At 38.5% G+C, this 72,089-nt stretch overlaps 1 protein-coding gene across 1 annotated transcript; it reads right to left on the bottom strand.

Moving 5' to 3' along the window:
- Positions 1 to 31,536: 31,536 nt before the first annotated feature.
- On the bottom strand, positions 31,537 to 67,513 carry TRPA1 (transient receptor potential cation channel subfamily A member 1). The gene is made up of 27 exons (XM_033007923.2): positions 67,394 to 67,513; positions 64,746 to 64,908; positions 63,289 to 63,464; positions 61,384 to 61,491; positions 60,919 to 61,027; positions 60,427 to 60,572; positions 58,814 to 58,950; positions 56,570 to 56,618; positions 52,707 to 52,806; positions 51,698 to 51,798; positions 50,245 to 50,414; positions 49,991 to 50,155; positions 48,541 to 48,655; positions 47,458 to 47,624; positions 46,483 to 46,576; positions 45,782 to 45,841; positions 44,275 to 44,373; positions 43,970 to 44,040; positions 43,351 to 43,498; positions 40,530 to 40,619; positions 40,150 to 40,319; positions 37,988 to 38,117; positions 37,674 to 37,856; positions 37,242 to 37,310; positions 35,252 to 35,362; positions 34,647 to 34,744; positions 31,537 to 32,682 (listed from the first exon to the last, which is right to left on the bottom strand). The coding sequence occupies exons 1-27, from the start codon at positions 67,511 to 67,513 to the stop codon at positions 32,451 to 32,453; spliced, it is 3,381 nt and encodes a 1,126-aa protein (XP_032863814.1). The 3' UTR covers positions 31,537 to 32,450.
- Positions 67,514 to 72,089: the final 4,576 nt, after the last annotated feature.

Raw genomic sequence — 72,089 nt, 5'->3', positions numbered from 1 at the left:
TGCCATGCATTTGCATCAGCCAGAACCGAGCAAAGTGATGATTGGGAAAATTTACACCCTGTGTGCGAAGGAGAAAGGTCTTATGGGACCACCTGTGTCCTACTGATGGAGGCAGGTCAGCATCCAGAAGAGCTGTTACGTACCGATGCTTGGTCTACTGTCCCTTCACAATGAATAAATAACAAGCTACCTGTTGCTAAAAGCTTTGGGCCAGGTTTTGTCTTGGACTGCGTGGATGTGAAGTTGCAAGTGAGAGTACAAGCTTCACATTGCACAGATCCTCACTGCATGGCAAGAAGTGTGAGGGCATCCTGGCCAGGCTCTCAGCAAGAGTCTCTGTTCCTTTTCCAACACACCAGTTCGGACAGTGCCTACCTGTGGAACAAATGGGCAAGATCGGGAAAGAAACTGAATCTACCTGTCCCACATTTCACACAATTGGGGTGACTCTTAATATGAGACTGTCTATCCCCTTTTAATTTTCTGTAAGTATTTTCTCAAGGAGACAGCACACACATTCCTTACCCAGAGCTATCTATGGCCGAGACTGAACTTTTAACTTTCAAACCACTTCAAGTCGTTCCAGTACAAAAACAACATTTGAAGAAAGGCATTCACTTTAAAATAACATTTTTTTTTTTGTGCTTAAAAAAAGAAGAGAGCCACTTTCTTTCAAACTTGAAAAAGATGCATTTGCCAACTAAGAATATACAATAAATGTTTAATTCATATAGGTTTTTTTCTTTTTTTCTCTGTCTTTTTGAAGACGGAGTCACTGGAGACTCCAGACATATTGAACAATCTCCTCTGTACGTCTATGCTCCCCATAATTTTTTCCACCCTTACTATATTAACATCTAAAACCAACAAACATGACTTTGCAAAGGATGCATATTGTTATTTAAAATAGATTTATGATTTTTTTTTTTTAAGCCTCCTTTTCATATAGAAGTTGGCTGACTAGGCTTGAAAGTACTGCCTGTTAAAAAATTATTTACTGTCATGCAAACAGTCATTTGGTCTCCTAAGCCTTAATTTAGAATATTTATCCCCAGAGAATGCTGGATGCTAAATTTAAGGATAAATTAAGGCTGTTTGTTTCCCTAAAGAATCTGCTCTGCTGATGTGGCAGCAACTGTGCACTAAAATGGCAGCAGTGTCACAAGTTCATTTGTATGCCAGGCTTTGTCTGGAACTGCAACACAGCAGCAAGCTGTTGCACGTATGCCCAGTGTATTGTTACAGTCACGGTAAGGCAGTACTATGCTCACAATGAAAATGTACAAAAAAAGATACTTCTAATTTAGTTATAAAATGACACAAACACTCATTAATTATTTCACTAACTCTGACTTTTAATGTTTGAAACCAAGCTCTTCAGTCTCAGTGCTTCTTCTCAAAAAGCCCTTCTAAGATGCTACACCAGCAGTGGCATTAATCTGCCGTTGCCAACTCCCCAACAATTAAATATCTTTTGCCACACTTTTTAGCTCTCTTTTATTTTTCACTTCTGATGTGGACTTCAGTCTGCAGTCACAACTCTGATAGTTTGAAGACATTTTATCTTACAGTATTTATCCATTATTTGCTTTGCTTACCCAAGGGAAAATTAAGTGCCGTGCCTCAGAACAGTGAGATCTGTAATGCCCTGATGCCTTTAGTGATCTCTGGCAGATGTTAGTCTGGGAAAAAAATGAAAAGCTGTGTCACTAACTGGGAAGACAGTATTGAAAATTGCCTGACTTTGCAGGTGCACATGTAACTATTTGTCATGAAAACTACATAAAAATGAGAACATTTCTGATGAAATGATGATTCAATGTTATTTCGGTTAACAAAAAAACTTTTTCAATATATAAAATTCGTCCTTCATTCTCCTTATTGTCATCCTCCTTGGGTAACCCAGTGAGACACGTTTAGGGATATGCAGTTTGCTTGTTTTACAGAACATATGTACCCTGACATCCAGCTTCTCTATAGCAGTATGCATGCTTGCTTTAAGAATTGCTAGGAAATAAGAATGTCCTAATTTCTTAAAGATATACACAATACATTTCTGATATACCTTTAATCTTTATTCATATACAAGGGCATGTCTAATATATATTAATGTTCTTACAATACTTTGTCAGCACTAGAGATGTGTTTTACATCATTAATACTTAATCTGAATATAAAACTGAAGAAATGCTACATGGAAACCTGAAACCCCTCAGTGTTACATCTAATACACAGCTCTACCACAACAGTAAACGAAAAGACTAATTTTACTAACTTCTGGTAGACTGTGGGCTCCCATTGAATTTCTAAGCTCCTCAACACTCTGCAGGTTAAAGTCCAAGAGAATCTAAATCCAAGTCACCATAGGGGAGTTTGGCAGTGTCTGTGTCAAGCTCTTTTAGGTTGATTCATGGAATAATACAAAACATCAACCCCACAAAGCTGTTCTCATATACTTGGTGAGGTGGCAACATGATATATTAATGCCCTGAATCATTACAGCAGAAGAGCAGAATAAGCATAAAGGACACATTAAAATGTAAAGCCTTGACCTACTCACATTTAACATAGGAGAGCTGTTCTCTGGTATTAAGTTATGTGATCAAAATCCCATTAAAAAGATTGGGGTGATTTACACAGCATTGACCAAAAGATCCCTAGAAATGCTATTATGGAATATTTGTTTTCAAAAAGGCAGGGAAGGCTAGAGAACCAAACCTCTCACTCTTACACTATATACAAGTGTTACGTGAACAGTCCTTGTGAATTTGAAACAGGGCTCGAGCAAAGAAATTCTGTTAATGGAAGAAAAGATCTTTTTGAGTTTTTTGCTGACATTTTAAAATTAAGTACCTACTTGTCGGAAAGACTAAGAAACTATGAGAAAATGAGATCAGAGCTTGACAAGTGGCTTTCATCAAAAACATCAGGAATGGGAAGCCCATCTTTTAAGAATTATATATATATATATATAAGAATTGAGGCAAAGACAGAAAAAAAATTTAAGGAGAAAATATAACCTGAGTATCAGAGTCCAGATCTGTAGCTGAAATAATTTGATATGTCCTCCCTGGAATCAGTAGAACTACGCTAGCTGAAAGCCAACAACTTGGTATGGACAAAAATGGCTGTAGCAAGAAAACCAGGATGGCAAAAGGCCTTGTTGTTTGTATAGATACTTAAAATTCTCAGTATTGGCCCATTAGTAGGAATCAACAGCTACTTTTAAGAAAATTCGGCTTTGCTCCCAAATACACAACTCAGACTAGGTTTAGTTAGCCAAGCAGACACTTGAAGGCATTTCTTCTGTACAAAATATTGTAATTGCTTTCACATATGGCAAATACAATTATGCATCTCACCAGTGGGGTGGATTATAAATGCTATCCATGAGCAATGACTTGTATTTCAATAGATAGCAGCTGCATTTTTGTAAGGAATGTTACAGGAACTTGTGGCCAAAGAATCAAAGACTGAAAAAAAAAAAAAAAAAAAAAAAGAAGACAGTCAGGTAAAAGGGAAAATATAAGTTCCTGATCCTGAGAAAAGAAAGAGCTGGATTTAAATTAGCTGCTCAGCTTGCCACCAGCCCTATTCAAATATGCAAGAATGATTGATTTAAGAGAGTATGCAAAACTTCCCTCTCTCAGTAAGGGTACAGTTACTATTGAAACATGTGTGCCTTGTTTTAAACAATCTCCATGAAAGAAGGGCACAAAATGCTCATTTGGGCTAAAATTATTTCACAGATTATGGAATTTACTGTGTCTTATTTATAAAAGTGGCTACCATCACAGATGTGAACTGCACAAACGGACAGAACTGATTGATTACTCCATAGATAAACTAATTTCACACATAATCAAGAAAAATTAACATTTGAAATATGGGAATAAGTACAGAATCAATTCAGCTTCAAGCATAATAATGAAGTTGTTCTAGATGCATAAGAAGTGTAATTAAAAGGGTGTCCCAAGTAAAAAGGAAAATTGTTTGCTAGGAACACGTTATTTTATTCTTAGTTTTTTGTTTTCCTTCTACTATTAGACAGATCACCCTGCATTAACGATATACTATTGCTGCTCCACTACATATCAGACCTGGCAAATGAAGTTCAAGACAGTATGCGAGCACAGTAAGAGAACAGTCTACTAGTCTCTGTCTTCACAATAGCATCCAAAGAATAATACAGTTGTCTGTGGCATAAGTGCCAGCAGCAAGAGCCAGTCAGCCCTTCATACAGTAATATCTGATCTAAGTTTTGATGTATGTTAAAAAGAAGATAAGTTTCTTTTGAAATCTTTTTCTCAATTTAAAATACAATTTTAAATTTAAAATCCTGACTCTATTGAAATCAAAGGCATTTAACCATCAAACCTCAACTTCTGTGAATTAAGATTTTCCACAGTAGCCCCTATATAAGGTTTTGCTGACTAATGGGCATTTACAAGGCAATAGTGTTGAGATGTGCCAGAAGAAATCAGAACCTCTTTATGGTCTACCTGCTATGAAAACCTATAGTGAGAGACCATCCCAGCCTTGATGATCTATCATCTCCATCTATTATCATCTACCTGGACAAAGCAGACTGAAGTCAGAGCAGTAACAGATACAGAAGAGTGATTTTCTGAAGACCATGCAATACAGCAAAGTATCCTCTATCCCATTTTGTTTCAATGGCTGTTATGTTCTTTTGCCTTGCGTTTGCCCACAAAACATACTCTTTAAGCTATATCCAGAAGAAGTAGATATTATCTGACAAAGAGCCAATACATAGTGGTGAGTTTTATGATTTTTCTCTTGCATTTAATTATCTCTGTGATGTACTAGGGGGTGAGTTTCATCTGCAAATGTAGGATGGAAAGAGAAAACAAAACAAAATACCCCAAATTTAATAACTCTCAAAGGCTCCCACTGACTGCACAGCTAGTTAAATTCACATAGATCAGTTTGCCTCCTAGACAAGCTTTATATTTTTTGTTGTTTGAAAATTCTATGAGCAGTGAATGTAATATCTTCTCCTTGTAAGTGTATTTATAAAAGGGTTGTTTGCCTGGGCTCCCAGGTACTAGAATCCTCTTAAAACTTAATATGCAAACTCCACAGTGAGTGTCTCTGAGCACACATCTGAAGGATGGGACTTTCACCACCAAACTGAAGAGATCAGGGGGGTCTTGTGCTACATTTCTTCCCAAGTTCCATCCAGACTTTTTAACCACTGCATCAGGCCCTCCACCAGAAAATAAATTCCACTGTTCTTTTATGAAGGCTTTATTGCATTTAAATAAAATTAAAAAATAATTAGGAACACTTTCCCTGAGCCAACACCAGAAGTGCTTTTTGCCCCAGCCCGGTTCTCTCCCCGACTTTTCCCCTTGCCCTTCTCTGAGGGGTACCTGGGGAAATCAGCCAGGAAAGAGGAACTATTTCCCATTATCTTCAAATATACCATAGGATAAGTGTCACTCAACAACCAGCCTTACTCCACCACCTAGCAATCCTCTCTCTTCTGAACTGTAACTGGTCACACCACCACTTTAGATGTTTAACCAGAGTGTGATGTGGGTCTCAGGAAAGCAAACTGCTGTGCATTGCCTTGGGCGCCTGACAGGCTCCTTAAAATCTTGTTTACCCAAGATTGCATTCTCCCCCCCCATCAACCATTAGCTGCATGCCCATTGCTTTTCGCAGACCCAGAGATCTTGTTTGAACGAGCCTCATAATAGCCCTAGAAATCTAACCTCACCTTGTCCTGCAGAGGGAAAAATGGGCCAACATAAGGAAAAAAATCTCGCAAGTATAATAACGATTCTGTTAGTCTGCCAAAAACAGGCAGAGGAACCCAGCAACTCCCAGACAGTGAAGTGATCAGCATGGGATCATACTGGTGGTGTACAGTTAAAATTTCTGGGATTTCTCTGAAGCATAGCCTAACCCTGTGGTTGCTAAATTAGGTCAGATGAGTAGTCTCCTAAGATCTACCTATCCATCATGTTGAATAGATCATTAATGTTTCTAGCAAGGTCACTGTTTTTAACATACTAGTTAAAATCTCAGCTAAAAATCCAGTCATTACTAAAAAGCTGATGTGGTGGGTGATCCAGTATAAGTGTTTCTGAAGGATAAATAGCTAGTCAGAGTATGTAAAAATACCCTAAGATCTTGCCTCATGAGCAAGGAGGAGACTCACGGGGAAGGAGGAGACCGCTCAGTATTCACGTGAGTAGGACAAGACCAGGAACAAAATACTGACAACAAGAGCACAACTAATGCTCAGCTGTTGAACCCCATGGACTGTTTCTATACATTTTTCTGTTCAGTAGAGATCTTTGGCTCATAGTGTTTTGGGAGATCACCTGAAAGTTTTAAAGCTTAAGCTGTTCATCTGGTGCTAAATCCAGAGCAAAATGAGCTCTCTCATCACCTCTACGGTTGTGAGAGTAAAAATCTTCAGGACAATGGTAGGAAAAACACCTTCACTAACTGTCTATTGTTAATGCTGTAAGCATGCATCTGGCCGGTTCCCCATCATGAGCAAGGTGTTGTTCTTTGAAGAAAGTGATGGCAGAAATGATCAGGTGGGAAACTGTGCTAATGTCCCAAATCTTTTTGCTGTAGTGTTCACATACTGTTTACTGGACTGTTCTGAATCCTAAACTATGGTTTATGTTTGTCTTCTGTGCCAAACCCCCCTTGTCTGACACCATTCCTGTGTGTGGTCTGAGGCTGGTTATCACAAAGTCAATCAGTCACACCTTCATACACCTCCTCTGTAAGTCTGTGGGGTATGGAGAGAGTTATTTTTATACAAAACAACCCTATCTCTCTGTACCTCTAATAAACACAAACTGTGTCTCATATTTTCATCACAGGCATAGTCAAACCACCATTCCCTGTAGCCCTGTACAAATCGTACATTGTGTATTCTGGAAAATGTCATTTACTGGCTTTTGTGAAACTGAGATATATATCCCTTCAAGTTTCTATGTATCTTATTTTCTTCATTTTTCAGCTAACCCCTTTGCTGAAACAGTAAAATCATTGTCAAATATATGGAGAGCAATGCCCATGAAGTTTGGCTCTTCTTCACGGGAAAGTGTTTTTCGGGTGAGGGCCTGTGAGAACTAGCTGAGGGAAATACTGCACATAAAAGATTCACAGAATCCCAGAAAATGTTTTCAAAGAAACCTGCAGATATTCTCGAGGGTCTCGTAGAAATGACTGAGGAGGTGCTGCCTTCTCTGAGTTTGTAGAGCACTTTCAACTTCAATCTCTGTCTCAAACACAAGGTGAAAAGTCCTGTGATGTTTGCTACTACCCACATCTAATTTGAACCATTTAGCAAGGCCTCTAGTTCATTGTTTTAAAATCATACATCTTAAAACTGCACAGCTGTTCACCTCTGATTGCCAGCTAGATAACAGCTATAAAATACAAACCATAAGACAAACATTTCTCCAGATTTGCTAAGTTATAGCCATCCAAAAATATTCCCTCTGCTGCCCAATATGCAAACACCCTTTCTACTGTTAGGTTTTATGACTGCCGAGGATGGAAGTTGTAAAGAATGTGATACCATTGTGCTATACTATAAACTGCTATTTCACTAGATTCCCCAATTTCTTTGGGGAAATCGAGCGCAAAAAAGCAATTTATGTGGAAAAAACCTGATTTATTAGAAATACCTTTCTTCTCGGATACAGTCAAGTACATTACCATAAATATGTTTTACAAATATGGTGCTCTGAGTACAGACCACCCTTATTACTGCCCATGGATTGAAACCTGGGGTTTGCCTGCACAATACCACTTCTCCAGTTCTAACAGTTCTGCATTAATATGGTGTGAAAAACCTATATATAGAATGCTTTTGTTAAAATCAGATTATACTAATTCTATATGAAGTGCTTTAATGAAAAATGTTTAATGGCTGAAATACTATAAGACTGCAGTTAGAGTGCAGGTGCAAAAATGATATTCTACACTCCCTGGAGAGCAAACTTGTACATACTGTGAAATATCAATTAAAGTTTATAGTTGCATGTACTGGTTAAATGTCTTTTTCATGGGAAATTTTCATCTTCTCTTATGAAGCAATCACTTGGGTTAAAATGTGCACTGAATTATGTGGGCATTTTGAGTTATTAAGGAATAGATTTGTTTTACAAGCAAGCTGTAAGCATTCTTTGCAGTTTTTATGAGGTCATCTACATGACTTTTAAATGGCGCTCTCAGCCAACCCCGATTCTCAGATCAGTTCATTAATTCACACAGCTGTCTTTAAAAAGTACAAGAATAATATATACTGGAGTCTGGAAGAAAGAGGTGGATTTCAATGCCGTATTTCAATCAAGGAGCCTGTTGACATCATAAACTATGAGAAGACAGCCTAAGCTGTTTTGTGAACAGCAGCAAGCTCACGATTGAAATACAGGCTGTTTAACTGATTTCTTTTACAATATATGGAGAAAGGATGAAAAATTTTACCTTCAAGTGAGCACACCTCCTAAAAAGTGTTATCTGGGACATACACAACATTCAGTGTTGGAGGAGGTCGTCCAAATAAAATGTCATATTCTATGGTATATGCTAGGGTAGTCAGCCTGCTCACATGTTTCTGGATCTGAATGAGGAAGACCTGGATTTAATTTCTGATTCTGCCACACTTCCCGTCTGATCTCCTTGTGCTTCTGTTCCACATTTTGGTATTTTTGAATAGTACATCTTCTTTTTTCCTCTCTTACCTACCTTTTTTCTACGTTATCAACTTAAAAAGTTTTTGTGTCAGGGTCTGTCTGCCAACTGATGTTTGTATTGTACTTAATGCAACCTGTTGAGAACTCAGGATCCTCCTGACGAGCAAATAAAATCTTAAATATACCAATACAGGAAATAACTGTTAGGGGGATATTTAAGAGAATGCTGCCTGGGCTGAAAAATTTAGATCAAAACTTTATAACAAGACCATGCTCTCTTTTTTTTTTTTTTAAATATACCTCTCCACAGTCTGATAGAGAACAAAAGTCGAAATCTAAGAAATACTTGCAACTAAGCAGGTGCATAATGGAAAAGCAACAATTCTTACAGAGCTTCATTCAAAATGGGATGACTAAGACAATGAGGATCCATACCAAGATTTTCTCTCTTCACCTTGTTTGCAAGTAGAAAGTGGCACAAACAGTAAATACAGAGCTAACAGTTGTGATGCATTTATACTTGGTTTTCTTAACTTTTTTTTTTAAGGTATTTGAATTAAGTAAAATAAAATTGATTAGAGAATTGATTAGAGGTTTATTTGAGCTGAATCTTCTGCAGCTAATCAATGGATAATATTTTAGAATTCACTAAACTCTTTTCTGAATGTGCTTGAAGTGAAAGCAGCCGTTCAGCAGTGCTGATACCAGGCTTAAGCCCTTTCCTTTCTTTGTCTTTTGGGTCAATCCAAGTTGAGAGCTGTTAGCAGCTAGAGTCATTTTGTAGCCTGCATGGGGACAGTGGATGATCTGAGACACCCTTCAGCTCAGAAAACCTGCTGTAAACTCTGTTCTAGCTGTCAGCCTCAGCAGGCTGCTCAAATTCAGAGTATGCCCACTGTCAGTATGCTGCAGTATCAGTGAGATCTCTGCATGTCTACCATGGGAAGTAGAGTTAAATCAGCACCAACAGGACTTTGCACTGATGCTGGTATATCCATTTGCCAAGTAAATATTTGGATTTCAGTCCTCAGGGTTTCTCTCTTTAAAGTTTTTTGGAGAAGCACTTCCATAAGAATTACGTTTTTTGCCGCAGCAGATCTTCCTATAGTCATAATTTAATATGAAAACATAAATGTCAATCAAGTTTGCTTAAAGCTACAGTATTTGCAGTCCAGAAAGGATTTAATACATTGAGATCTAAATAATCTACTGTTGTTTGGAGAAGCCTTTTAATAAAACTCCAGATCAGCAGACAGGCCTCATGGAATATAAACTGGAGTGATCATCTGGAGTATTGAACTGTACAGAGAAACCTAAATCCCACTCACACTCCCACCATACTTGAGTCAGGGACAGTCAAGAACAACATCTTAGTGAGTCTCAGTTATTGAATGGGGCACAAAAGAGTCTGTCTCCTGACTACAGAGCAAGAAACTCAGGGAAAAAAAAAAAGGAAACTAAGACAGGACAAAGAAAAGAAAGCGTCCTTTAAAATTATACATGGAAATTCTCTCTGAACACCTAAACCAATCTAATTATCTGTTTTCTGTGGTAAAAACTGGAAAAACTCTAGCAGCAACACACTTATCACCCCCTGTAGCTGTAAATGTGTGGTGCACAGCCAATTTACCTTCTATTTGCTCTCTGCTGAGCTGCAGAGAGACTCAATCAGGAAAAGCTGACAGGCACTGTGTGCTCACTCTGATCCTCCTCTGCAGCAGACCTAGGAGCAGTTTTTCCTGAAGAGGCATGCCACAGCTATGCAATGTGATTACTGCTAATTGTCTGTCATCCGACTCAGCCTGACCCAGGACAAAATGTGAGGGTAGGAGAGCAAGGCAGCCCAGCCTGCGTTGGGAAGTCAGCTTTCTCTGCCATGTGGCAAGGATCTTAAGGAGGGTTAAGGTCAGCAAGCTGCTGGTGCATCGTGAAGGTGCAATTAGAGTATCTGGCAGAGGCACCACCAACCAAGCAGCGTGTATGAGATGCTGGAAAATAAATTGTGGAAACTGGCTGCTGATCCAACTTACAGACTCTGAGAAAAGAAACAGAATTAATAGGGTCCTTCATTTAAAACATGATGCAGTTAAATACAAATGAAGGAGGAACATGAGAGATGTTGAACAAAGAGAAGTGGAGTTACTGTCCTAAACCTCCAGGATATGACTTTATTAACTAGCCTGAAGAGAAACACTGTAAGAAGATAGCTGGGACTCTATTACCACATCCTGTAAGGAAGTCACTGTGCACATTAAAATCTATAGAGAGCCCATAAATGACATTGTAACGGTGAAAATTGCCAAAGATCAGATACAGCCTGCTTTTTAACTTAGGCCAAGGAGAAATAATATAAACAATCAACATCGACTAAAGAAAGGCCTGAAAAAAATGCAGGATATGTGCTCTGAAGACTATGGAAACTGCTCTACCCTTGTTTTTGGCAGAGCTCATAGCATCTCAAGAGTTTTAAAGATCAGAGCACTGTGTCCATTGCAGGACCTCAGGAAAGGTGTCAGGTGATGGCTTGCTGCAGCTGGCACTCCTCTCTCCTGTTACCTGTGCTATACCTAGATAAATCCAGAACTACATAATTTGAATACCAGCTACCTATTGAGATTACATTATTTGAAGAATTCTTCCTCCCCTGAAGAATCTTGCTAGGGCTGTCACTTGCTTTTTGGCCTGTTTTGGCCTTTTTATTTTCCTCTTTATTAGTTAATTCTGTGTTTTCTGAGCCTCTCCTATAGGACAATGCATCTCAGTACCATTAGTAATAAATAATATATGCAATATACAGACAGCCAGAGTCCTATAATTTGTTTCAAACATTTGTTTCAAACATCTATTTTACAGTATTTTTGTTTCACCAGTGAACAACACTGTGCTTTCTCATAGTCCTGTTTGCCAGTTTAGAGACAAGCCTTCAATGCTTATCACCTCATGTACACAAAAGAAAATTTGCAAAGCCCTTTCAAGTACTCATTTACAGTCTATACATGTACTTTCAAATATTGACCTTTACAATTGTATCTTTCAGCCTCAAGTTTGCACAGGAGCTCATGACAAGTATATGTGTCTAGATTGCCCTTAAAATATCTCTGCAAGTGTCCAGAAAGAGCTATAGGCTCCAGCCGTGCCTCTGGAAACCTCATTATGGTCCCTGACTCATTCAGGACAAGCAGGCAGGACCTCCATCATCACTTAGAGGGTGAAGAAAGCTGGATGGGACATGGGCGATGACATTCCACACATTGCACAACTTGTGCCTTGCAAGGATAAATGGTTTCCCCTTCCAGGACAAATCTCTTTTTCATTTTAAACCAGAATCGTTGCCATTGAATACATTGCAAAAATAATCCCCAAAGCCTGGGTACAGGGCTTCCTTACTCCTTGACAGTGTTGGCATTTTGTGGAAAAGCAATCACACAGGTCATAAAATATTTTGTGCTGTAGCAGGCCATTTGTAACTGTGAAAAAGGGAAGGCTGTGACAGCACGCGTGCATCCCCAGACACCCTTTGAAAAGACTAACCCTTGCTTCTTGTGCTTCTCGACAGTTTCTGCTGGGAAAGAGGCTGATATGTGAAAAGACAACAAAGACTCAATATGATTCACTCTTCAAGTCTCTACCTCTACAGCTACTTCATGCTCCTAAGGACCCAGGTAGTACTGGCTACGGTTAGGAGTACAGTTGCTTCCTCTTTGTGGTCTTTGCTATGTTTGGCCAGTAAAGGCCATTAAAAGGAAAGAATAACATGGCTGCCCAGTATTGCCTAGCTTGTCTGTGCATTAACTGTTCACATTCAACGATACATTTATTGTATAACTCTGCCATATAGTGCTCAATCATCTGGCCTATATAGCTGGCTGCTGGGACAGAAAAGATACCTTCCCGAAGACACATTCCTCCATGAGTCATGATATCCCCGAATATTTTGAGTGATTTTGCTGTGTAGTTTGCTTCCCTTTAATTCTCCCCAAGGAATGTATTGTGAGTCCCCTGTACCTTCAAGTCTGCCACATCCAGCAGTTGAGAAGACGGCACCATTCCCAGTATATTTTTTTTAGCACCGTTTGCTTCCAGGAACATTTGAAAGTATTGAAGTCACCTGCTCCAGTTTTCTGCCAGTTCCCTTCTAAACTCAGACTGCTTCAGTTATTCCATTTTTACCACTTATGTACTTTATTTCTAACACTGTATAAAAAAGACATGACACAGGAGTTTTGGCAAGGATCCTCAGGGCTTTTCCTCCTTAAGTCATTTCCAGGACATAGTCACATGAGACTAGCAATGATTTTAAAAGATTCACCCCTGCTGCGGGCATGAATTGGCTGCAGCAAGTGCTGTTCTTCACAGATACTTTTGCCCCTCACTCCTACTTAACTCAACAGGATTTCAAGCCACCAGATGAAGCAGACGGTCCTTAGCTGTTGTAAGTTCTCCTACGTGACTTCCTCTTCTACTGCCTAGAAGTGAGCAGGAAAAGCAAATGGCAAACACATTTTTTTGTAACAGTTCTAGTCTGCAGCTGTGTTTAATTAATTACTTGGGTAACTGAGATGGATAGAAGAGCTTTTGAAAGCTGTTGAGAAGAGATCTGTCTGCAAGCTAATTATACTGTTATAATAATCCCTTGGCATTCCTTGGACTTTTCATCCTCTGACTGAATAATAGTAAAGCAAAATATCCAAGGATCCCTTATAGTTTTGAATAAACAGCAGGGGAGAGCAGTAAAGCAAAATAGGATCCAGTTAGGAACAGCTAAAAGACTTTCAGGTTACAGACAATCACAAAAGATCAGATCCCAGGAAACTACACAGAGGATTTTCAGAACGTTTCACCTCCTTTATCCAAAATATTTATTTAAATTTGCTTTTCTGTGCTTTAGGTAGCTGACATGATTAATTTTAAAGAAAATACTTAATACTTATCAGAACCACTCAGGAAAGTTCCTTGTAACGAGCAGCACTGCCAAGAGAGAAAAGCAACCAGAATGTCACGTAGCATTTTTGCTTATTTTGGGAAGAAAAATGTACATGTGAGTACTGAGAAACTAATACAACAGAGACAAATGGTTTTTCAAGGACTTAGTAGCATGTTTGTTGTTTTGGTTTGTTTTTTTGGTCAGAGCATATTTTTATTGTCAAATACCCCAGTTTATACCTGAAAAATTATACTGGGGGGCAGAAGGTAAACACTAAGTACCTGCTGAATCGGGAAACTTTTAGTAACAACAGGACAAGTTGAGTGGTTCTTCCGTAAAATGCTGCAAGAGATGCTTCTTTTTCTTTGTGTGAAGAACTCCACATCACAAATTGCTCATACAGGAGACACAACACATGAATCACACTGGAAAAAAGAAAGAATAAAAATAAAAAAGATATTCCAAACTGTGGCCCCAAAAGTGTTTTTATTTTAATGTGTTTATCTCTGCATAAGCCTTGGTGAGATTTCAGTGCATACATCAGTTCTCAAGGCAGCTACTGATTTTAAACACACAGTACCCTAAGAGGCATACATCTCCTGCAAACACATCTGAAAAAGAAGGAGCACATATGTAAGGCAAGTGAAATCAGTGCCAGCCAATGCCTAATGATACCTGTCAGAGCCACTTCTACTGAAGGTCGTCTGTTCACTGAGCTTCCATTCAATCAAAAACTGTGATAGGAGATGACGCTTAGTTGATATCAATCTATATCTCAGTTTAAACACCATGATTTTTAATCTTGTTGCATAGAAAAACTTGTTAGGTTAGCATGTTCTCTAGAGCATGACAGGTTTAAATATTAATGAAAGTATTAATTCAGATGTTAGGACACAACAGTAAAATTACTACAAATAGCACCTCAGCTTCTGTGTCTCCAAGCATGGAGTTTTTCTAGAGTAACAAAATGAAAAATGATAACTCTATAATGCAGTCACACAATGCCTGTTTGAAAGGACATGTCCAAAGCTCTTGTATTTTCAGCTTTCACATGGATAGTCCTGCTAATATTGCAGGTGCAATAGACTTTTTCACCAGCAATACATATTTTCGGAGCTGGGTATGCAGCAGCTGCTATGATAATGTGCTGGTTGCAGACACTGTAGGTAGACAGTGGAAGCATATCTCACTTTTGTGGAGTATGTCTGTGTATGGGCAGGCAGAGAGGAACCGTTAGTGTCATGCACTGACCCACTGCAGAGACAACCTTTGATTGCAGAGGCTTTTCTGCAATATTTCAGGGTTCTGCATATCTAGCAAAGGGAACATTTTTCCAAGCTAAAGTTACGCCTGATACTTTCATTTAGGGCATGTCGTTAACAATCTGGCCGAAAGGGAGTATCCCAAAAGCCAGCATCAACAAAAAGGTCCTTAAAGCAGCAGTTGCAATGCAACAACTTCAAAATCCAGTTGGCCATTTTCTCATCTCTTGATAAACCCCACTGAGTGGGAGGGTGAGCTTGGCAGTATTTATTTTCTGTCTCTGACCCTCAGCTTTCTTGCAAAGGCACAGGGCAGTGTTTTTTTTTTGGGGGGGGGGGGGGGGTTCTCAGTGAAAACTATCAACATCTGAATCCATAGACGTTTAGCTCCATCCCACCAGAATTGTGTGTGCTCCCACTCTGGCCCCATGGTGTCCTCGGAAGCTGACTTACAACTGTCTTCTGAAGTGCCCTAACGGAGGTATCCCCTGCCTAGTCAGACATGGACTTTCAGAGCTGCTTTCCATCTCTTGATCCCTTTTGGATGGTGCCAAACGGGATGGAATATGGAGGGAAATGCTAAATGTGCACTGGGTGATGGCTTGTTTCTTTCTCTCATATTCCTTCTGGAATTGTATTTTCTTGGTTTATAGTTTGACAGCTCAACCCTTGCGAATGAGAAGACACCTGCAAAGTCATCACCGGGAATTAAATACTTGTCATAGAAATGGAAGCGTGGATCCCAGATGGGGCTGGGTCTCAATCCCCTGTGGAGAGGTGACCAGATCTGTTTAGCCTGTGTATTAGGAAGGAAACTTCTCTCCAGGCAAGCTAAATGGTGTTGATAATTCGGCTGTAACAATACAGCTTTAGGCTTTACATCACCTCCTTTGGACTAGTCCTTCCAGAATTTTCAGTAGCCTATATCTTTGCTATTCCTATTTAGGACAGGTAAGTTTAGAAAATACAGACATGCGTGTAACAAAAACTTTCCTTAGGGTTTCTTGCTAGCATTATTTTATCTTTTACAGTTGGGGGTTCAATTATTCCTACCAAACACCTGAAAGACCATTTTCCCATTTATAGGGGAATAAATTCTGGTCTCTTGATTTCTACTGTCTTCTGTAGTCTACTGCATATGAAGTAGAAATTGTCACCACAATCGAGTGCAGAGAGTATGATCATAGCACTAATGTGAGCAAGCATGACACCCAGCCCCATCTGAGGTAAAACAATGTGTAATTTACATTTTCTAGTTACAGTTGAAGTCAACCAACCATTATTTCAAAGATTCTTTATAGCACATGTCGTAATATGTGAACTCCCCAATGTCAGTGGGAATAAAGCAAATGAATTAAAAGGATTTCAAAATCATACATGATAGGTTACCTCACCTGGGATTTGCACACCGAGAACATTTCACACTGCTCTGGACAACAACAGACAGACTGTAGCAATAGTGCTGTAGTGGATCAATTATAAAGAATAACCCTTCCCACACCCAAAAATCCAAAGGTGAGGCAACGATAAGCGAAGATGAAAATCAAACAAAATAGAGAACGGAAAGAGGAAGGAGAGGATGGCAAACCCGCATGTTTCTGTAGTCACAGATGTACAGTGTCTGGTGATCCCATAAAGATGTTGAATACATGGTGATTATTGTATTTTCTGTTGCTTCTCTAGGATAGTTTCCCATTTCAGTGAAATGCTTCAATGCTGGAGACGTTTCTCTCTGGAAAACTCTGTGCCAGTCTTTCCATGCCTCTGGCTCGCAGTGGTAAATGACCAAGTTAAGGGGGAATCAGGAGGTAATGCGTGGTCTCTCTCCCACTTGGCCTTGAGATAACTCCTCCAAAAGATAAAACTGTGAAGTGACCACTGAAATGGACAATGCAGCAAATATAAAGGCACAAAATGTATTTCTCGTAACCGCTCCGCCAATGCTAATCACACATGACATGTATTAATGGACTGTATATAATACAGTAAGGCTTTGTTGATTTGATATGTAGCAGGGGGATTTCAGTTTTTTAATCTCATCGGCGTAATTCATGAATCACTTGGCTTTCCATTACTGATTGCACAGCACTCCTGGTACAGCAATGAGTGCTTACATGGTAAGCTGATATTTGGGCAACATTTGTAGTATAATTTAGCTTTCTTTTTGCAAAAATATCGGATGGAAACCAGGATAGGATTCAGCAGCATGTGACCAGCTAGCTCGCCACAGCTCAGGGACTGTCATTTGATGTTCTCTATCTTCTATTAGACATCCACCACATGAGGAATCTGTTCTGTGGTGCTGGTAATCACCTCTACAATTAGATGATGCTATTTTGATATGTATGATGTTATTTAAATTGTTCTGCACTTGTTCCAGAGAAGATCGATTGTAGAAAAATTGAAACTTGTTGCAACTACAGTGTAACATTAAACTCAGGTAATTGAAATGATTTTTAAAGGCAGTCACCCTATACTTTATATCATATGTATAGCAATGATTTAATGTCAAGAAAGTGCAATTTATTCTAATCAAATTTTCTTTGGAATTGAAACTTAGATTCTAATGGGATTTCCTAGATGATACACATTTCAGGACTTGAATCATAGATTTCTGAGCTGGAACTGAACAATGAAAAATCCTACAGTGCTATTAGCTCATTTTCTCTTTAATTCTTGCCAAAATAAAACTGTTTTTTGAAATGTATTCCCAAGATCTTTGTCTAATATGTTTTTAAGTGACTCATATGATGGGACTTCTGGCATTCTTCTTCAGAGAATATTCCCAAGACTAATCAACTGATTAATATATTTTTCCTGCTCTTTGAGTGAAATTTGTTGCCCTTAAGTATTTCCTTTGAAATTCCACTTCAGTTCAAGATTTATATACATTATAGTAACAGAATAATAAATATTCCTAATAATAATTGTTATATACATAGGTTATTGTAGTAGCTGTGTCCTCTGTTCAGAAAAATCCAATCTAATTTTCAGATGTACCCTGATAGACAGTGGCACCCTTGCATCATTGAGACTGGCAAGGAGATTGACATCCTATCAATCAAAGCCAGAGCACTTGAGGGTGAAATGAGGAACAAGCGAGAGGTCTACTAACCCAGTCGAAATGCATCTGATTGGCTGTGCAAGATCTCTTTATCTTCTAACTCCTTCTAGATTCCCCTCCCCTGCAAGGTCAGGCACTCGGAGGAGCAATTTATAAACTCACAGCTCATATTCTGGTTGCAGTTCCAGAACTGACACAAAATTAAATCAGTTTTGAGTGCAGTAGGATACAAAAATTACCTTCCCAGTCTACTGAGTCCTTCATGACTTCCAATAAATCTCCCAGAGGCAGCATTCCAGTGCCGGTTGCCTATCTTCCTTGCCTTACAGAAAGACCTTGAAATGGAAACAGAAGGGTTTTCTTTGAAGTCATATTTCATAGCACAAAAAAACACGCACAGAAGCAGCTGACTTAAGTGGTTTCCCCCCCTCTTGTTCAAAGTATTTTCTAAGAAGTTTTAAATGGGACTTTTTGCTTAATCCACAGAACTCCTAATTGCTGGGGCCACACCATGTGTGAAAGCAGGAGCTGATGTCAACAAAGGCTCCTTTTAAAAAAAGATAAAGGCAAAACTCTAAAAATATGCTGGCTAGCAGAAACATAGTTAGGCTTCATCTAATTGCATTCCTCCCCTGAAAATTACAACACTCCTCCCTAAAAAATATTAAACTTAAGCAAATATGTTCACTTCATCTTAGAATAGACACTGAGTGCAGATGAAATATATCCCTGTGTAATTATTAAATTGAGCAAGGCATAATTATATCTAGCAAGGATCCCCGGGCTTCAGTAGAGATATGCTAAAGCTCTTCTCTGTTAGAGAAACCCTTTCACTTACACTTCGTGTAAGAATGGATCTCGAGGCTGGGTCAGGTCAGTCCAGGGCCCGTTTTGCTGGCACATGGCCTGGCACAGGCTCCCTGTGCTGTTACTGAGCTGGGCTTGCCTGGGGAAGAAAAGGCTCAGCATGTTGACTTACTCCTCTTTCCCAAGAGCTCGTGGAGCTGAAGGGCTGGCAGGGCCACAGACCCCGTGGTCCTCGAATGGAGGGGCCCAGGAGGTGCCCCCACACTGACTACTGCCTGGGGACGATGCTATGTGGGCGAGGGAGCAGCTCCGAGTGGGAGCAGGGGTGCCCTCCTCTGCTGCTGCCAGCGGAGAGCGGGCAGCTGCCCTTGCCTGAGTGACTGCAGGGATGCAGAAGCTTCTCAGACCCTCTGAGAAGGTCACGCTACCATCTCATACAGGGCTGCTGTGGTTTCTTTGGTGCCAGGCTCTCTGTTGCTTGCGACAGCTTCAGTACTGCACGGTGGACATGGGCACCAGCCCTGGCACCTCCCGAACTTTGGTCCCAATGCTGATCCAGGCTTTGGCCTGGGGGCTACCTCTATTTTAGGTACAGAGCTCTCTGAACCTGTCTGTCTGTGTGCAAGCGGACTCCAAGAGGAACTCCCACGTGAGCAACCCGTGAAGACTTCATTTTGTTTTAGGCTGCCTAAAGTGTTATTGGAAAATTTTGTAAGGCAGCTCAAGTGAGTGAAAATGATTTGCTTAGGATGAATGTAACCACCAGTGCATTACTTCACATAATCTAAACAGAGTTTCAGGCACACTTCATCTATCATTCTCTGAAAGAGAGAGGCTGAGTTAATGCTCTCTGACAAATATTATGTTTCTCAGGCAGCCCTGGTGCTGTCTTCCACGTTTCCTGACCCACTTTGATTAGATATATAAACAGCACAAGTAAAACACAGGTCAGGTTTTGCTGTTGGAAATGCAAGATAAGGATACCATAAAGGCTCATCAACACCCCAGCGCTCTCTGTGTGAGACAACGAGCACTCAGGAGATCGGAGATTCCTTCTCAGTGCTGTAAGATGAGTCACTTGGCTAATAACTATGATTTATAACAGTGTTTTAATAGCTCCCCAGCCTCTCTGATGAAGGCAGGAGAGGGCAGGGTGTCACACCTCCGGACAGTTGCCTGCATTGTGGGGGGAGTTGGGGAGGGCAGGGCTGATGTCCAGCAGCGAGTGAGCATTGTTCAGCGGGCAGCTGGAGAAGCCCTGGAGGGAAGAGAGGAAGGCACGCAAGGCAGAGCCATCAAGGAGCTCCCAACAGCAAATTTTCTAATGCTGGCACTCTCTTCTGAATCTAACGTTAATGTCATGGACAGGGCTTGGAGCTGGTAATGAAAAGGAAAATCTCCGTCTCTTCCATGTTGCTTTTGCTACAAAAAGGTGTGTGACCAGATAGCCTCTTGGCACTACATCCTACTAGTGGATGATGAAGTGGGTCAAATTTGCCTTAAAAACACCCAAAGACTCAAATATATTTATTAATTAGCTCCAAGTCATCTGCCACATCTCTGGGCATGTGTACAAAAAAGTAATCAGAAGAAAATTGGAACACTTCTTTCCAAACACGAAAACCTCCCACATCCATCAAACTGTGATTCCCCTAAAGTCAGTCCTCTCTGCTTGCTTTCTCAGAAAGGAACATTACAGAGCAACTTGGAAGTCAGCAGACAACGTACAAGACACATATCTCCACTATATTGCTAATCCAAAGGGCTCAGAGGTTAACTGAGAGCTGGCAGGAAGAACAAAACAGAGTTTTCTCTATCTGGTTTCCTTGATATAATCATGCTAAAACGTTGGCTGGAGGAGCAAAGGCTTAAGACGGCTCTCCGGAGAGCTGGGCTTGTGCCCTATCTTTGGATCTTCACTCATTTTTTGAGCGGGAGAGCACAAGCTGAGCGACTCCACCTTCCCCAGTCTGTCCAGAGAGGCGAGCACAGCTCTGCCCCGGGGGAGCTCAACGGCAACGTTCGGGCTGCAGCTCCGGGAGCCCGAGACTCAGACACCCACGATGATGGACAACCTGGGAGCACCCAGATAGGTCTGCAGCTAGAGCTGCTGGGCACGGTATACCTCCCTATGACCTGTCGCAGGTTTTAAAAATGTATTTCACAGGGCAGATCGAGGCAACAAATTAAAAATCTCAATCCCAAATAAAAATCACAAAGCTGATGGTTAAAACCTTTCTGACTAAAACTGTGTTGTATTTAATACCTAATTCCAGTCATTATGATATATTTTCAGTGTTTATCTTCTCTTCCTTTTTTACAAAAACCTCAAATTTCAAAATGAAAATCAGTTAAATCTAATGGTTAGCCCCTTCTGACTTAAAACCAATAAAAAATTAGGATGTTTTCAGAATCTATCACTGGTTTTGAAATGCTGATTTACTTGTAAGTGATTTATATTTTGACGAATCAGTGTTTTCTGGTGAAAAAAATCTTTCTGTAAAAAAATAATATTTTAAAATAATCCAGTGAGCATGTACTGATGTTTCCTTGCTTCTGCCAAGCAGTTAAAAGCAGTGATAAAAGCTCATGAAGAGGCCATGAACTGGTGTCAACAAAGCTCTCTCAGCTTTGTGGGTGCTAAAGAAATGGAAAGCTGTACTTTTTTAAGCATTTTTTTTTTTTTAAGAAAAAAAAACCATAAGAATGGTGATAGCTATCTAAAAATATCTTTCAGACTGCTAAATTGTCACTTGTTATCATTAAGCACACAACGTATGTATCCTGATTAATTGAAACTCAGATTTATATTTTTTGCACTAGGTAGTAAGAGTCTATTCTTACTGTATTCTCTAGCAGATATCCAATTTATGTTTCTACTAAATACTGAGATGGGGAGAAGAGCATTCCAAGGTCAGTGGTATTATTTTACATGGGTTGTAGTAGGGGGGTCTTTTATTGTATTTAGTGAAATCCTTATATAAAGAGAGAAAAATTTTTTTTTTTTTTTAATGGGAAAAGGAAAAAAATATTAAACAAAAAGACCGTCACTGCTAGGAAAGAAAAAATAGCTATGGTTGTGAGCCATGGCAACAGAGAAATATTCAAGTTGGTTTTAATTGTCCCTGGATATTGCCACAAAAAAAGTGTGGGTGGGGGAGCTGGGTACAGACACCTTAGTTTTTTTCCAGTCAGGCACCACCTCAGCAGCCACATCTGTGGTTAGGATAAATTTACAAAAGACAGGACAATTTCTTGAGGGTCAATTTCTACAGCTAGCAAAGACCCTCCAGCATGTTATGGGCTGATGCAGCAGGGGTGGGAGGAGGGCTGGCAGACCAGCCACTACCTTGGCGTCCCTGGCCGGCTGGCTGCTTACCCTGCCCTGCTACGCCTGCCCCAGGAAGGGTAAATTGGCTTCCCTGGAGTCTTCTTTAACCTGCTGCAGGTGAACATTAACCTCTGAGGCTCCCTGTGAGTGCAGCAAACCTCTGTGTTGGGTGTCACTGCTCCGCGCAGAGGCGGAGATTTCTCCTTTTGGCACCCTGGAGCCCTGGCCTGGGTCAGAACAGCAAAGAAAGAAATAAAGGTGAATCTTAGCCTGCTCTGACGACTGAGTTAATTTAGGAGTTATGAAGACCAGGCTACTGTTTTCTGTTCTTCCGTCCTTCTTGATCAGGACTTGTTCTCCTTTAGTCTACCCACTGTATTGACTATGCCTGAATGGTCTTCATGTTTCTGCCTACCTCAAGCCACACCTGCAAGCTGACTTCAAGCTCGCTGAACCAAAAATGGATCTTTCCTTTGCTTTCAATGATCTCTGGGACTTGCTGACAAGGTCATTATAATGCTGTCACTTCTGTGCAGTTATTAATTACCCTAGCAGCAAAATATGAGGGGGGGAATGAGGAATCACTGGCTGGTTCAGGAGCAGCTACACCATCCCTCCACTTCCATGGCTGCAGACTGTGCTACAAATGCTGCCAAGTCCCAGGACGTGACATTACAGAAAGGGCATCCGCAAGGGTCTGTGACTCTGAAAGCCTCTCAAGGAAACATCATATGGCTTTGATTTGGGAAAGACCACACATGTTATGATACTTGTGCCACCTGCTACAAGCTTCTTGACAGTCACTGCTTTGCTTTGCTGGTTCTGGTGTAGAAGAATTAAAAAGTCTTATTTTGATAACAATACCACAGTAATACATATTTTTCTCCTTATAAACATCCCAAGGATGTATTGCAGAAAGAGCACGGACCGCTGAAGCAGCAAAAGCCAAACAATTGGTGAAAGTTCAGTTTCTGCAGCAGGTTAGAAGTTTCCCAGCAGATTAGGGCAGTCACTTGGGCCAACACTGTTTTTGGAGGTTATTTTTACCCTGAAATACGTAAGTCATGCTGCAGCACCTGCTGTTTGGTTTTCCTGGCTGCTCTGCTGAGCGCACCCCACGAACAGAGCCAGGGAAGTTGGAGGGTCCCCTCTGCAGCACCAATTGGGCTTCACAACCCGGTGTCTTCTGCTCGCGCTGGACAATCTGCTCGCTGCTGCTGTGCGCCCGGGGGTTGCTCAGGTAGAATGGCAATGCCCATGTGCCACCACCAAAAAAAGTTGGGAACAGCCTGTGCTGTGCCACCACTGGGAATAGCCTGTGCTGTGCCACCGCTGAAAAAAACTAAACAAATCTCCCAGCCACCCCCAGAAGAAGCCAAATCAACTTAAATTATTGTGGTAGCAGGATGTTAACATAAAGATGGATGCTGCTAACGACAAGACTAATATGCCACAACTAGGATGCCTTGCATCTTGCTTTGCAGGGGAAATGATCTTTCTGATAGAAACCAAGAAACAAGTGCTGTGTTAGTATGGAGGTCCTAGCAGTAAACAGAAACTTGTTGTATTTTGAACAGCAAGGGGCCATATACTCTACTCATGCTCTGAAAGGAGTGCAGGTTTGCTGCTCCTTCATCTGGAATGTGCTTGGTGGGGGATCGTGTAACACCGAGCAAAACGTCGCTGGCGGTTCTCCCCTGGATGTGTTCAGACATCCTACACATACTCTGAAATCTGACATAATATGCTGGGAGGTTTGTAGGAGACCTCTAGGGCATTTCCAAACTTTTATCAGGCTGGGAATGCCATACCTGAACTAGGTTGCAACCACCCATGTGTGTCCTCCAGGCAGGGACCAGGATTGTCACCTGCAGTCAGTAGGATGTTCAAGCATTTTCTAAGCTCCTAGGCAATGTGAAGGGTAAATGTGATGGGAAATTAGGGAAGGCTCACTGCAAAAACATCCCTAATAAATAAAAACTGGAGTATCTGAAATAAATAAGGCTACCTCGTTCCATTTGAGTAAAACGGCAGCGCAATATATCCTATTCTGTGGAGGTGCAGGTGACCAACTGGGCATGGGGCAGGGCAGGTTGCCGGGGCTGGGTGAGGGCTCAGTTCCACCTCAGCAGTGCGGCCTTCAGTGCGGCTGAACAAGAATTACCACCTGCAGGTGAGATTCCCAAAGGAACGATCACCTGAGAGAAACTGAGATCTCAGGGGAATCAGTAGTGGATTTACCACTGGGGCCAGAATAACCAGGAGTATTCATTCTACCTTTTTATCTTCTGTCATCTAATGCAGCGCTGCTTAAATGCATATATTAGGGCAGACCAGGAGTTGGGATGACACAAAAGGATTGTGGGTGTTGAATCTAAGGACAATCAAACCTGATTTAGTTTTGCTTTAGTCTCATTGAAGCATTTTACCTTTCAAGATCCTAATTATTTAGATACACTATAAAATAAACCAAATATCCAAGCTTAAGTCATGTTTATTTTTGTTTTCTTCAGCCTCTCATTTCTCTCTCTGTAGACATTTCACCTATTTCTAAAGCCTAAGAGGAAAGAAATCCACAGGCCTAAAACCGTGTTATTACTTGATTGCATAATTCAAGAGTAAGCTCTTTACCAATTATTTGGTCTTTATTTAAAGGCTGTTTTGTAAAATAGGATTGTAGGCATTAAAAAGAAGAATTTTACATCAGAAAAATATGCATGCTAGGGCTAGGATTCTATTGTTTATCTCTAGAGTCATTAATACATGTTTTATGATTTCCTCAGGAATAATTTGTGCATTGTTGTATTTATTTAGATAAGTGGATGATGCTTTTATGACTCTGCTGGAAAACAAACAAAGCTCCCTGGTGACTCACAGTCCTCGCTGTGGACTATCGGCTCTGCCCTTAACTCCCCCAGCACCCTTTGCCTTTTCTTTCACCAGTCAGACTTAGGCTTTATAGCATTGATAAGCTTGCTGTCCCAAACCCAGAGATGATGAGTGCCCTCTAGGCTAGCTTCTCCATAGCACCTTTCACGTTGTCTCCCCTCCTTTTAAGTTCGGCTATAATTGCCTACAGCCTCCAGGTTGGGTCAGATATGCTTTATATTTGCACCTCCTCCTCCTCATCTCCCACTCACTACTCCACACTGGTCTTTGTTAACCTCTTGGTCCATGTCTATAGATTATACAGTTACAAAAATAATTATTTTAACCGTTGCATGTTCACTTGCTCGTGCTCTCCAGAGAAACCCAGCTGGTGCACCTCAGGGGAAGCCTGAGCTGTGCCCTGGCCAGGAAGGGGTGCTGAGGGGTGGCACCCTGTGTGCCACCCTGTGCCTGACCTCTCCCCGTGGCAACATCCATCATACAGATGATCTCGGGCAGAGAAGACATCACAGAACCACCTCAGCTGCTGCGAAGGCCGATGGGGAAGCCACGATAGGGTTTGGTATAAGGGAGGAAGAGTCGTCGGGAACCACCAGGTCATGGGAGGCTTCCCAACTTCAGGCCACAGCTGATGCTGTGGCTGGGAGGCAGCAGAGGTGTATTCCGACAGTCACTTGCACTTTCTAAGATCCTCTTATAGTGTTTAGCAAGCCATATTTCTGCCTTACCTTCCTGGAACAAGCTTTTGTGGCAAACGCTCTCTTTCGCTTCTCCAGCTGTCTTTCCTTGGTTGTAGCAGTCTGATTTTTGGATCACCCTCAGTCCTACCATGAGACCCCGTCTGTCTGGTGGGCAGGAGGCTGAAGGTGTAGGCTTCTGACTGTGGCCATCTGTCTCTGTTTCATCTGATGTAATTGTAGCACGTATTTTTACACCCCTCAGTACATATTTGCTTATGTTACAGAATAACAGAGACCTTTTCAAAGCAAAATGTCATTTATTGGAGTCAGATGATGGAATGAAGAGTATTGAAATCTTTGTGCTAGTTTTTTTGTATTAATGAAGAAATATGAAATAACTGAGGATTTTTTACATGCTCAGAAAGAAAATCTTACTGTAACTAGCAAGGCAACAAATTGTGATGAAATGAAATCAGTCCAGCTCTATTAATTATCAAAGTTTGCTGGATTGAAGTTAAAGGCTGAAGAAATGCAGAACTCCCTAGCTTTTTCTTTGTGTGTCAAACTTGTTCACAGAGCAGTACGCATTTTATAGGACTATCAGCTAGCTTTCCTAAGGGAGAAACTGTCAGTGTCCAAACTTAGACCAGATATGGCTTTGACACCCTAATCCTAGGTCTTCTCAAAACGAAATGAGGTAAGCTTGCCTCAGAGCATCAGACATACTAGAGCCATCTGAGATTCCAGCCATTGCCTTTTCTTTTGCTGCATATTGAGAACAACCTGGCTAAAATCTAACAGGAGGAGGCATCTCTCTCCCAGGTGGGCCCTCTGAGTGCCTGACTCCAGCCTGTCCCACACAGCCCAGGGGAGAGGTGCCCCTCTGCCCACTGACTACCTCTCCCTGGGGATGGGGGGCACACCATGCCCCCCCTCTGTACTGACTGCCACTCTCACAAGTATGAAATACCCACTATCTATTTTTTATATATAATATTGCTAACCATATACTGTATATATGATATATATACTAAATAAAATTATATATGTAATATGCATATATGTGGCTAAAATTAATGACTATTTCATTACAGGAAGTGTGTGGTGTATTATTACAGTTGGATGGTCAGATATAAATTCATGCATACAGTAACCTACCTTTTTATTTAGCTGAAAGAAGTTGCCTCCGTTTCCTCCAGACAGCGAGATAGTTTGCTTTCCATCTGCATGAAAGAGAGGCAACTTCCTAAAAGTTGTATGCTTGGGCAGTGTCAGAGCAAGGATCCAATCCTTAGGCGACTCCTTTAAGCCAAGGTGTTGCCTCTGCTGAAGGCAACTGTATCACTCTGAGAACAAATTTACTTTTAGGCATCCATTTTGCCCAAGAGCATTTTAGAAATGCTGATGTCCTGTGGGAAAGACCAGACAAAACCACATCCTGGCCAGACAACAAACAAAACCACTAGCATAGTCCTTAACTTGACAATAACAAAGTGAGGCCTTACAGTACATAAAATGCCCTTGCAGACTGTCAAGGCCACAGGCAAATCTCAGTACATTTCTCTTTCTACACTAAAAGCTAGATTTCATATCAACAATTAGCAACTGTATTACAAGTTCCTGTGCTGGAGAGCAATGGGTGCAGTTTATTGCTGCTCTGCTCTTGGTAGGGGCCGACCACAATGGTAACCAAAACAGCTTTGGGCCAATAGCAGGATGAAAGAACATCACATCTTTTTCTTCTCTAAGTGATACGCATCCCACGTGTCTTAGTAAATGTGAGGTATGAGCCTGTGCTGAATGATAACAATGCTGGGTTTTGACCATAAAAACCACTTCTTTTGTTCCTCTTCATCACACTCCCACCAAGACCTGTCTTGAAAATGCAAACACAGAATTTATCTTCTAGTTATTTATTTTTACTGAAGGAACTGTGTACGTAGATCCTATCTGTAACACCCGGGATGCTGTACTTCAGCAGTGACATAGACCAGAGGAGATGCTGACATTTCCCAGAAGCAGAGATGTTTCCCTCCTGTTCCTGCAGTGGAGTGGTCATATTAAGGATCTGAAATACTATATTCCTCTTATCACCATGGATATGTGAATCCCACTGGAGAAAACTGGGGTTCTAGATGGTAAGAACTCTCTGCTTCCCAGCTTTTATCTAAAATACAATTTATATATAAATGTATAGTATATCCATAAACCTGTTACCTACAGATACCTTGCTCTCAGGGCAACAAAATGAAGGTGGTGGTGCCTTCATTGAGTACTCGGGTACCCAAGATGAACGCACGAATCCAATTCTGTCTTTTCCCTCTAACTTTGAACTTCTTAATTTTTGATGACTTGTTGGAATGTTGTTGGTAATCCTTGCCTGCTTCATTTTCTCTTCAGTCTGGGTGCTGGAAGGACTTACCCAGCTGTGTTTAGCTTTTTTGTTCCTGTAGCTTTGCAGAGGCCTGGTGGGCACCGAAGACAGCTGGAAGTGGCAGCAGATGCAGTGGGGGAAGTGGCTCAACGCTCCAGTCCACTCCAAATTCGGGCACTTCAGGTTTTCTCATAGGGATGTATTTTATTGCTCTAGTTGATTTTAATTCACTTGGGTGAAGTATTTTGCTAGTCAGTCCTTCTCAGCAAGAGCCTGATGCGTTCACTAGAAAACCACGCATTGGGACATTTGGTTTCAGCAGACGACTGCCAACTTGTTTCAGACTGCCAAGTCATACAGTACTGGCAAGTATTTCTTGTCTCAAATTGTGACCTTCCTGGGTGTCACAAAGGTGAGGCACAAATCAACCCTCCCCACAAGAACTCTTGGGGATGCCCTGGTTTTGGTGGAAGGAGATGGTGCCATGGCCAGACCCACACTGCCATTTGCTTTGAGGAGAAAACATTGCCAGAGCTCCTGAGCAGCAGGAAAGGACCTGGAATATTTACCCTCGCTATCAGAAATACTTGATATACAGTCCTGAGAAATTATGATCATGTATGCCTACAGAACTGTCCGTACCCTGCCTGAGGAGCAGGTGGTATCTCCATACAGATGAAAGGGAACGGAGTGATGAAGACCCGGTACAGATATACACCCAGCACAGATTGCAGATACGATATTCACAGAGAATCAATTTCAGTTTAATTTATCCCTGCTAATTCCTATGTGTGAATTTAAAAAAAAATTACATGATGACACTTTCAGTTAACAGACAGATGTATCTAACAGGACTGCTTCTAGAGACTGCTGAAATGGCCCGGAATCTTCACCTCAGTCTACACAATCCATTTCAGATATTCCAATTGATACTTGTATTAAGTTTCTTAAGCTCCACACTTCCTGCACTTAAGACTAGATTAGATATTTCTATCACATGGCAATTAAATAAACTTAGCCTGATGATTTCTACAGAAAGTTAAATAACTAATTCTATATTGTAGTATTAGCTAATTATAATATACCTTTTTATCTGTATTTTCATATAAAAATTGTTGAACAAAATTGGGTTTTCTTTGCGTATTAAGTAACATACAGGTGGTTTAACTGTTTTCTATCCACTGTTATTTCTGTATCTGCTGAGAACTGCTCCCTCAAAAAGCTGAAAGCCCAGGTTCTAACTTTGCATTTTTACCTTAAACTGCAAGAAACACCTTTTTTAAACTTCTGTATTTCCTTCCAGGAATTGGCTGATTTTGGCCCTGCCTAGCACCATGAGAGTCCTGTTCTGCAGGCACCCAAGGCTGGCTGAATTAACATGTGCTCTCTATATCCCAACCACCATAAACTTCTCTTTACCCTTGATTTGTGTAGCGCTACTGTCACCACAATGTCACACCACCAGTGGCTCGTTCCCTGCCAATCTGTCCTGATGGCCACTGTAGCCAGAGAATGCCCCATGGACCCAGGAGCAACTACCTACGGCAATGTACTGATGGATACTGATACCTACCCAACTGCCTACCTGTCTGCAAACTATCCAGGAAACAATGTGTATTTGGCCTTTTTCCCTCAAATCCTTAAACGCGTTTACCTTTATAAATGGTATTACGACACACCGTGGAGTTTGTCAGAAGCATTTGCACTGCCAAAATCACTTCTGTATGCAAATGACGTGCACTGGCTTCTTAATCAAGAGCCAATACCGGATTTAGACCCGCACTGGATGTCCAAACTGTCCAGTTACACTAATTTGTGGAAGAGCAGTTGGTAAGAATTTCAACGGTCTTGGAACTTGCTATGGCTAAATCACAGAAAATAAAATAAAATAAAACCATGCAGGCAAGCTATGCAATGGTGTCAGGGTCAGCTTTGGATGTGTATGTGGGAAGGGTGGATACGGTCATCCATATTTTCCACCATCATGACAGCTGCTAAATGAATGAAAGAAGCAAAACCTGAGGGAAATGAAACAAAACACATTTCTGAAATTGTAAGTTAAATGCTCAGAAAAGCTGTGAGGCTGCTGTGTACAAATGTCCCAGGGTTCTGTTTAAAAGAGGCTTGAAAGGCTCAAACTTTAAAACTATGGCTGCTGACTACTTTGCTTCTGCTGTAACTGTCCTGCTGTTCCTCTTCACTTAAAAGTGCACTTAGGCCCAATTTCCTTATTAAAAATGCTATCACTCACTGCCATCTAGTGTTAATGGTATACATCGTCAGGAACTTAAAACTACTTTTCTGGCTTTAAGAATTAAAAAAACCCCAAACCTCTGCATTTTCCAAGTTTGGCCTTATCCTGAGAACCTGGACATTCCTGTTCCCACTGACAGAGGGAGCTGCAGATACACAGTAGCTCAGAAAATCCGAACAGTTTACTGCCGGGAACAGATCCACCTTCAGAGGCCGCAACGCCGTTTCAGTGACTAGTTACCTTCAATTTTACTTTCTTGATTCTGACCCTGCTTACTGGTTCCCTCCCCGTCTCGCTGTGTCGCAGCAGACCTGGCCCTGAAGCAGAACCCCTGGCTGCTCCTCCTGCGGCCTGCCGGGTGGGCGCAGGGGGATTTGCAGCACACCTTCCTCGCCCCCTCGAAGGGAAAACTGGAGGCACCGTGACGCTCCACTACCTCCGCCAGCCGTTTCTTTCCACCTGGGTCTGGGAGGGTGATGGTAACGCACCAGATCTCAACAGCACGGTTAAGAGTGGGATCCAGAGGTAGATTTAAGGACGGGGCCCTGGGGCAGCCGGGAGTACACCTGGGGACACAGGCACGCAGCAGCGCGTGTGCCCACGCCCCCAGCTCGCTGTCTGAATGCGGTAGCCACGCGCTTCTCTTCTGCCTCAAACTATTACTACCTAAACTGTTACAGTCACACTTAAACTCAAAGTGCCTCTGTAGATTCTGGGAGGCAAACCCGGAACAGAACTTCAGTTTTGAACAGCAAACATCTTCAGTTAAAACTGGAGGGGATTTATGCCACAGGATTCAAAGGTATCAATAAATCTTGGTAGTTGAGAGAAACAGATTCCAAAGGCTTCCTGAACCTCCACATATGCCATCCACCGTCAGATATCAAGCAACTGTCCACCTTAGTCAGTGTAGCAGAATAGGCAAAACCAGTGATAACCCCCTTTCTCTATTTTACCAGGCAAGAATTTAAAGTCTCAAAGCTGGGATAAAGCAGTTGGGTAAGAAGGTGTTTTCCCTGCTGAACAGCATGTCATCCACCGCAATTATAAGGCACAAGTCTCACAAACTTACAGTGCATCTCCCTGTGTTTTCTGAAGATTGGACAAGTTCCGTACCTTGTGGATTACCTTCCGGTGGCTACCCTTTACATAAATGGGAATCATAGCTGTTCTTTACATGAAGAATTAACATATATTAAGATATTAAAAAAAGAAGTCTGAATTCAAAAGCAGACCACAGGTTATTACAACCACATATAGTCACAACTAGTTTATTAGCACTGTTTTTGAAACAAACATACTCAGGTACTTAAACACAGTTTAATTCATATTTATTTCCACATTTGATACATCACTGCATTATATTAGGATATATTATTGTATATTACATAATGCACCGAATATCCAGTAAATAAATAATAAAACCAAAGTGCAGATTAAAGTAACAAGGTCAGTTTTAGGTTATCAGGAAGGCCAAAACCAAATTAGCAGTATAAGGACAGCAAGTTGTAAATGATTTATATTTAACACGTCGTTCTATTGTTGCTATATGTTAGTAAAAATGATCCCTCTGAGAATCGCATATCATTATCTACAAAAGAAAACAGTCCTTCCCTTACATCACATTTTTGTCATCTTTTTATTTCTTACCTTTCAGGCCTGATCCTGCAGTCCCTACTCAGCAAATCCTCCAATGCCATCTGTCAGGTTACTTTCTTACTTTTTCTTTAAGCTACACAAAGCCCACTGGCGCTCTCAAAACATCTGAATACTAAATGATTAGAGTTTGAATTTCTAAAAATTCAGAAATTCTAAAAATATTTGTAACAGAAAATAATGTAATTAAGTACAGACCTAAGAGCACTAGGGCCAAATCCAGGAACAGATATAGGCAGAAGCCTTGGGAACTGTCAGGACAGCAAGGCAGGTTGGCATCTGGTGAGTTAGGCACTTTCCTGATCAGCCAGCCCCTTTTAGGATCACAGGTTTGCATGTAGAGATCTTCAGTCTCCTTAAATACTGTTTTGAGTATCTGCATCCTTTTTTCAGATCTGGCCTTTTTTTATACTTGAATACATGATGTATCACATTAACATTATGCACAGACACTAAGAGAAGTGACCCTAAAGTATAACAAAATGGTAATACAACATGATATCACAGCCATGTCTAGAAGAAGCTATTGTTCTTTTCTGTGCTTGGGTTAGGCATGTTTGTTTTAACAGCTTTTAACACTGTATCCCATTTACTATTCCTGTGCTCTAACTGCCTTTTCCTAAACTTGTGCTGAAATAAATCATTGCTGTCTTCATCCTCAGCCTCTGACACAATCTCCATTTTTTGGATAATCAATTTAATGAGGTCATGTTGCTTTTCCAACAGTGTTGATATATCTTTGAGCCTAAAAAACAAAAACAAAAAACAAAACAAAACAAAACAAAAAAAAAAAAACAAAAAAGAAAAGAAAAATAAAGAAAAAAAATGTATATAGCAGGCTTTGTCATGTGGTTTCAAAGGACATTTTAGTCATTACAGTTATAGATGCAAAAGACCTGACAGTCCTCAACTTCACCCTTCTGCTAACGAAGAATATTATCCGGAGTACATTTAATTTTTCAAGCTGTGGTACTTCTCCAGGTTTCAGGAAATAGGATTAAAGAACAAATTCCTGGCTCTTGAGAAAAGTGACTTAGTATATACTTAAGGTAAGAGGAACCTCACTCTCAAAATAAAATTCTGAATAGTTCTGTCAAAAGTTCTTCCTATTGACTGAAGTAGTCTGGCAAGAAAAAAGGGTCAGATTTGCACTGGCAATTAAGCATCCACAAACATTCAGTGAACTTCACAACTACTTTAGCAGCATATGAGAGATACTGATGAGGCACTGATCTCTTTTAAAGTGCTATCCAAAGTGGAACCCATACAAATAGTTAACATCAGTTAGCACCACACATACAGAACACAGTCTCTGTTATCTTTTAAGAAACAACAAAAGAAATGGCAAACGTGTCTAGAAACTATCTTTATAAAACTACCAAGCAGGCTTTCTGAAATCCACTTTTCAGAATATCTAGACTCACAAAATTAGAGCATGAAATAAAAATTGTGACTGAAAAGGTCCCCTGTGAAGAACAGTTTGGGGCTTCTTTAGATCTGGTTCCCCTTTTTTTTCCTTTTTTACACAAAAAAGTAAATACATCTTAAAATATGTGAAAACCACAAGAATTAAAATAGTGCAGCAATTATCTAACAGTAATACAAAGCAAAAAAATCCCACCCCAAATCAAAAACCAAAAACATGTACACTCAGCACTAATTGCCACCAGCTTCAGTAGTAACTGAATTCTGTTTTGAACTCTGACAATAAAAACATAGTAAACCAAAGTTTTCAGCCAATATTTTCAGAGCAGTAAATATCACTTTCTGTAGTGAAATGGCTACAAGTTATTCCATTCCAAAAATTTTATAATTTTACAAAATGGTAGTTTTCTTCCCTCTCTGTAAGGGGGGAAAAAAAAAAAAAAAAAAAAGAGCGTGCTCAATGCTGGTTCCTAATATATTGATGTAGTATGGGTTTGAAGGAAGACTTGTTAAATTCCATGGTTTGCCTATACCTGTAGGGTATATTCTCATCCCTTCAACTCTTGATGTATCCTTCATGCAAAAACATATTTAGTCAGAATCTGTGCAGACAAAAATTTAGCAGATTAAAGAAAAAAAAAGAAAAAATATAGAAAAAAAAAAAGAGCAGGGGAGAGTGAGACAGAGTGAGAAAAAACAGATTTTCCTAGCTATACATTCACAGAAGGCTTTTCTGAAATCATTCTTATATGGGTAAGATGAGTAAGAAAAAACTACAGAGAATTCCTTCCAAGGCCTTGTAAAGCAGATGATTTGTTCAAAGGAGAAGTAGGATACCAATCCATTTTTGGGGAAACAATCTGAAGCAGATTTACCATTGGGCCAGTGGAAAGTCAGTTACAGACTGTGTATATTTGCAAACTGGAATTACAACAATTGTAAATATAAAAATAACCCTTGAAAACCTTCATACACAAACCTCTAATTCTGAAATGAAAATGCATTTTCCCCATTACTTCAGATTAATGAGGAAACAAGCCCGTCTTCTTTCTCTGCCGTAGGAGAAAAATATTTCTCTGCCACACAAGTATTTTGAAAGTAAAGACATTACAGAATACAAAATACTAAGTTACTATAGTGAGGGAGCTTACTTAAGGACATTAGATACATTGAATTTTACATTTTAGGTACAGTATGGAGATTTAGAACACTTTTTAAAATACGAGTATATCTGTAATATTAGTTCTACTTATTTTTACAGCAGTAAAATAACACAATGAATACCTGTATTTCTGCTTTAGAACTTCCAGTTCTAATGTTGTATCAGTGCTCTGTGCATCTGTGGTAGAGTCCTCACACCCAAAGCAATACTGGAACACACTCTAAACAAAAATGGAATCAAACTGAAATCAGGTATCATAGTCTAACACTAGATTAAAAATCTCAAATAAGTGAATGGTAACGGTCTCCACACAGTATTAAAGTTGAAGAGTTTCTGTTATGGAGTTATTTTTTTTGTATTAAACATTTGTTTTGCAAAATTTGTTTAGTCAGAAAATTCAGCTTACCAACAACAGCTGAAATGAAAAGTAAACAGATAAAAGAAGAAATGCCGAAGGGGAGTAATTCTATTTTCTGTCTGAGTAACTTCTGTAGCTTGTCTTGCTTACTGAATTCACAGATCACTCAGAATTCAAATGCTAATTAGATCTGAATAAGTTAGGCTGCACTCAAACTGATTTATCATTTTCACTGAAGTCAAGATCTAATCACAATTCCATTGATGTCAGTTAATGATTGCAATGTTCCTAGCAATCTATGTGTACAAAGTAAGTCAATCATATCACATCTTAGCAACAATTTTTTTAGTCTAAGATTCACCATCTTACCATAAATCCACAGTATCTCGGCCTGTTGGGATATACAGTGATTGATTCCTGGTCCACCCGACTTAAGAACCAAAATGGTAGCTTCTTCTCTAAATTGGTGTGAAGATTAACCTAAACGTTGTTTTGCATTTAGAACAAGATACATTCTCTTAAGATCCATTATCATGTCAAAATAAATATCATGTCATATTCAAATCCGTATTACTATATGTCAGGTCTCAGAGGATAGCTGCGCTGCAGTGTTATAATATTTGAACAGTCCAGCCCAGACAGTAAAACCATCTAGTCATAGCAGTATTGAATATTTTAGCAGAAATAATTTTTCCACACAGATGTGTGCTCTTGTAACTCAAATGGTTTCAAAATTGAATTAGCTCTTGTGTAATGGCTTGAAAAGCTCCTTAGTGAACTGTGGGTTGCAATATAGAATTCCAGGGCAGAAGTGCCCGAAAGACAGAATACCTATCGTACCCACGGGTTTTAAGACCAACGAGAGTGATCTTTCTCTCTTTAATTGTGCTATATCCTTTTACTAGACAAGCCTTCCCTTGGGTAGAAAGAGGTATGTTATATATGAGTGCCTTTTCAGGTGATGCTACATTTCCAGCTGTTCTCAAATTGCTACAGAAATACTGAGCATATGTATCTAGAAGAACAGGATGTACAGAATAAGCCGGTTGCAGACAAACATAATCCTGTCAAACATACAGCAGGTTACATGCTTAATAAAGATTTCATAATACTGTCTGAAGCTGCAAGACAACATCCTGAGCATTCTGTTGGCAAAGAAATACCTAAACAGGTGAAAGGCACTAACTGCTACAAGAACTGTCCTTACACCTCTCTGCTTCAGCCATTTGTATCTCCAGCAAAGGAAAGATCTCTTGGGAGGAAAGGTTACTCTAAAAGAGAATTCTTCAAATATTCTTGAACTAAGCAAGTACAGCACACAATTTCAAGTTATGTGGCTACCAGAAATTATTTCTGAGCTGTTTTGGGGTATTTTGGCTGCACACCTCTCTTCTTTATGCTCAGCCACTAGGTAGGCTCTGACACCTTTTAAAAAAAGCAAAGCCAGCAGGGAACACAGGCAAAACCACTCCCTGCATCCACTTTATGAATAGTCAGTTCCTCTCAGAATACAGGCTTTGAGCAGAACTTCAAGGAAGCATGTGGAGAGAGTTTCTAAGAACATGCTAGTGAGAAGGAACCTTCAGTCTTTATTTGACAGTTGTATACTCTGTGTGTTTCCTCTCATGAAATTCAAGCTTGATATACAACTCATGAGGAAAAAAAGCTTTTGAAAACTGTATGCCAAATTTCTAACTTCTTAAAATGGACATTTTTTGAAGTTGTGCTATTGCCCTAGCCCCAATATGTAAGCTGGAGGGACCATATTTGTAAAAGCTACTTTGAAAATCTCTAAGATGCACATAGTTTTCAAAAGCGTATCAGTTACTAAACTCCTCTGGTTTAAACAGAATTCTGTTAGATGTATTTATAGATCTTAAGGTAACTCAAAACATTTAGAAGTGTGACGTTAAGTTCCTTAGTCACACCTGGTATTGTATAGTATCTCCTCAGTACACAGACCAGCATGAGACTTCAGCATACTGCAATGAATTTTGTGTCCTTTTGATTTCTGTGTACCTTAACCTTCTTTCCTCTGCATCAATTCTCCCCTTAAAAGGCAACTTTCCAATTTCAAACATTGCATTTACTTATTTTGAGATTCTGTTGTTGGAGTAATTCAGAATTCACTGAACTGACTCTTCAAAAATTCCTTAAAAATGCATTTGCTTATACATTTCATTGACAATGACTCCCATGACTGAAAATGAGATTCAGAATAGGATGCCCACGCTTACCAAGCTGCTTTACAAAGATGCTATGATGTTAGGGATGTTGATGATAAAACTTCTAATTACCTAAATGGTGTTCTAACAATATTTACTTCCTATAATTGGTGCTTCTATGGTGTGTTACTTACCTGCATTGCAATCCTTTTGAGTGCAGCATATTTTTGTACTTCAGCTATGTCCCCAACAGCCAAGCCAATCTAAAAATACCAAGAAAGAGGCACGCATTTATCAAAGTATTTCTTAAAATCATTGTTCCCCAATTTTCTTGCTAAAGACCTCCTAAAAATACCTTGCAGCTCCAATTCAAATTCCATCACAATTACAAACTAAAAATACGCAAGATAACCCTGCAAGAGTTAACTCTTGAAAAATACTCAGAACAGTAAAGTGGAGGGTAAACGAGTCCAGGGAAAGGTAAGTTTTTAATATGTTATTGAAAATATCAATTTGTTAAACAATGAATGAATAACTCAAATCAGCACTAAAGTAATTCTGTATGCTAAAATTGTGTATAAACCTGTGATTAAACACTTCTGTATATTAATATGTAGTTTACTTACTAGCAAGTTCATAAGAAGGATTGGAATAAGCAAAGTAAATATAATGAGAACTGTGTAACTCAGGAATGGGTATGGCAATTCACTGCTTAGTAATGGATCAAGGAATGCATCATGGTAATTAATGTCTCCCAGCATCATTGCAAATGTCTTCATTACAGAAAGCAGAGGTGTGCTATACGTTTGCTGCAAAAAGAAGAAATACTAAGATCAAGAAAAACCCCAATCTGATGAAACTTGCAAATAACATCTTGAGATTCTCTAGTCAAAAAATAGTATTTATAATGATAAAAAATTAACTGCGCCATTCAACTAACCTGTGAACCCAAAAGGACAAAGAAACTAAGTCCAAAGGCCAATATCAGGAAGAAGAAAACAACAGCAATCCGAATCAAAGTCCTCAATATTTCCCAGAACATCACAACATAGATGCCATAGTTTTCAAATCTAGGCAGTAAGTAAACAGAAAGGATATGCAAAATTAAATACTGACGTTAGAGTCCTTTACAGTTAATTATGTAAGGCAATACGGAATCCTGATTTTGCCTCTCTGAGACATTCTGAGGTAGTATGCACATGCCCTTTCACATCCAAAAGAATGTCAGTGGTCTTATTTACAGCAAGACTGAAGTACGTAATCTTAAAATGTACCAGAGCAGTACTTCTTCAAGATGTTATTTCTCAGGGACAACTTTTACTCTCTCCATAGCCACAGAGAGTACAATATTGTACAACTGTTTCACTCTGAATAACAACATTAGGAAACGATCCATTTTTTTGCTGCTTTTCAAGGCAAATTAGTAACCAGAACAAAGGACAACTGGCACCATGACCCACCTAGCAGTCACATGCCTGATTAAAAAAGATTTCGCTTTTTATTGCACTACGAAGTATGGAAAACAAGCAAACAAAAAGAAACACAATGCTCAGGAAGAGAAGGGGAGTAGCATAATTTTAAGACACCTATGTTTTCAACAACAGTCTGTCCTCTAGCAAGCCTCTCCCATTCCTGGCTTACACAAAAACTGTATCTCAGAACATGAGTTTTCATAAAACAGGTTAAGCTACTTTTCCCCCAAAAACTGAACTTGGGAGTTTATGTCCTCTGCCAGATTCAGGGACCAGATGACTGTTTTATGCTACAACAGTAGCAACTGAGAAAATCCTTCCTCAGGATTTGTCCCCTTAAATAGCATGTACAAAGCTGAAAAGATCAGGTTGGAAGCAAAGCAAACCTGATCTTCTCCTATTTATTAGACGTTTATTAGGCAAAATGCCATTGAAGTCAATAGAGCTACACGTTGCTTTGAGAATAGATGGCCTGAATGAGTTAGAAAAATGATGTGCCAAGTTCTACTGCTATATAAATGAAAAACATTCAGGTCAGGGAAGCATTTAATCTGGCAAAAGAAGGAAGGTTAAGCAATTATGAATTTCCTTTTTACAGTTTAGGTTCAAGCCCCGTTTTGCGCACAACACACATCAGAGGAGATAGGACATGCCCATTCATTACTCATCTAAGGTCAGACACAGGTAGGAGAAGGTTGCCAGTAGAGGCCATACCACAAAGATACCCTCTCCATGACATTAACTTTGGTTACAAACCTTGTCCTTAAACATCCCAACTACAGTAAAATGATCCTGAAATTAATCAGCAAAGCCACGTTCGTCTTTCTGCCAGACCTCATGGGGGTGATTAGCGCATATATACAGTAAGAATCAGAAAAGCATATACGCAGTGTTATCACATACTATCATCCTTATTTTCTGAGCAGTTCCAAATCACCACTTTTTTGCTGATCAGCCACAACTCCTCTTTGTGTAAGGCAGCCCTGCTCAGGCACAAACACGTTTAATTTATTACTCTTAAGCACTACACCCACACTATTTTTCCCTCCACCCAGCTCTCGTGTGGTCCATTGACTCTTGGATACTATTGCACCAGTGACAGCATTAAGATCATTAATGGCAATAAATAAACCTAATGTCAACTAAAGAAATAATTTCATCCATTACAAATCTTTTACAGGACACTGTGGTGTAGAACAGGGGTGTGTGCCATTTAATCAGTAAAATGACAGAAGAATTTACCTTCTCCCAGGTATTACTTATAAAAGCAGACTTCCTTTTGTAATTCACATTCTCTTTTTTTTTTTTTTTGAGTCTATACAGTATAATGAAACATGATTTTAAAAAGACATATGCAACTGCTTTGCTTAATTAACATTAAAATAAATCTTGTTATTTCTTTAGTTTTCATAATACATGCTGCGATTTCCTACATGAAAAACACTGAAAACTACTTCACAGTTCATTAGGTTAAAAAACTTCTATGGTCCTCATCTGGAAACTTGAATAGCTTGAAAAAAATAAAAATAAAATATAGGGCCATCACACTTGATCAGTAACGGTTTAGAATATGTAAAGTATCTGAAATTATTCAAAGTATTTCATTGCAAAGCAAGTAAATAACTTTTACCGTTGAAGGTAAAGCAAGAAGTTCATCCAAGACAAGTACACAGCAATTGCTCCACATTCCCACTGTAAATGAGCTGGTGTATTAATAAATAAAGAAGACACAAAAATTATGCTTGTAGTATAAATTGTCCAGTCCAGTAGATTGGAGTAATCCAACAAATATTTCAATTTCTAGGATTTAAGAGAGACAGATGCATATTTACAAATCATTCATCACTGAAGGACTGAACTCAATATACTATTTGAATCCTTATCTCACTTTTAATCTTGCATAAATTGATATTTCCCTTTTAATTAGGGAAAAAGCAGATTTATTTCAATATCACACAAACTTCTATGCAAGCACACTGTCTGATTGATGTTATTTCTCTATGTATTTACCTGCTGAATCAGCTGAAATATTTCTTTGCAGATTCCCAGTAAACTCATAATTAAAACTAAACACATACACACCCTTGTGAAGTATGAGTTCTGAAACAAAAATCAGAGCACAAAACAAATTAGAAATTATTAAATGAATGTTTATTTCAGCTCTGCCTACTACTTATATATTATATTGACAAATTAAGAAACTCTGTTAGCTTGCTTCATATAAACATTACTATCTAAATCCATGTCATGTATATTGTGTTTAAGTCATTCAAACCAAGTATGAGAGTTCGAGCATTCCCATGACAAACAGTTGCTGTGCAGCTGCCTTGTTACTACTATTCGAGTTTGGGAACTCAAATTGCAGTACCTGTGCCACATTTTCGGTATGTTTTGCCATTGGATGAAAATAAAGACAAATTCTGCTGTCCATAACTTCACTATCATATTGCACTATCCAGAATGGTAACAGAAACCTTTGGACAAACTGGAAGTCCTGGCATCCTTCTGTGGCTGCTCCCCCTGATGTCTCCCTTTACAACCACTACAGGCAAAGACAACTTGGTTGTGAAAAGCCTTCTGTTTGCATAGGTAACAACAGGGAATTTCATCTTTAATAAATAACATGTAGAGCTAACTCCACACCAGAGGGGTTCATTAACTCACGCTCAAACCACAAATTCATGGCACTCACTCTTCAGTGGTGCTGCACTAGAAGCATCGGCACCTGCCCCACTGCGACGTCCCTCTTTAACCTGGGTGAAGAGAGCAGCACCACGTGTAACCCACAGAGCTGGCATGCCCCACTCCGTTCCCATCCCTGGGTCATTAGGACACTTGTCCAGTGCACGACATTTCATATACATTGCTCTTGCTCCAGTCTCTCAGGCAGCATCTTCACGGCCCCCGCTGAGTGCGCTGCTCCCCCGCCAGCCAGCATCGCTCCTCACTGAGGGGCAGGACTCCCTCTTCCAACTGCGCTTCTTCCACCCCGTCTCCGCCGACTCAAGGACCTGGGTCAGTCTGAGTTACTCCTCTGTCTGCTGTATGCAGCTCCTGTCATTCCTGTCTTCCACCAGGAAGGTGACTGAGTTAGTGGAGCATCTGCCTGTTCTTCTGGCTTCTGAACCTTTGAGAATCCCACACGTACTGGGCTGGGCTGGGTATGTGATTCTCCAGATTTTTTCATATACCAAGAAATCCTCATGAACCTTTTCTATCCCTTGAGTTTATTTTATTTCATGTTTCTACTAGCATATCCTTTTTGAGTTTCTATTTCAGTTTTATGTGTTTTCTCTCCCAAAAGAGCTGCTAAATATTTTCTTGCCTCTCTTTTTTTTTTTTTCCTTGCAAAAATCCTTGGGTTTAGCGATAAAATCATTTATTTGAACTGGATCATTTGAAAAGTATGCCATACAACAAAATCTCGTCTCCATTAACACCAGTATGTTACCATTTCAGGGCCAATGACACAGGTGTCTCTTCTCAAAATGTATAACTTGATGCCATGGAGACCGCGCTCTGTGACTCTCCTGCCCTTCACATGGACACACAGGAGCGTAACACTATGTCTGAGTTGTATTCACAGGTTTGATAAACAGCAGAACTTGCAGCTCCTTCACTGGAAGTCTAGTACAGCTCAGCTTAGGGACAACACAGCCTTCTTAAAAGACAGAATACTGCTTAGTTTTAACTGCAGGAAGGAAACACTTACAAAAGGGACATCAACCAGTCACACCAACGTCTTCCTTTTCTAAAGCCTCATTATCCTGTAGCAGTGGACCCGGCAACTCTAACTTCTTTGGTTTGCTATGGTGTCCTAATTATTCCAGTTCCAGCTTCTGAAAAGAAGTCTCAGCTTTGTCTCTTAACAACCCCAAAGTGTCTATGGAGGACAGGTTAATCCCGAGACAGGGTTCACCCTTGCTTGCTTTCCTTATGGCCCCAACTAAAGCATCATTTCCATTCAATGCGTACCATGAACAAGATCAATATTCATAAGTCACTAGAGTAGCTCCACACCTACCACAGCTGTGACAGAGACAAATATTCAAAAGCCACTATGGCACTTTGATACCTAATCAAGTTTTTAATTTTGAGATATCGTAATTCCAAAATGGGGGGTATAACATTCACATTTTGGCACAACACATGTTCTTCTATTTTTTTTCCCTTTTAAGGTTATAAATAGGGATTATAGGAAACAACCAGTATGCTTAAAAACCTTTCACAGAGTTTTACATCCATATATGACTGAATTCTGCTGTTACATTTTTCACTACTGTTGTACATGATGTACCTATACACAGACTGGCAAAAACTGTCCTGTCTTAGCCTCATAACTTATGAGCTTAGTGAAGAAATACTGGGCCTGCAGGGGAAACTAATACATAATATGGACAAAGACAGATATATTTGAATACCCCAAAGCACTTTATTATTGACTACTCTTTCTATGCCAAATTTTAAATATACAAGATCCAGTTATTTTGGTTGAAAATTAAAAGGCTATAGAAAGCTAAAGAATCCACTGGTTTTTGTCTTCTCATAATTAAATACACATTAGTCCTTTTTCTTCAACATTAAAGAAATATTCACTTCAAAGAACAAATCGAAGTAACCATGTACCAGATGTAAAATTTTCAAATAAGATTAAAAATAAGAAACAAGAACTGGAAATTATTTGCAGAAGTTACTGCTGAATGTTTAAAAATACACTCTTCTATTCCTTAGAGTTGCTAAATCACAAATAATTCTAGAAATTATTTAAATAATCACACCTTTATGCTATAAAAATCCTAAATGTATTGTAACTAGTAAGAAAATTCAGTACCTCATATTCTAATGGTCTTGCTTCATAGATCTCTGTTCCATTCAAAGGTCTTCCTGGCTGTATGTGAGTGACCAGAAGAGTCAGTGGGATGAGACCGAGAGAATATATGCCTAAATTCATTAGATGTGCTCGAAACCCATAGGCCATCCTTGAAAGTGAGAATGTTAAAGTTACAACACTTTACAAAGTCAGAGCAGCATGCATTCAAATGTAACAGCCAGTAATGTTTCCAAGATGAGGAAATAAACATTTCTTAAAGTCTTTTTCTGATGAAGGTATTCATCAATCTTTATGTGGAGAAAAGTGTATTGGCCATTTTGAAATACTGTTTCTTTTCTTTTTTAACTTGGCAATCCTATTATATATTTTTGCAATAAATCAGAAACAAAGATAGTGCTTGCATTTGCTTACATATCAAAGAATCATTACTAAATGTTAAGCTACATTTTATATGATAACCATCAGCATATTCTAAATATGCTTATGAGAGGTTATATGGAAAAGACATTTGCTACAGTCAACACTATAAATATGTATGTCTTAGTAAACAATTCTCAGGCACAATAGCCTTCATCCTGACATACAATATTACATCTTATGTACATTAAAATACACTTACCATTTCATAAGCAAATATTCTTTACACACAGGATGACTGAGCAGCTCCATGCGATTGTGGCGAACCATGGCCTATAAAACAAGAAAGCAGGAAGACCAAAAATTGATGAGAATTTTTACCAACCTAAAAGAAATGTTATTTATTATTTAGACCATAAGAAATCTGGCCTGTACTTAATTCCAATATACTTAAATATACATTTATGGGATTTGGAGAAAAAAGATTATGATGAAAAATTCAAACCTCTTGATTTTATCTAAAGTAAGACAGCATGGAATGATGGCAGAGTAAAATAACGAACTTACATTTAAAGTGGTAAGAGGTTCATAGAAAATGTCTTCACCATCCTTTAGTTTCTTGTTAAGTGTCAGGGGACACTGAAGATATCTGAAGTTATATTCAATCTGAGTAATAAATATACACCAGCATTTAAATGTGATAAAATTGATAATCTAAGACTGAGATAATATGCTTAATTTAAAAAAAGGTAATCCTTTAGAGGAGGAAAAAAAGGCCTATTGTGTCAAAATAATTAGAATACTGATGCATACTGATTGTTAGTTACTGTGCCAGTGAACACATGCCATCAAGATACACTTCTGTGACTGTAAAATGATTAAACAAATATCCATTTTGAATTGTAAAATAGAAAGTACACATTTTGTCTTCAAATGTTACAGTTTAAAAAGGTCATTCTCATAACTGTGATTTGTTTTAATGTTGATTTTGAAGAAAAGCTTGTGCTTAAAAGTTATACTGCTTTGATAACACAATATACAGAAAATGTACAGTAGCAGAAAATTTGCAATCTTTCTGTTAATGATCTAGACACAATCCAATGTAATAACAGATAAGGTGGTTTTCAGTATCGTTTCAAAGGTAACATAACTGTAGAACATTCATGCCTCTAGCACTGTGAAAGCAATCTACTATTTAAGATTTTGGACAAGAATTTACAAAAAAGAGAAACATGTTGGACTCTGAATTATTGATGACAATTGTACTACTTATGACAGGTATGCTTTTGATGTGCAAAAATAGATATTATGTCTTCTACCACTGTTATTCTGAAATATCCATAATCTCTGATACCCACCTTGATCGTGAGAATTAACACCACAAAGAAAGTATATAGATTGCTCAAGTTTAATTCTATACTTGTTAAAATGCATAAGCATGAATATTACAGAAACTGAACTTGAAAGCTGCTTACAGCCCAAAGGATAAAAGTCACATCTTTTTTCTGTTAAGATCTGACATTCATCTAGAAGTGTATCTTATCCACATGAACTTGACATATACATTAAAGTATATATATTGTGTACTTTCCAAACTTTCAAGCCAAAAATGTGTTCATTTCAGTGTCACAGAGACAGTGAAGGAAATTAAAGAGTGGCTTTGCTGAGGGGAAAAAAAAAAAAAAAAAAGAGACTGATAGTTGAAGATTGCTAGTAGCCAATGAAATGATTTTTAAAAGTCATCCTTTTGAGGAGTTTTTGACAAATATCTATTAAAAACACAGATTCAAATACAGTTATTGGTGAATAACTACTGATTTTTTCATAAATCAAGTTAAAATATTTGCTGATTTCAATTTACCTACTATAGAACTGTAATTGTCACTACAGAAAATATTTAAGAGGCATTAGAATTTAGTCCAGTATTAGTAGTTAAAAGCCAAGCTGACAATTTTCTAACTTAATAATTATCGAAATAATATACCACCGCTAACATATAGCCAGGCATATTGTGACATATTCCATCCTAAGACCACAAAATGTACTGTCTTCATAGATTTTTTCATCCACTTACATAGAAGTCTCGACTTGTCTTTTCCTCTGAAGACTCAATTATGCAGTTGTCCAAAACCAGCTTTGCAGATGAACAGAAAAGTGAATTAAGGTGATATAGATAACGTTCATCAGAAAGAATACGTTTGTACCTAAAGAAAGTGAGCTTCAAATACAGCAGTCATCTAACAGAAGTGATGATTCAGTCAGATTTTACGGTGTATGTTTTGAAGTCATAAAACCCTACAGTTTACATGTGGGAGTTAAATAATGAAACTACATGGTTTACAGGGCTACATGCTACTTAACAAGTATAAAATGTGTTTATGAATAGATATATAGCAGGTCACTTGCTATTTTAATAAAAAGCATTTCTATAGCATCATTTAACAGTTAGCTCAGAAGGTGAAAGTATCTCATATGATTTTGAACCCAATTATCTTCTGACTACCATGACTTTTATACTCCTTCTTGTACTACTCTTGTATTCTTATAACTCCATTGACCTCAGGAATCTAAGAACTTTTTCTAATACTAAAGAAATTAAATTGGCCAAACTGAATCTATCACTAAAATATGATTAAATCAATTTATGAATTCATATTGGTTTTATTTTATAATAATGCATATTAGTGAGGATAGCATTAGAAAAACAATGTCAAATGATGCAACACATCATTTGGTTTTGTGTGGTCATTTCTTTAATACATGCAGAAAACTTACTTTAAATGAATCAGGAAGATACTCAACCATTTCCAGCAAAGGACATTTATTGGCACTAGAATAGTGAGAGAATGTCACAACAGCTTCTTCCCATCTGCAAAAATGAGTTAAGATAATGGAAAATTAATGAGTTGCTTCTCTTAAATTAACTGCTTTTAGATTATTTCAGTTTTATTTGAGATATTATCTTGCGAATCACAATACGTAACAAGTTTAGATAGCATTAATGGGAAAATCAGCTGTTTGGGGAGTAATTGAGTAACATTCTGGATGCTTCTCTAAGAATGACTCATGTTTAATTCTGTTATCAATTAAACAGGAGTGTTTCAACTATGATAAGACCTTCTAAAAATTATGAAACTTGAACTAAAGCTGGAATCTTAGGTTACAAGATTAGGTGAGTAATAATAAATACAGTAAAATACTGGCAGCGTTCCTGCAACTCTAACCAAGACATGTGATGATTAGGCAACGGTGCAACACTTTTTTCCTGAAGTGGGGCTTCACTATATTGTAATCTAAATTATTCTAAACTGCAGTTGAACAGCCACATTTTTAAATGTTCGCAACATTTAAAACAACAATTTTAAATTAAATCTCTTGAATAGTATCAGTTCTACTCACATTTTGACTAAAATTCTGCAGGTATTGAAGCATTATGTGAAAGGCCAAAATTATGTATTTAAGAAGAGGGAAGAGAAGGCAGGGTTACTTATTTCTAATGGCTTCTACATGTTTGGGTTTTTTTAAACAGAATCTGAATACTCAATCTAATATTGAAAACAACATGCTGTAAATCTGATGTCCATTATAATTACGTAATTTTTTATTTGCTCTCACTAGAACACAACATACTCTCTGGAATTTTAGAATACGTACTCAGTTTTACTTATTTCAGAACTTAATCTCAGTTAAAAAACAAAAAGGAAAACACAACAGAAAAGAAATTAAAAAATCATTTCTTGTGTACCTTACCTTTTGTGCAAAATGACAGCAGATACTACATCTTTTCTCCTATTGTGTATTGCTTCATGGAAAAAAGAAGCTACTGCTTTGTTGAACAGAATTTTCGCACCATAGTCAAGAAGTAACCTTACTGCTTTTGCATGTCCTTCTCTTGCTGCCAGGTGCAAAGCTGTGTTCTGTGCAGAAAAGTAGTACAGTAATGCATACATGAGAAACATTTTAAAAAAAAAAAGCACATATTTCAGTCCTTTCCCACACTAAAAACCCACATGCTATTCTCAGTTGCAAGTCCTGAACACTTTTACTAGCAACACTAAGAAGTAGAATATTGTCACACATATTCTGATAGAGTACAGACAAGTTCTTTATTCTATGTCTACAGCTACAGTAGTGCTAAATCTGAAGAGGAAACTCAGCTGTAGGTAAGAAAAGACAAGTCATTAGTATCTTTTCATTTTGTAACTAACAAACTGCAAGTCACAAATAGGTAAAAATGATGGTATCACAGATATAAAACATCTGCATTTGATAAACAGGAAGAGGAGCATTCAGTTATCCAGATGTGCTCATACAAAGCTGCACGAAAATCTGCAGGCACAGTTTTATAAGAGGAACATTTTTTTCTTTGGTATTTTCATGAAAGTAAGGCACAGTGGTTTAGGAATCAAGTCATACTGAAACTGACTTTCGAAAGCCTTCCCAACTCGCCCAGATTTTTCTGAGGGAAATTAAGAACTAAGCATTGGCTTCTCATTAATTTCTAGGCATGATTTGTTCCTAATCTAATAATTCTAAAAGTTTTCAACACCAATTCTCAGAGAAATTAGCAACACCTTCTGTGTTGGAAACTGAATAGTTCTTTAAAATGACCATCCTGTGTTTCCTGATGGGGAACTTTTAGATGGGTTCATACAAGAGGTCTCTGATCCAGGAAATGGATCGTGTCTTGACCCAACAGATACTGCATTTGTCCAAACTTCACATGTAATTACACATGTGATGCACAGTGAAAAACTATTAACAGCATACCATCGACATCAGGCCTAGAAGTAATAGCAGACAGGAAAGAAAAAATGCTACATGAACACATACCCCTTCTTCATCCACTCTGTCAGTACACTTCACGTTAGTATCCAAAATGATCTGCATTGTGCGAGTGTACCCTCCAAAGGCAGCATGGTGCAGGGCCGTCCAGCCTTTATAATCACTTACATGTAGTGGTATAAAATTAGTAATCATAGATAGAAAACTTTTACAAATGTAAAGTAAATATAAGTGCCTCCTCCTTTGACTCAACCTCTTTTCTTTGGCATTACTAGTGCAGGGATGTCCATGTCTTCTGTTAACTATTATGTGATTACCAATGCATCATTCAGAAGTAAAAGGTTCAACTCAGTAACAGAATTTGGGTCTCCTTCTCTCTTTTCTTCTCTCTCTCTATTTTTCTACACATCTGGATTGCACCCATTTTCTTGTATGTCCCTTGAAAATGACACAAATGCTTGCAATATTCTGTTACTAATACTTGGCAACAGATGTGGCATAGGTCATGGCCATATTACATAATTTTGCATTTGCAGATAGTAAATATACAAAACATTGTAAGCACACAAATCTACCCCAATTAATATTACTTCATCTTAGTATAACAAAACTCATTCAATCTGTTATCACATAAAATTTACCAGGGCAGTTCTTTACAAAAATGCCAGATTTAAGTCTAAATTAAGCCTAAATACATACACACATGCGTGTGTACACATAGCTATACATATATACATATATTTACTTGTATATATCTATCTATATGCATATTATCATCTCTGTCCTTTCTAGGTGTACTAGTCCAGCTAAGGACATTGGTAGTCCATTCAGTGGGTCCTCCACAGTTACAAGTAAGGAACATATAACCAGTCTGTTTCCTAAAGGATCTCCTCAGAATGCTTGGGCCCCTAGCTCCAAGGTGTAGCTGCAGTGGGCTTGGAAGCACAGGACTTGAAAGTTACTCTAGACTGTCCCTTGGAAACAGGATTCTCAACTTTTGGTAGCTTCAGCTCCTGGCTTTACAGGTGCAAGCCTGGAAGCTTTTGCCAATGATCTGAAGATCTTTGACCTGAAATCAGGACTTAGCACGCATGGCAAGTTGCCTATGAACCATCCATCCCAAGAACCCCTACTCAAGCCTGTAAGTGAAGCTGATGTGATTATAATATTTCCAAAACAGTATTTTTTTTTCTCATCAAAAGATTCAATATTCTTCTCTCAGTTGGATTTAGAGAAACCTCAGTTTCCCCAGCATCAGAAGCCTTGCTTTACAGCTAGCCATACTTTTATGTTTCAGGCTGAAACAAGGCACAATCAGCTTGGTTTTACAAATATTTTATAAGTATGCTCATATATTGTATATTTATGTTTATTAATACGTTAAATATTTTAATATATTCTATTTGTATTTATAGAGTATTAACTTCCCAGTAGGTGGACATAAAATGTAGGGTGATAGTTCTTTTTTGCCTTAATGTATGGAAATCTTTATACTTACCAGAGAAAAAGGGCCCCTCTCTTCAGAAGAAACTGAACTACCTTCTCATGACCATTCTGGGCTGCCAAATGAAGGGGAGTCATTCCCTTCTTATCACCTTCATTCAAAAGTCTTGTGTCTTTCATATCTCTTATAAGTCGTTGACATGTATTGATGCGCCCATAGCTGTTAAAGATAAACATATAAATTAATGTCAAAAAAATACAGATGGAAAAAAATAGTATCCATTCCATTGCCTAGACTGCATCACTAACCTGGCAGCAAAGTGTAATGGTGACTTCTTGTCCCTGCTTTTAGAGTAGATGGAAACGTTGAGGCTGAGTAAATTATTTACAGAGAGGGCCACACCTTGTCTGCATGCATAATGCAATGGAGTGCATCCTTCATTATCTTCATCCACTACAAGATTTTTAATATGTTCCATCTGTTACCCCCCCCAAAAAAAACCCAAAAGCACAGAATTACATTTATATCACTAATGCTCCATAGCTTCTAACAGCTTGTAACAACAGCATTAATACTTTAAAGCAGTATCTAAAAATAATAAACAAACTTCAGGAAAAGGAAATTTAGCAACAATGAGCATTTAATGTCTGCTGATTTGTAGGTCACCATTTTTGCAAACAACTACTCTTCAAAGAACACAGCAGTTTGCCCCTCTGCACCCTTACTGCAATCCATCCACAGCAGAAGTACAATACAGGAGATTCTTCTTTGCTGCCATTCAACCATAAGACTCTGCTGTCAGCAGAAGGCTTGTACAGGGTAGTCTATAGTCTGTATTCAGTAACAAAACATATGGCTGTCAAAATCCATCAGTTCACTGCTTTACAGTGTAATTTTATTTCCCCCATTTCTTCTTCTCATAATTTCCCTGGTTTTCCTTTCTATCTTGTCTACCACTACCACTACCCTATGTATAGCCCTTCTTAAAGCAACTAAAAATCTCCTCCCCAAGCCTGCTCCACTCCTTTGTCTGAATTATTAGTATGATCAAAAATCTGAAAGTCAATGCAGACAACTGAGAGTTATCACTGGTTTAAATCTGATTCTCTACATCTGCCGAAAAAGGAGGTTAAATTCATTCTTCTTCAAAACTGTTTACACATTTCAGCCAATGTTGTAAGATCAGTTATACCTGATTCGCATTGAAAAAGTTTTTTTTGGAGCTCTGGAGGCCAGCAAATTTAACTCCTTCAAGCGAGCCTGGACTCTAGCAATATGAGTGCTTCACCTCAGCACAGCCAAACACAAATCCATGTTTGAAATCCTTTTTAAAACTAAATCTAAGACTTCATTACAGTCCAGTCCACAGAAAGCTCCTGCAGAATATGGTGTAAGTTATTTAAGTCCTAGAGCTTGACTGAATATGAGCACATCCCCTAGCTTTACTGCATGCAAGCTAGGAAAATAGAAGTGAAAAGTTCTATATTTTATGGCCTACCTCTTGAGCTATTCAATCCCCCAACAGCAAAATAATTTATGGGATTATGTTATTCCTTTGCCTGGCAATAAGAAAACTGTATTATTGGCTTTGAAATGTTTTCGTGAGAGATACGTACCTCTTCAAACTATTTTCTGTGACACTGGGCAAGTTAACAAGTACCACAAATGTTTACAAACATTCCAAAATAAAACAGTAGTTGCTTTTTTCTTTACATTTTCAAGTAAGGGTAACAGGAGGACATAAATTAATGCTTACTGTACCTGCAGAAATTTCTCATTCAGATGCTGCAATCCTCCAGGCTGCAATACCGTCAAATGCAAGAAATTCCGACCAAGATGATCTTTTAATGATACATTTGCTCCTAGATAAATATGGAAATAAATACCAGCAACTTCAAAACTGCTGGCCCCTGGCACTAGTTGATGATGCTTAAGACAAACAAAAGCTGAACAAATGTGTTTATAAATCTATAAAATAACAAATAATATTTCAAGTCAACATTGTAACATATAATTTTACTCACAAAAAACCCCTACTGACACTCAAATTTCATTGTTATCTCAGGTGTGTATGCATTTTGTATTTCATTGCAGGACTAAGATTTATGTGGGGCCCTTATATTGAGATACTGAATACCCACAAATCATGAGGTCATTTAAAGATGCAGATGATCACCTCTTCTAATCTTTTAAAGTTATAATCTTGTTACAGCTTCAAGACTTATGACAGGGCTTATTAACAAAATCAGCTATATAACTTTTAACAAGAGGAAATAAAGTAACAATAATTAGCTTGCACCAGAAGTGTAGTAATTGAAACACATAGCTGGAACTTTTTCACGGTGACTGTGATTATATGAAAATCACAGGTAATGTTTGAAATATGGGCTTTAACATTTAAACATTGATTGCTGGTACAAAACATGACTCTCTACAAGTAGTGTATTTATTCCACAGTTCTGCTTACTTTGTGAACTGCTAAGGAATGCAGGGATGGAGTGCCAGTGCCACCTCTACCTTGAGAAGCAAGACACATGGTATATGCATTTTTCTACAGCCTGTTCATTCCGTATTGAAAAGGGTGAAATCATCACACTCTTTCTTACTTTATCTCAAGGGATACCAGCACCGTGCAGCTGCTCAGCTCAGCTGCTCCTGGACAGTATGCTGAAGTACTGAATTGAAATTGAGAGGAAAGTTAGATGCAGAGTTTAAACATGTTTGAACCCTGCTCAAAGGAAGTACATAATATGTGTATATTCCTTTTTACCTTTTGAGAGCAGCAAATTCACAATTTTCCATGATGCACAGGAAGTGGCCAACAGAAGTGGGGATCGACCTTCTATGTCAACACTATCAATATTAGCCCCCTGCAATAAAGAATTTCAAGTTTATCATGAATAATGAATAAACGGAATTTTAAAATGGTGCTGCCCTTTATAAGCATAGCAGAATCAAAGGCATTCTTAGTAACTCCAGATAAGTATATTCAAAAAACACATTACATCTCTATATAAAATGACTACGTTCTCAAACTGTCAGCCACAGCCCAGTCATCTGTATATAAGTAAATCTAAATGCCTAAATAATAGTGGCCTACTGCTAGGTATACTGAACTCGCAACTAACCATCTTTTGTTAGGGTATCTTTCCATGCATTTAAATACTCAAAATATATAATTCTAATTTGAAAATAATAGGATTGAATCTCTGAAAAAATACAAAAACTATGAATACCGCTCCAGGAGTAATGCATCCAGAGATTAGTCTAGTTCAGTCTGTATAGCTTGATCTGTCTTCATTTTCTATCCTTCAACATTAGCTATATGAGCCAAGCAGCTAATTTTGACTCCAGAGTAGCTGTATCAACAATGAACACACTTTTATTCTCCAAACTCAGGGTTTTTGATATGACCTTTCTCCTCAGGGGAGGCACAAGGACTGGAATGAGATACTCTGGCAAAGGCCCAGAGTATTTGCTGTTTTGTCTGGTTTTGCACAAGATGCATACTGCCAGGACAGTATGGTCACTATGGTCACAATAGCACTGAGATCATACCATCAAAATATTATGAGCATAAACATATCTATCTAAAAAAATCCTACCAACAAGGGAGTATGAAGATACAAGTAAATGAACCCGTGAGATGTATGCACATTTTATGATGGTTTAGATATAGTTCTTCTAGATATTGAGTTGCCAGTCAAACCAGATAAGTCAAACAAAATACACAACAAAAATCTATTTTGTTTCAGATAATATCCAAAGATCATTGAAAAATAAAAAAAAATCAATGGGAGTTTTTCCATTAACTTAAATCATCTTTGGGTCCAGTCCTAATTTGAGAGAGAATTAGTCATAATCATGAGCAATATTTACTTTCTAGGATGGTAAAACCTGTAATGTAGTAATAAGAAACATTTAATAAATGTACAGTGATTACTTTACCACAGAGAACAGGAAGCTCCCAATGCATGTTGATGAAATGTTTGAGAGTAAAACATGCGGGACCCTTTCCCCAGTTACCTTTCTACAAGGTCAGACAACCTCTTAAAAATGTTCCTATTCATCAAAGAAACAGAGACCTCTTTTAGGAAGTGGCTCATTCATTTCCGCGAATGGAGGGCAGTAATTTCCAGCTAATAACGCAATCTTTAATCACCTTCCCTCCAGCTAACATCATTGTTCAGACTTTAGCAAAATGAATTCAGCAGCTTCCATCATTATTTATCACAATGAGTAACATATAATCCCACACATATTTGCCACATTTATAACTGAATTAAGAGTTTGCAAACTTAGTTTCTGAACTCCTTTTACTTTTGCATTTATACATTAATAGAAATGAATGAAACCGCTATTAATATAAAAATAAATATTATGCAAATGTTGGAAATATCAATTAGCATTTATAATAATTTAGTCTTTCATTTTTCTTTTAGTGAAGATGAAAGAAGCAAAAGGGGGAAAAGGAAGTCCAATAAAAAAGCAGCAAGATAATGTGTAAAATTTCTGCTTATTTACTTTGAATAATCACATTTCAATTAAATTAATGCAGTAAATTCAGGAAGCACCAGACACAATGACAAATTGTCCAGTACACCCAAAAAAACCCACTGTAAAAGATGTAGGAAAATGGCTGAGATGTCAGCTAAATCAGGAGAACTTTCTGATTTTCATGTCTTTATTCATCTTTATAGTTCTGTACATAACTTGCAAATACAATCACGCCATTTGCATGCACAAACCAGATACTGTGCACCTAATTGTCAAATGTGACAATGGCCACTTTGACATTACTGTTAAAGTCATTGTGCTTAAAATGCTTAATTTGAAAACCAGTTTGTAAGTAGTATTTCTTCAAAGCTATAAAGTTTTGTAATGTTTGGAATATTGATCTAGGTGTCTGTCTTTTCCCTTTTTTAAAGGTTCTGGTTAGCCTTAAGTTATGGCAAACCAGAGCTGTACATCTCACCAAAACAAGAGCATGTACTCATTGCCATGTTATGTTGAGACCAAATGCAAAATAGTGAAAAGCACTGCAGGAGATACCTGTAGAGTTTGATTCTCTTTTTTGTGTAGCACGTTGACCTACAACTCACAAAGAACTAATGTAATTTGAACATCAATAGCTTACATACTGTGCCTGCACAATCATGTTTAGCACAGATAATCTTACTTTTCCTATCTAGAAGAGCTAGATGTAACACTGTATCTGTTTACAATGGCTGTTATTTTCAGACACAAAAAGTACCAAAAATAAGATAAAGGAAGTAAGCGCTGCAAGTTAATGTGCATGAAATGTGGATATTTAATATATAAAATAAATAAATGTTGGGTTTTATTAAAATCAGAAAGCCATTCTGAACTGGAATTTACCATTCCTTTTGAGCAGTAACACTGCTCCACCTTTTCTCTTCCACCCTCACGTACACCACAGCGTAGGCGATACCTAATGATCTTTCCAGGAGTCCAACAGAGCAGGCAGCACGGGTTGTACGTGTGGTTGTAGCGGGATGTACGTGCTGCATCTCACTAACCCCAGCGGCATATTTTGATCCATGCCCAGAAAGGGCAAATGAACACAGTCCTTAAGCTTCAAAACTGACATACCTCATGTGGAAAGCCAAACAAACCCTCAATATAGATTCTATGAAATAGGCCAAAATAATCAAAATGGCATTCAAGGAATAAAAGTTTGTTCTTAACAAATGCAGTGTTAAAGATACTCTTTCTAATACTTTGTGCAGACAAGTCTCCACATGCAAAACATCGTACCTGTATTTCTCAGGTAATAACTTCTGTAGATACATGTTTTTTTCAAACAAGTTTAAGTGATCAAACCTCACCATTTCAAATTTGAAATAAAAAGAAGCACAACATCTAGTTCTGACTAAATCCAATCCCTATCACAGAGTTTCTGAGAAAAGCAAAACTGTATGTAGAATTTTTCTTAACATAATTTTAATGAAATTAAGTAGAAACCTAAACATACATAAAATGAAAAAGAAGTCTAATGACTTTTGAAAATTTCCTCAGAGTGAGGCACATAATGATTACAGGAGCCTTAGTTTAACTAGTATAAATGGACATTTGGACCACAGCCAGTAGCATCCCTGGTGACATTTCTTCTCCTTCTCCCTCATAAGTATTCAGTGAATAAATAAAACCAAACTACACAAAGTAAAAAATATCTCTAGATCATGCACAAACTTCAATATAAAGCTATGTGATCCCAGAACAATGATATGTACATACTCTAAAGAAAGGATTTCTTTCTGGAAAAATCAGATTAAATTCAATGCATGTTTAGCATTTATTTCATATTTTATATCCTAAAAGTGAGGACAACTAAATGATTTTGTCATATTTGGTAAAAGATGTTCATGAAAACTTTCTAAGTAAGTAAAATAGAAATAAAAATACAAGTCCTCATCCTCTGTAACTGTAGGATGCTATTAAGGAGCCATAACTACCATTGTACTGTAACTGTCAATTATGCATTATGAAATATGTATCTCTCTAAATAACCTATACCTGAGAACACATTCTCCTTTATGAATTTCTCTATGCTGACCTGTAGTAATAGATAGCAATAATCTCTATAAACATGTTGCTTGATTAAATATTTACCATTGAAATCAAATACTCTGCCAGTTCATAATGATCAAACAATGCTGTCCTGTGGGGAAAAATGCAAAAATACAGTAACATTAGAACGGACAATGAAGTTTCAAACCAAAGGGTAGCATTTGTCTCCATTTGCTGCATTTTCTAATATTTTCAAAGAAATACATTTTAAAATAAAGAGACAGAGAGAAACCTTTATTACATAATTAATTTTAATAAACTTTTTCAATTTTTGAACTAAGTTCAGTTCAATTAATACATTGAAAAAATCACAGTGGGAAACAAAGACCTCATTGGTAGGTCAACTGGTATTTTACCACTGTTTTTAACAGAACTAGTCATTTCATATGTCAGATCTTTTGCTGTACCATGTGAGAACAATACTGAATTCCATAAACTTGAGACTCAGTTTATTCCAGGCAGAACTAGAGCCTGAAACTCATTTCACTGATCTTATCTTCAGAAATAACTTGCTATATATTTTGTGCAATAATGCTAGAATGGGGTTAAAATGGCAATGGCTAAACAGGTATTCTGACTGTGTCAGGTAAGTCTACTTGAAAAAATACACAGATATAAATCATGGTGACATTAATTTACTAAAAATATTTTAAAGTTGTCTATACACATAAAAAATTCTCATATTTTATTCTACAATAAGACACTGAATTATATATTATAGAAAAAAACAGTCAAAGCAGGAAGTATAACACAGTTAATACACACAGTCTAAATGTTTTCAGAAGTCAGACCCCTGTTAAATATTTTGACTCAATGAGCAACACAGAAGGACAGGTTGTACTGTATCTCAAAGATAACAGTTCCCTTAGCATTATAAGAGGTAATAACACTGGGTGTACTATAGTTAGAACCAGTTACTCAAAAGACATATTTTAAAAGTCACGTCATGGTTCCAAATAAGTAGAGATGCCTCCATTATCTATAGTAGACCTCTCCAGCCAGGCACAAATAGCAAATGCTTCACACATACTCAAAGTAAGTTCCAAGGTGACTGAAGAGAAAGCAAAGCAATTTTATAAAATGTTTAAAAGGGAAGATGATAGAAATGTGAAAGGATCAAGTCCTGCCTATACTTCATTGCTTCTTCACTTCTCAACAAGTTAATAATCCTATTCAGTTTATTTATATTCTGAGAGATTTGGATGACTTTCTACCTTTCTGATGATTCTTGATAGTGTTTTTCTGCTGTTTCACAGACACAGGGAGTAAGAGAGTGTCATTCTTTTTCCAAGGATAACCATTTTCATGGATATGACAGCCAGTTATCTATTAAGTAGTATGTTGTGTCTGCACAATTTTCTTTGGCATTCTGTCATCACTTTGTCTTTAATCATGTTCTATTGCAGTAACATTTCCAAGTGTACCCACACTTAACTTTACAACACACTCCCCTTTTAACTTCTTCAGTTATCTTTGAATCATCCCACTTTATACCATGTACAAAGAACAATCACCTCCACTGTCTCTGACCTCCTACTGATTATTTCGTATTGTAAAACTCCTTGTAGAATAACAGTGTGAAATTATTACACTTAAACGTAGCAAGATATATATTTATTGCAAAAATGTATAGATGGGGAAATATACTATCTTCCACAGTTGGTAGCCAGCACATTTAACTAAACATCTTTCTGCTATAGAAGACTGAGGAAACTTCTCCACAGTCCAGTGCTGTGGTTTCAAATGGACTGTGAAAGACTAGATGTCTAGAGGTTTATTACATACACAAATGCCATCCGTAACTTTGTTGTCATATGGAAGTGTACCAACATCTACTTGTAGCTGATCAGATATAAGATAAATTTTTGGGAAAAAAAAAAAATATTTTAAACTGTTTATATTATTTTTCATTAATTTTCCGGAGAACATAACCCGATTAGATGAGGGCATATGTTCCACAACCTCAGAAGCTGTTAACAATTCCACAAACTTGTTCATCTACTATTTTACTGGAGTAAATTTTCAATGTAAACTTAGTGACCATTCCTTGATGTGGTTCCAAGGTAACTGGAACTGCTTGGTTTTGATATCAGCACCAAAACCTTTAACATTCTGACCAAATTACCGACTATTTCATATTGTACTAAAACCATCCTCCATCCCATGGAGAAGTTCTAACCCATGTGGAAGGGTGTTCCAAATTATAAAGTATAATTGGATGCTGAGAATAACTAAGAATATCATGGCTAACAATTTATAGCGAAATCTGGAACAGCAGCCTCCTACCTGTGAAGCAGTGTTTCCTTATTCCCATCTACAGCATCAATAATGGATTCCTCACCAGCATAGGATGACATCATTAACTTTACAATCTCAGTTGCTCCTTGAGTGGCAGCAAAATGAAGTGCTGTGCATTTTTCATTCTGTAAATAGGAAAATAAAACAACATTTAAATATTTAAGCCCCAACAACCTAACCTCCAACCTATTAAACACACTAGTGATCTAGCCCAGGATTCGGAATTCCTAAACGCCAAAATTTCTACGCAAGCAATGAATCTTTAGTCTTTACCTAAAGTAGCGGAACTCTAAAGAGATCTTAAAGACCAGAGAAGACTAGAGAGATAGTTTTGAAGTACTACTATCAAGCTTCTTATTATTCTATGCCAAGTCCTTAAAATATAATTACACTCCTAGCAATGTTTTGTAGCTGAATTAATAAACACAGAGCATCCTTTAACACAAGAGATGAAGCAAAGGAAAATTACAGAAAACTGTAAGTAGACCAGTACAAATGAATAAGCAAACAAATGTGTCTATATAATACAGAAAATGCATTATTTTAAGATGTTTTTGACTTCCTTAAGTGGACTCTTCCTTAGAGGTCATTATTAAATACAATTTTCTGCAGGTCAAAAGTAACTTGGTCTAGTATTTTATTAAACTATTGTAAGATAGACAGTCATAAAATTATTATGCTATAAATAAATTATTAGAAGAATATTTGCCAGAACAGGATTTAATTTAGCTAGGTGGGATGAACTAGCTTTGATACATGCCTGAGGGTTTTGATTTTCTCCTCCTGAAATGAGGAACATTTCAGTGAATGCATTGGAATGGACTTTTTCCACAATGCCAGAAGCATTCTCAAAACAGGCTTACCCATCACAAAATCAGCAGTATAAATCATCTCATTCAAAAAGCTGTGTGTTCAAAGAATCGAATGAATAAAAGAAGGCTAAACCATGTTTATCTTTGCTCTTATGAGTTGATTTCAGCCTTGCAAACAATTTGATTAATGACAGGTATTTTCAGAAATGTTTATTCATCACGAAGCCAGGCACAGGCCCCTTACACAAGTAGCTGCAGTAGTATCGCAAATTTGTGCTTGCTTACAAAGAAGATAAGGTAAAGGTCAGGGCAAGGCTGAAGATAAACAAGAATGACGAGAAAGGGTCAGATTGAAGATCACATTTCTGGGAAGGAATGACAGCAGTTGCATAGTAAAGAGTTTGTGAAGAAGGCTGTACCACAGTGATACTTTTCCAGAGTTTTCTCCCAGACTCCATCTGTTTACAGCTCAAGGACTTCCTGAGCCCAAGGGGATGTTGCTGTATTCAGTAGCTGTGGACTAATTTTGCTTCTATGGATCTGTTCAAATGCATTTTGAACCCATGCAAATTTTTCATAGCCACAGCATCCTATGTAAATTATGTAAAGAAACATGACATTCTGACTCATTTGGACTAAAGATGTGTTTTTATTTGCTGCTCCCTAGGTTTTGCATCAGAAGAGACAATGATCAATGATTATTTGCTCATCGTTTTTTCCATACTACTCAAAGATTTAGAGATACTTAGGTTTTATCAAAATTGTATTCTGCTCCACTCTGTGTTTTACCTGTTTTAGATCAATTTGGGCTCCAAATTCAATGCACATTTTAATCATTTCCAGGTCCCCACTTTGAACTGCCAGATGAAGTGGACTGCATTTTCCATTATTGGTAAAATTGATGTGGGTTTTAGCAGAGTGACCCAATTCTTCACCTGATAGATGAAAATAAATGGAATTTTTTAAAGCGAGAATGAGATAATAGAAGATACAAAGGTTTTCAAAACAAGTACATTAGCTGAGAAATAATATTCTCCCCCCTCAAAATATGAACTTTTCATATCTATCATGAAACAATGGATGGACACGCATTTAGGAAAGCAATTAAGGTGCTGCTGCAATCCAACAGAAGTTACTAGCATGAATTGCCCGAAGGAATAATTGCATTAACTTCTTGTGAATTCAATCAGTTATAAATTCTTGTTTGCACAGTTCTTTGAGAATTGAAGCAGTAAATTGGTAACACTACTACAAGGAGCTGCTCGGGAACAATGTATTTACCTTTTTTTAAAAGAATTTCCATACATGTTTTTGCACCTGAAAATGCAGCTGCATGGATAGGCATACATCCCGTTTTGTTTGGTTTACATATTTTCCCTCCATTTTCAATCTGAAAAATAATGCCTGGATATAGCTTAATGGCATACAGAAAAATCTGTTGTATATACATTGTGAAGTTGATATACAAACATTTTTTGCATGTGATATCCATACATCTGTACATACATGTGCTTCATTTTGTGTTCTGATGACCTTCAAAATTAGTTTTTTTTCTGTTTGCCACTCAGATACATCTATATATGCTCTTAAAAGATGAAAGTTTCTTAGCAACTTATGCAAAGGAATTTGAATATTAGATCCATGATTAACATTCCTCCATTGAACAAAGACAGAACAGAGGAACAGAATAACACTGCATCAAGGTAAACAGAATCCCATCCAAAGATGATGAATAATTATACCTACCAGGAGTGTCAGTGCTTCAGGATTATCCTTGTAACATGCCACAATTATAGGTGTGTTCCCTGCTTCACCTTCCAAATTAACATCCGTACTGCTATGCTGGACCAGAATCTAAATGTTTAAGAAAACATTCAGTCAGTCATCAGCCAAATACAACAACAAAGGCCTATTCCATTACTTCTGTTGTTTATCACCCATAGCACTCTTGTGACTTGGTTCTTTTTGCATGCCAGCAGCCTACAATGCATAGGCAGAGGAGGGACAAAATGCGGGAGAATGTCAAAACATGCAGGTGAAAAATGCAGGGGAGAACAAACAAAGCCAAGTAAAATTCTTTACAGCAAACAGCTGAGTAACTAGGATAAACATTGCACATAGCTGCAGAGCGTCTTAAAGTTTTATTTAACAATTTCCCCAAACCGGGAAGAAAATATTTTCTGTAGCAAATTGCAGATGGGGATTTTCAACTGAAGTTTGTTATAATGTTTGTCTTCTAATATTCTGCATTCCCTGGAAACTGGCAATGTTGTAGACCCTGCTCAATTAGGCATCTACTGGACAGTTGTATAACATCAAGGGAGATGGGACTTGATGAAAACAGGGATCCTTAAAGTTTTGAATTCCTGCTTCAGTCCCTTTGTTAGCAGCTAACACTGAGCTATCATTATCATCACCTCCCTCTATGACTGCTTCCATATTTTTTTTTAGAAGCACAGGATCTAGAAATTATAATGACCAGACTGCACCATACATTTATTCCACTATCTACGTATTTATTTAATTGTCTTTCAGTAATTCCAATGAATTTTTCTGTACTGGAGGAACAGGCACACTTTAAAAATTCAGGCAATTTCACAACAGAAACCAAAGGAGAAGTAGCTTGAACAAACAAGAGTGGGGAAAAAATGAGAGCACATTTTTAGTCAAGAGCAGACCTGTAAAATAACCCAAATCCAGAACCTGATACAAAGCCCATTTTAAAAATGTCACTGTATTTCAGATTTTACTGTTCTCAATTCATAATAAATACAAATTTTGTAAAAGATGTGAGGACAGTAAAATATTTTAGCATTGAAAATCTCTAAAGGATTTTAAGTCTTGAATACAGGAATATGTTTTTCTTTCTTTTCTTTGGATGGACTAGAAAAAGAGAAAACTTTAAAGGGAAAAGTAAGTGATGTGGTGTTAAGGTTGTATTCACCTAGTAAATTCAAGAACTTTACAAATTCTAAAATTCTATCCAAATGCCACATATGGAGTGAAAACATTCTCACTGCAGCTGGACAAATGATGAAAAATTATGCTGCTTAAAATCTCAATGCTGTTGCTGTTTTACAAGGTTCAAAATGGGACACCTTAGTAACTTCTTCAAAATATATTTTTGTGATTTTTAATTGCAGCTTTAGTTCTGCTATTATTCAAATAATTATTAAAATGTTGCTTTTCAGAACTGTTTGCTGACTAATTTTAATCTGCTTCTCATAAAAAAAAATACACTGGTTTCAAGAAAATGTTGATACTTTTATGACTCCCTATACAACTGTAAAAAAAATAAATTAGAACATAAACATTTGAAATAACACATGCCTACATGAAACTTTAGTGTAAAAAGAGTATTTTTAAAGAAAATTCCTTGTGTTTGGAAAATTTACAAGAATTCTCCATGAAACATAACGACTACTATCATAGCACAAATATCAGTATTGATATAAAGCAGTAAGTTACTTCTTAATTGCTGCACTAAGAAGACACAAACATTTCTATAAGCATCATATATTATACATCCTGCTCACTAAAAGCTCATGAGGAGGGAGATACAGCAGATATAAACAAGGTCTTGGTGTTCTGCATGCAGCTGCTGCTGAGCTACTTACCAGGCCAATATATTTTTGTGGACTGTAGACTTACCTTAACAATTTCATTATGCAGGGACTGCACAGCCATATGCAAAGGGGCCATCATATTGGAGTTGAGAATGTTTGGATTGGCTCCTCTGCTGAGAAGCAAACTAACACTTTCAACCTGGTTTTTCTTTGTGGCCCAGTGCAGTGGGGTATTTCCAGAAGAATCCATCACATTTAACACTAGGTCAAAAGAGAGAAAACAAAACAAAATCAAAGCCAAAGCAAAACTATCAAATGTTTTGCATTTGACTGTGGTGGAAAAAAAAAAAAAAAAAAGTCTTCAATGGAGGTTTAGGACTATGCCACTGCATTTCTTCAAACAGATAAAGGGAAAGATTGCATGTCACACAGTGCATTGTGTTAAATTGATTAAGTATTGTGCTGAATACATGGTTTTGGTCAGAGAGATGGGAGGGATGAAATGCCTGCCTGTTTCTTGCCTATTATTACATACCTTTTTTCTCCTCCTCAAGAGTTACTTGATTTCCCTGTTTGTCTCTTCTCTTTCCTATCTTATTTGACTTTGCAGCTACTGCTTTAGAAGCTGCACAGAACAACTGAGTGTGAATAACTAAAATAAGAGATAATAAATAAATGCTTACAAATTGTAATAAGATTAAAGACCGTATCTCTTCTGATTCACTTAAGAATACAGAAGTAAATCAATTCACACCAGTTATAAAACTGGTCTGTTCTACACATATATTTTGAGCTTCAGAACTGAAAATAAACTTCAACAACTATTCCAAAAATTTAAGACAAAAATCATATACTCAAAAGAATATATTTCAGACAGACTAATATAAAATTAGATTGGCCATCATTAGGTGAAAAACAGGGTTCTTCAGGGCCATTGTAAGTTTGCTCAGTATCTCACAGTCTATCAGTGGAGCCCTATGTAGTTCACAATGCCTAATAACTACTAAACAACACTTCTACAGACAGTGTTTTTCCATCATTCAAGGCCCCATGTTCTCTTGCTTACCACTTCTCTGTATTTCTTTAGATGGCCTATCTCATCAAATATTTATTCTTCTTCATTATTAAGTAAATAAGTTGTGATGACAACTTGAATGACAAGAAAACAAATGAATTATCTTTTACATTTCCAGTATTATAAATGTAACAAAAGACACATAACATAAATAAGGAAGACAAAAAGTCAGGCCTATTGTAGTTCACTGCAGTTTTCTTTTTCATGTCTGAAGACTGTAAATCTGAGTCCCAATCAAAGTAAGATATATTGACTACCTGCACTAGAGAGAAAGCAGTCCTAATATAGCAAGAGTGGCCCAAACCACGCCCGAGACACTGCAAACTGTGGCAGACGGTTTGAACTATATTTAAATGCATGTAAGTGTAGATAACACAAACCAGTTCTGCTTCAGTTGGATAATAAACACTTCGATCACTGAACTTTTTCATTCTGTTAAATATAATAGTTAATAAAATGTGTGTTACCTTCACAGGAAGAATCATCTATGATCAACTGCATTAATTCTATTTGACCTCCTTCAGCTGCATGATGCAGTGGGGTAGCATTTAGTTCATCCACTTTGGTAAGCCCAGAACGATTCTTCTTAATGAAGCTCCGCAGCCTGCAGGCACTTCCATCTGAAATCACCTGTTTCGGACACAAATATTCTCGTTTTCCCATTCTGCTAAGAGGTAGGATGTTAACAATGCTATAATGTGTTACTGTGGGCATGTTACCACTCAGTAATTCTTTCCCAGCTGTTATGTTTCATACAGATGTACACAAATCCTGATCAGACTGAGTCAACAGTGAAACTCAAATTGATTCAATTGATTGCAAAAATCAGACCCAGGTGAGAAATAGTGCAAAATTAACAAATATGGAAATTATCTTGAATACATGATTTTGTCTTCTGTAGTGAGCTCAAGATCCTCCCTCCACCATGGAAAACCGCAAAAAAGCAAATACATTGCTTACTGTTCTATAATCTCTCCAGCTGTGGCCACATCAAATGAATCCAACAGAGAAGAAAAATTAATGATCTTGATAAATTCCTTTTTCTATATCTTTCTACAGAGACTGGTATTATGTCCTGGGCTTTCAAGTTCAGCTGCTGACTTTCTGTGATGGTCCTGATGTCAGAGCAACAAATTCTTCAATTCCAGCACTATCTTAGGAGTATCCCATGGGCTACTATCTCAGTCTGAAACAACCTGGCATCTTGCAAAGCGTAATACAATAAAACCCTTTCCAAGAGTTCAGCCCACTGAAATCTCGACACCTCCCTGGTAATGTGCTTTGCAACCAAAGCCCACTACAAAAAAACCTGCTGATTCTTTCTTTATGACATTCTCCAAATATTTCTGTTTGAGTATTTAAAAAAACATACTTATATATGAAGAAAAGTCATAGACAAAAGTATTGCAGTAGAATGGGCAGGAATTTAAAAAGAAGTTATTAAGAAACTTAAGAGGGAATAAAGAAGAAAAACAATTCACCAAAATTGGGAGGGAAAAAAAAAAAAAGAAAAATAAGTATCAAAATTAATGCAAACTTTCTCAAAGAAGTATAAGCAAGCAAACGGTAAAAAAATGAAATCCCCTAAAAATCACTGTTTCCTCACAGCTTCAAAATAAAAGGAAAACTTTGCTTTCCAGGATCCTGAGCCACAAAGACCCAACAATTTTTCCTCTCATTAAGCAAATACACATTACTGGGCAGCCTATTCAAATGCTTAAGCACGTGTTTAACTTCCTTCAGCTTAACAGTCCTGTTGACCTCAGTGAGGTTACTCATGTGAGTAATGTCACAAATGTGTTTAAAGATTTAGAGGACTGGGGCCAAATACAGGGGTAGCACCTGTTTCAAAAGTGCAATTAGAAAAAGCTAATAGAAAGCAGGTGGTATCATTGTGGAAAGGGTATTTAAGATGACTCAACTGTCATAAAAGTAAGAGGTCAATTACACACATAAATATCTATACGTTTTATACATATCAAAAGCTATTTAAGAAAACCTTGCTATGGTGCCCAATATCTTCTATTCATTTAAATAGTCTAATATAATTTTAATTGCAATGAATTTCAAATCTTTCTATTAATGTAGACAACATTTTGCCACTCTTCACATTGGAATTTTTTGTCAATGTAAGACAAAATGTGGCACGATGGTAACTTCTATCAACAAAAATAAGACTTTTCAGCCAATACTGCAGTGTTTCATTAACAAAATAGGAAAGGAAGAGATCAGCTGTTCTCAGTATTCCAGTTGGTTTAAAACAGCAAAGCAAGCTACTTCAAACAACAGCAGCTCCTCTGCACTTCATCTGAGTATCTCTGTAGTAGCAGATCACCCACCAAAGCGACAAGCCGTGTTCCGCTGAAGAGGTGTTGCTCAGGACTACAGCTGGCACACAGAAAACAAGTCTGGAAATGATCTCACAAGGTCTTCAAACCCATCCACATATTTTGTCAAATTTGTTTAGCTTGCTCTTAAAAATCTCCAAAGTTACCCAAGTCATCTGTCCTGTAAGCAACCTCTTCTTTGCTTAATTATTCCTACAATTAAAAAAGGCTTCCCTAATGTTTGGTCTAAGTCTCCCTAGCTGCAATATAAATACAACACTTTTGTCCTACTCTCTGTGAAAAAGGGAAGAGGTTATACCCTTCCTAGCAGCAATTTTGTATTTGTAAGTTGTGCCACCGGTTCCGTTTCTCTTCGTAACAGTTTCAGTGGTTCCAAACTTTCCTTTTGGGACATTCTTGCTAGATGGTCTACTCCTTCCCATCACGAGCCCTGGCCCTCCCTCTAAAAGGGGGAGTCTTACCACCACAGCCTTGCGTGCCTTCATGCCCCGTGCCAGGGCAGCTCCCAGCCGGTCTCCCACCCTCACTGCTCACCCCGGCGAGCGAGGGGAAATGGACTCTTGGAAGAAAGGGTCTCCGGGACGTGACCAACGCCAAGCCCACGCAGCTGCCTCCAGAGCCCCACCTCACCCCCCGCTTTCACCCCTCCTCACCCCAACGCCCCCACGAGAGCCCCGGTCTTGGGCACCATCTCGCCCCACGGTGCCTCAGGCAGCTCGGCTGCCCCCTCACTCGCTCGCTCTCACCGCCACCCCCTCCGCACGCACCTTGAAGACATCCTGCGAGGCGACGGAGGCGGCATCCGCCTCGCAGACGACGCCCTGGTAGGAGCTGGAGGCGGCCGCCTTCTCCCGCGACCGGCAGAGCCTCAGCAGAGAGCGCTTCATGGCGCCCGCCCGCCGGGCTCCGAGCAGCGCCCGCTCCGCAGACCTGCGAGGCGAGAGACCGAGTGACGGCCGGGGCCGAGGCCGCGCCCGGCCACCCCGCCGCAGCGGCGGCGGGAGGCGGGGAAGCGGGCGGGGGCTCTCCCGCCGCGGCCCTGGGGAGGGTGAGCGGCTCCCCGCTGGGGCGGGCGCCCGGCCGGGCGGCTCCCCCCCCGCCGAAAGCCCGGTCCCGGGCGGTCCCTGGGGGCGCGAAACCCCAACCCCTCAGGGGCCACCGCCTGAACCAGCGCTGGGTGGGCGCTCGGCGCCTGGCCCCGCAGCCGGCGGGGGAGCCGCGGCGGGCAGGGGCGCCGCTGGCAGTTAACGGCGGGAGAGTGCCGAGCGATCCCCGTGGAGTTTGGGTGTGGTGGTTGGTTTTTTGTTTGTTTGTTTTTGTGTGTTTTTTTTTTTTTTTTTTTTTTTCTCCCCTTCATTCCCTGATTGGCAGTGACAGGGATGCGCGCATCCATACGGGCAAGAACTACAGCGTGGAGAGCGCGATGTGCAAAAATTAAAATAAACAGGTGCAGTGCCAGACAGGAGCAGCGCAGCCAGACCCCTCGCATCGCCCGCGGGTGCAGCCTGTGAGGAGAGAAGCTGTCCTGCCCGGGTAGGTGCCGTCGGGCGGTGCTGCGGCCGCGGCGAGGGGCCTTGCCTGCACCCGCCTCGCAACTTCAAAATAGCTGAGTGTTCGACGACTAACTTCTCAGCATGTACTTTGTAGTCATAAAGTTTTCTTGTGCAGTTTGTTTTACCAGCAAATTTGGAGCGGCGTAGGAAAGCTATACGGGGTGTATAGGGAGAAACAGCGTAAGGTCTTTCAAAGGGTTAATTACTAAAGCGACTTTAACTGAGTCATTCTTGCAGAGTCTTTAACAGAAACATTTGTAACTCGGAGAACTAACAGTTTACTTAACGTGCTAACAGCACTCCTACCAAAGGTCAGGTAGCAGCGGGGGCAGATGCTTAGGGAAAGCCGTGGGAGGCACAGGGCGGGACTTTTTGCCCGTGTGTTCAGGGTTTATGGCAATCGGCAGTTTAAGGACTGCCAGAACCGGGTGTTGCATCCAGTCCAGCCTGGTTGATAGCCGCCAACCGGCAATTCTCCATTATTTCACTCATGGTCTTTCCGAACGCTTTTTCTACTGTCTGTGCCACAACATCCTGTGGCACTAAGTGCCATAATTTCATGATGTGTTTGTGAAAAATGCTGTCTTCCTCCACCAGATTCACTTAGTGCTCCCTAGGTTTTTGGTTTTTTATTTATTTATTTATTTATTTATTATTATTATTTTGAGAAACAGAGTGTTCCTCACTTTTAAAATCCCTGTTAGTTCTCCTAATTTCACAAACTTGTTCCAGCTCTCTGTTTGATGATGGGACTTTGCTTCATATGGTTTTCCCTCTTTGGGATGCTATTTTGCATCTCTGAACATTCTCATCCTGCTACTCTGCATCTTTTCCATGTTCTTTTTGAAATGCAATGTCAGGACCTACGTGCTGAAGTCAAGGTATATTCAAGCAATAGCACTAATTGTTGGTTCAATTTTTAATCCATTCCTCTCCTAAATACTCACAAAGGTATTTTATTTTTATGAATGCCACCGAGCTAAGTTTCCTGAGAATTTTTGCTGCTCCACCGCAGTGCCTTTTCTGAGTGGTGATAGTATAAATAAATAGCACTTGTGCTATACCCACTCATATCAGGGTAGTTAGGATTATGTTTCCTCTGTGTACTCAGCATTTATAAACATTGAATTTAGTCTCACATTTCATTACTGTATCACCAAATCTTGTGGGATCTTCCAGAGTCATCTGCATTTTTGGTCATTGTAAAAAATTCAGTAGGGGCTTCTAGATCACCAGAATATCTTTGCACCATTGATCCTAACACTGACTTTAAGGGGTCCTAAGGAAGCTCCCTGTTTTGCAAAAGTGTATTCATATTCCATATTTTTTAGCTGTTTACCAGATTCAGGAAATCCTGCCTGTCTGTCCTATGACAGTTTAGTTTTGTTAAGAGGCTATGAGGAGGTACATTGCTGAAGAACTTTCCCAAATCCACTTATCACTGGCATCTTTTGTACCTCTATGCTTGCCGATTCCTTCACGAGTTTCGCTAGTGTGTGTAATGCCAGGCTTCTCTTCACGAACACTGTGTTTGCTGTAGCTCCAGAGTGGTTTATAGTAAGTTGCTTAAGTTATACAACCTTAACTAAGTAGTCTTAAGATCATCAGACTGAGTAGTCCTAAGACTGACTGGGTGGTTTTAAGTGCTTGTGGTGTAGAGCCTTGATCTTATTGTCAGGCAGCATTAAAAAGTAGAACAAGAAAAGTTTCTCAGCCCACCTTCTGCCATAGCATAGTATTGCATATGGACAACAAGAGTGCATTAAGGTACATTTTTATTGTTATGTCATCATTCATTGTGACCAAAAGAAACAGGGTCAATTATGTTACAGCTAGAAAACTACACTCAAAAAAGCTAGCCATTAGTGCCTGCAGAAATTCTAATTATGTGTTTTGGGATTAAGTCATTGGAGAAGCCCTCTGTATTTCTAAACCCTTTTTCTGGTACTTCCATTAGGAACAGTCCCAGTTGGTGAGATTGTTTACCTCTCGTGATGAGGTCTCTTTGAATTCCACCTGGCCTTTACTTTTCTGTTGCCCATAGTCCTCTTCGTGAAAATTAAATTCAACAAATATCAGTCTAGGTATCGTACAAAGAAAATAAATGCTATTTTCTGCAAGAGTCATTACCTGAAAACAAAAGTATCATTGTAACATTGGTAAGCATTTGTAAATCTGTCATATCATTCATTTTTTCTTAAAATCCCCTAAATTGCAGTCACTGTGAAACAATAGAACACCTTGAACGACTGTAGTTTTACTTATTTTCTTGAATCTGATAATAGTGCCCCCTTCTTTTAAAATTACTGTTAGTTTTCAGCCTTCTGGTAAATGTTCAGAAGAATGGTCAGAGCATGCAAAATAATAGAAAGGTTTTCCATTCCCAGGAGGAATCAAATGGAATTTTAAGTGGGCTGACCATAGCTTTTATTTCTGCATAATGATTTGACATAAGGAACTAATTCACGTAAGTAATGAAAGAATAACCTTTCTTACAGCTGTTTTTTCCCAAGAGTGGATTAAAATACATTTATATCATTTTATTTCAAACATGATCTTGCTAATGGTAGAATAGTGGACCCATTAGTACAGGCAGAATTCACTAAAGATAATCACAGAGCAGCATTTCATTAAAAATATGATTGTTTAATAATTAAATTGTATATACAGTAAATGTGTGCCATTCCAGTCCTGTAGACTTAGTAACACAGCACTGCAATTTTGTTAATTTTGCAGGCCTAGGAACTGTAAATTCAAGCTAATACTAGTAATGAAAAGGACATACTGTATGTTTTTTTTCCTTTGGAAATTATTTATTGACAACAGTGTTATACAAATTATGGTGTGTAAAATGACTTTTAGGATTTTGTGTTGTCAGCTTAATTCAGTAAGCCAAATTAATTAATGGTGCTAACTTCAGATATTGATTACGGTCATCCAGAAATTAATCGGAGATACTGAGTGAATGAACAAGAATGCATTGTCTCCTACAAGCTTTCAGAAACATTCTTGTACTTACCATGGAGAAAAATTCTACTGTCTTTTTAAACTAGCAAAGTGAATTGAACTCATATTTTACACTTATGTCTAATGGATTTTGCACTGCTTTTCTTCTTCTTGACATTTTGCTGTAGTAAGGAACATGATGTTATGCTCAGCAGAAGGATTTAGATTATTGACAGGTTTATTATGTGCCTCATTCAAAACAAAGAGTATTTAGAAGACAATAATTCATTCTACTACACTGCAGAATCTTTTTTTTTTTTAATGATAATAAGATATGAAATAAGTTACAGATTTTGAGTCCTACGCATAATGCTTTAGACAAGAAGAAATTTAGAGGCCCACAGAGTACAATCTATGCTGTGAAAATAAATACAAATTGGATCTTATGGTTAATATCAGGTGTAATAAGTAAGGGAGGTGGCACTCCATGAGAACATTCTTGATAAAGATACTTCCTAAGGTGTCCAGTACGGTCCAGCATTAATTGCAGTGACTGTTGGCTTCAAGTTAACTCCTAGACAAAAGCTTCCAAGTGTATAAACTGGACCTAGAAAAGGTTTAGGCGTATGGTAGCAAAAGTGAATGCGATCCCTGTCCCTGTGAGAGCTGGTTGCTTCAGAGTGGAGTGTGTACAGGTGAGGGGTGACTTGGGTACCCATTTCAGACAGGAATCCTCCCGTGAAGCTGGAAGCTAAGCCATCTCTTGCAAACTGTCTTTTAAACAAGTGGAGGGCCTCTCACATACCAGGCATCATACGCTTCCCACAAACTAATGAGCTTAAAACATACTCTGTCCACTTCTTAATAAAAGCAATCATGGCCACCAAGTGGCAGCCTGCTTTCTGGTAGTGATGGTCTCTTCCTCACCCGTTGAAGCTATGCTGGTGTACAGCCAGAGACTGTA

The sequence above is a fragment of the Tyto alba genome, unplaced genomic scaffold (assembly GCF_018691265.1).
Source record: "Tyto alba isolate M040663 unplaced genomic scaffold, T.alba_DEE_v4.0 Super-Scaffold_9, whole genome shotgun sequence".
NCBI lineage: Eukaryota > Metazoa > Chordata > Aves > Strigiformes > Tytonidae > Tyto > Tyto alba.
Note: the sequence above shows the minus strand (reverse complement) of the source record. Positions and strands in the feature narration are given on the sequence as shown.

Coding starts and splice junctions, on each gene's coding strand:
- TRPA1 (XM_033007923.2), bottom strand. CDS start 67,513: ATGAAGCGCTCTCTGCTGAGGCTCTGCCGGTCGCGGGAGAAGGCGGCC. Junction 50,415..51,697: donor TGAATGAGAAATTTCTGCAG/GTACAGTAAGCA, acceptor GGGGGGTAACAG/ATGGAACATATTAAAAATCT. Junction 40,620..43,350: donor CAAGACCATTAGAATATGAG/GTACTGAATTTT, acceptor TTTTTGTTTCAG/AACTCATACTTCACAAGGGT.